Source organism: Nothoprocta perdicaria, unplaced genomic scaffold (genome assembly GCF_003342845.1).
Source record: "Nothoprocta perdicaria isolate Ctin4 unplaced genomic scaffold, notPer1 scaffold_4, whole genome shotgun sequence".
NCBI lineage: Eukaryota > Metazoa > Chordata > Aves > Tinamiformes > Tinamidae > Nothoprocta > Nothoprocta perdicaria.
Genome location: NW_020455643.1, coordinates 3103099 through 3175187, shown reverse-complemented (window position 1 = coordinate 3175187; position 72089 = coordinate 3103099). Strand labels below are relative to the sequence as shown.

Sequence of the window (72089 nt, the reverse complement as noted above, 5' to 3'; positions counted from 1 at the left end):
TTGGATGAGGAAATGGTGGACAGCTTGGCAAAGTAAATTATTTTAGAGCTCTTAAGGAATGCGTGGTGCAATAAATCATGTACTGTCCTTCAAAAATGCAGTTCTTGGTAATGATGAGGCCAGAGTTGTTGCTACCATGAACAATGTTCATGAATGAAAATCTGGAGTCAGTAGCACATCACAATGCTGACTTTAATCTATATCAAGAATAATCAAATCAATTTTGAGGTCTTAATCTCATTTTAAAATAATTTTGGAACTAAAGAACATTTAGTTCTTAAAAATTGATTTAGTAGTAGTCTTTTATTGTGGATTATTATGAAAATGTAGTAAGTTATTTTATGAAAGTATTCTTTAACACGTTAATGATATTCCTTATGTCCTTATATGTATATATTAAAAAAAGCACCTATGAAGAAACTCTCTTTGTGTGTGTGTGTGTGTATATATATGTATATATATAAATATAATTTGTTGTAGTAGGACATCTTTTTTTGAGCTACCTACAGAAAAAGTAAAATGTTTAATGAAGACAAGACATTAAACTGAAATTTAATTCTAAATTAAAAAAAMCTCAAACTCTCAAACGTAGCATAACGTGCTTTTAAATAAGTGATGAGAATAATGAGATTTGAGCATTGGGTCCTTCCACTCAGTAGTCAAATGAGGCAATAGCTGATAGTAGCAATGGGAGTGGTTGAATCTGTCATACATCTGTCTTAGAGGAACACATCTCATCAGCTTGAAACTCATGGCAGGACTTGGAGTTTGACCATGTGCTGCTGTAAGTAGAACWGTTTTAACCTTTTTCAAGCAGGAAATTGTGCTGCGGGGCTAGCAATAGTGAGGTACTGTCTTTGTCCTTTTAATTGGTATTTTTTTGTGTGTGTGGTGACAGGTTAGAAAAAGGAATCCCATAGTAGTGAACAAAGCACATGCTTTGCTGATTGCTCTTCCTTTAAGGCTAGGCAGTGGAAATGAGCCCAAGCCAGATATGAGGCTGCCTGACATCTAGATTAGTGTCTTGATTTTTCGTAGATTTTAAAGGCGATGGGATTCTATAGTAAGGAGAATAGGATAACTTATTGCAAGGAGCCTGTTCTCTGTATATCAGCCTGATTGTTGCAACCTTGACATCCTAATATATGGGAAGGTAAGGATCTTAAAATATCAGAACGTTTCTGTCCGTTATTCAAGCAGCAAAATCTTTCAAAGTCAAACATCTGTGAGTACATGGTCTTTGAAAAAATGGCTCTTTTTCTTTGTTATTTTAACTTATTTTATTTTCATTCTGTGAACACTTAGGAGATTGATCTTTAGAGTCTACTTGCTTTCTCTTTTCACAGGAAAATAGGCAAAAATAGGGAAATTTTTACTTTGTAACTTTTTTATTATTACAGAAATGGTCTTGTGAAATGCCAGCTGAGTTCTTCAAATGACATTTATAGGATGAAATCTAGCCTTTAAGGAAACACTTGCTTGGATTTAATGGTGAATAAACTTTCTGTTAAATATTTCAATTAACCTATCAAATTATGTAACAGAGATCCATTCCTTGTTTAAAATTCAATTCAAAAGTTTATAATTTCTAATAACTAAGTACTATTTTCTTTTAGCATTGCCGTAATAATTGATGTAATGACCCTTTTACCTTATATTAGAAACGATTCTTCTTCGTATTAAAATTTCTTAGAAATCTAGGCCAAGTCTTCATTATGCAGAAGTGGCTTTTTAGTTAATGCAGCCAAACTGTAGTTATATAGATGGGCTTAGTTCCTTCCCTCTTCCACATTTGTCAGATCCATGATATAGTGTAGCCCATGAATACTGTAAATGGAGTTAGTATCAAACTTAGGTTCAGACATTCTTTTCTCAGTTTTCATAACTGGATAGTAATACTTCTTTGTTCTTTGTAAAAAAAAAATGAATAATATGCTAACTATATRTGCAAAATATAAGTACTTTTTGTTGCAATTTTTGTTGCAGTATTTTGGGAAATTTCTTCCGTTTCTTAAAATCACCCTAGAGAGCAGCAACAGTGAAAATGAAATTTCTTGGCTTCTATTTCCTTTTAGATAGGCATGTCAGTCAGCATGTATTATACCTGCTCATCTGATAAATGCAACTACTAAAAATAATTTTGATGCAGCATGCTTCCTGCTTTTAAAAGAGAAAAAAAAAAGTAGATATAATATGCTAAAGGCATATAATATTCTTCAATGCAATATTATAATTTTTTCACTTTATAGTTACACAGCAAAGACAGATGCCTTTCTTCTTTTTAAAAATAGCTTCTTGAAAAGAATCAGCCCACTAGTTGCACAATATCAGAATCTCATGCCAAAATGTTAAAAAGTGTGTCTGTAAATCTGCTTAGTGTGAAACATTGAGTCGCTTTAAAGTACCTTTACACGGTAGCATAGCTGAAAGCAGGGCTTTGATCTCAGTAAGTTCATACTTCCCTAATGAGAAGTTGTTCTTTATAAAATTCAACAGAATTAACAGAAAAAAATCCTCATATATATTATGAAAGTCCAAAAGAACCATAAGTCTATAAGTGCTTCAGATTGTTCAAAAGCAGGAAAAGGCAAAGGTTTCAGCGTGGCATCATAGGAGAAGCCTCCCTGAGCTTATATAATGCAAAATGTCTTTAGGGAGTGATAAGAACAAAAGATATATTACATGTGATAGAAGGAGACCAAAGATGTCCTGGTGTTTCAGACCGAAATGATAAGGAAAGTCTTGTGAGAGGGATTCTTGTGGCAATTCATAATTTAGCAGTCAAATGCTGCATGGAACATGGAAAAGAAGTGGCATGAAAAGAGAGCCCGTTGCAGCATACCAGAGAATTACTAAAATGGTGGTAATTACTCCCAACTCTGACATCTATTTCATAAGAGAACAGAATGAARCTCTGCAATATCTAATAATCAGAAATAAACAGCACTAATGGTATTTGCACAGTGAAAATTACCGAGTCCCCAAAAGAACAGCAAAAGAATTCAAGCAAGTTATCATGTTGAGAAAGTTGTTATTGCTGCCAAAGTGCCAAAGTAAATAAAATGAAATTAAAACTGTGAGCAAATGTTGCTACCCTTGAGACGGGAATGACTCTGCTGCATATTGTAATGAGAAAGCCAAGCAATATACTTCAATGCCAATTAAGAGACATGCACAAAAATCCCCCAATTCCCTGCCAGTTCTCCTGAAACTCCCTGGTAGGCAAGTGTGATACCCAGCTCTTCTGGCTTAAGTGCCCACGTCCTTGCAAAAGAAAGACATGTTGCCTTTTTCTGCCAATAATGGCTATGTGCCTTCGTGAAGTCGTTGTCGTCTTCTTTCCATACGTTTCAAGTCGCCATTTAGAGCAGAGAATCAATAACAAGCCGTTCTCCCTCTGTGTTTGTAAAATACTTAGGAAAATAATAGGTTTGCCTTATATCGTAATAATAATTACTACCAGACAATTCTCATGAGCTGAAATCCTAAATAAGCACTAAAGGATTTGAAGTAATTACCCAATTCTCTCTTGCCTTCATTCAGTGAGATATTTTTCACTGACTAATGAGAATGAAGTTCAAGTCTTAAGTCTTGGAGGAATGCAGGGGTTTTCCTTTGTGGATATGCTGAACGTAATTTTGGTTTTCTTTTCAATTGCCAATGGAATTTATAGTTTGTTCTAAAAATATAATTTGATTTGAAGCTCAGGATTTCAGGAAAATTTTTAGATTTCATGCTATGCAAGCTCTGAAAGAAAATTTAACATAGGAATTTTGAATAAATGAAGTGCTGAAGAGAAATCACACAGATTTCATATTTATGCAGTTCTTACACTTATACAGTTCTCACTACTGCAGCAATGCTTATTTTTTTTCTACCAGTGTACATAATTCTAGGTAATCTTTGTGTTTGCATGTAATATATTGATGATGTCATTGAATTTTGGTTTATTTGTGGAAACACTTTCTTTGAATCTAGTTTTATTTCTGATTCAATGCTATGTGAACTTTCTCTTTTGGCTGATATCTGATTGACTACATTTCATGTGCTTTTTTCTTGTAGCAAGTCAAAGAAATGGTCACCAACAGCATGTCAGTATATCTCCAAAAGTAATTCTGGTTGAATCTGGAAGTAGTTAATAAATTTTGCTTTTTTTCAATAACATTGGATTTAGTTTCCAYGTCTTGGAGCATCGATCAAAATAAGTTGGATTAAAGTCAATATAAATCAAAGCATAGTCTGAAATATTAATATACTATGTATGTCCCTGACAGCAATTCCTTCAGATATTGGAAGAAAAAAAAAATCTGTTCTTGTGTATATTTCTGAATAAAATACGTAGACTTGCTGTAATGTGGAAGTTCCTCCATATATTGCTATGATGCAAGGGGTCATTGTAAAGTTGAAATAAAAGTTTGGTCTTGAAGTTGAAAYATTCATTGTGAATCAAACTGTGATCCTTGTCTTAAAAAAGGACAACAGACATTAAATTAGTCTTATTTAACTGCTGTGAATTTCAATTAGCATATTTTCTACTGTCTTATGGTAGAATTGATAGGAAAAAAACCATTCAGCATTAATATTTGAAAGAAGAGCATACTTGTTCATTGAAGATATTGTTCAGCTAGATTATTAAGCAAAATGATTGTTGGAGGAAAATATATTTGTCTTCATTGGCTGTTAGTATCTTGGCCACTCTTGATTTTTGTTTGGTGGATTAAGATAGGAAAATGGCAGTAAAATTGAATAAAGAAAAAAAGAAGGAAAGAGAAGCATTTACAATACATAGTTTCCAATCCAAGCTCCAACATTCATTTGTTGACTTCTCAAATACAATTCAGAAGAAAGTATATCTATGAATTTACTCATACTGCCTCATGTATGACCTTTTTTTTGGACAGGGTAGAAGTAAAATTTTACTTTTTTTTTTTTCTCCTCTCTGTGCACAGTGTGCTGAAGAGCCTCAGGTAGGTGCTAATATTCTCAGCCTGGTAGAAATCTCAAATGTTTTTCTTCTTTTCTGTACTGCTGGCTCAATTTATTGGTGTGTGATTCTGTTTATTTTGGTGGGGAGAACAAAATTTCTTTATTATTTTCCCTTTGACAAAAAATAAATTTAGATTCTTGCATCTTCCTTCTTTGAAATCTTATGGTCTCTCTTGGATTTACAGTCTTATGTTTGCCTGCYTTTATTGTGTCTAATACACATCCACAGGATTAACAGGAAAGAAGTCCCCAGTAAGTTACCAAAGCCTCTTTAAGGACTAAATAACTTCTCCTCTACAATATATTAGAACTTCTTTGCCTCCTCAAATTGACATTGCCTTTGTAAACAGCTCATATGAACTCCTAAATGCAGTACCTTGCCCTAATGCATACGGCTTGTTAAAAATAATGTGATAGCTGTGTAGATAGCTTGTGTGATGCACTCRGTGATTTTTTTCACTTGCTCCTTTTATTTGATTCTAAAGGCAGTAGTCACTCCCAGAAACTCAAATAAAGTGGTCCTCTTATGTGGACAACAGAAGCATGTCTTCAATTCGTTCCACATATGGAGTACATGACTATATGCTATTTATTTTTCACAGTTTTAGTATCAATTGTTTGTGTTGCTGTATGAAAGTATGAGCATCTTGATCTTGTATGTTCTCTTCCATTAAGAAAAATATGCCATGAGTGCCAAATAGTGTGCTAACAATACTAAAAGTCTTCATTATGACTGTCCTATTTCAGATATTTTATGACTTAGCTACTTGCAAAAGCAACAGGGTGATTCTAAATTTCAGACTCAGGGATGTCTCTGTGGCAGAATTTAAGATTAATCATTCATTAGCATCTAAAAGGAGAATATGGATTATAATTGATGCTAATAAACACTTTTTTCCCCCTTTTTCTATCTGTAGGTGATACCTACCTGCTAAAGGACGTGCAGGGTCGTATACTTTGGAACTGTGGGTTTAAAAGATGAATCCACTGGAGTGTGAGGCAGAACTGGTTTAAGCTGAGAAACTGTTCTGTAAGCAATTCTAAGACATAATTAAGAACGATTTACTTCTTGGAGGATTCACTTTTCCAGTATGATAATGATCTAGCTGTAATGAACCGTATCTTCTTGTTATGAAAAGGAATCAACCACAGTTGTTGCACAGACMTCCTGTGTGTCTTTTCTTGACAGCATGTGTGTTTTCCCCAGATGCACAGATTTGTTTGTAGGGAAATGACAAAATATATCCCCAATCTTATTGTCTTAATGTCGTAAACATGTTTTAYTTTATGCACAGGAGGTGAAAGCGCATTTCTCCATATTTCTCATATTTCGTATTTATATTTTGACCCAACAGAACATCTAGATTGCAGCAGTTTCTTATTCTTTGGAAGCCTACAAATGTTCTCCTGTTTTATGGCATTGATTACATGCACGAAGTGAATACTGCCTGCATGGTGCATAAGTCACATTCCCAGTTGCTATCATGATCCATTATGGTAGGGATTTCTATAAATTAAACTGTTTTAGAGAAATAATCTGTGCATAAGTAAATAATATAAATGAAAATGCCATTTTTAACCTCAGTCAGCCAAACAGATCATTCCATACTTTTCAATAGCAAGAAAAAAGCCCTTGTCCGTGGTGATCACGTCATGGAAATAACAATGGTGGGAAAGCCACTTGCAGTGGACTTTGGTGCCAGCAGAGCAGAAGTCAGCAGCAAAATGGCCTCTCCATTATTAACAGTTMTGTTAAACTCTGCAAATAAGAGCCAAAAAAGGAGAAAAATGATGGAGAGTCTGTAGTTAAGTATTGTTTGCAAACTGAAACTGTGAAGAATGTCCTGGGAGCACACAAAACTGCTGATAGGCTCAAGGTGGTGGCTTTGAGCTCAAGATGTTGCTTGCAAAATCCTGAAAGATATAGGCTGGATGACAGATAATTTACATCCTCCAAAAAAGAAGGATGCCCACAGTCACACATGCTTGAGTCTACTCTCATTTCCAATCCAAATCAAGAGTTTTCTCAGAGAAGTCAGTGTGGCTATACTGATTTAAACCTATGGAATGATCAGTATGAGCTGTGGAATTTTAGAACAGTGATACCTAAAAATAGAAAATTGCTGGTGATGAATGAAACTGGTTGTTGGTTAGTTACTGTTCTCAATAATGTGAAAGGTGTGTGTACGTAGATAAAAGTAAGTAAAAGAAGATTGACATAAATCAATAGAAAAATATAACCATTATGCCTGSCAGGGAACAATACAGCTTTGTAGCTCTAGTCATGCCTATAACCTGCTATCCCATCAAGTTTGCAAATATAATCAAAGACAAAACTTGATATTCATCCTGTCAAGAAGCCCTGGCAGTAGAGGGGGAGACAGCATTTTCTGTCTCCTGGAGGATGGCTAACAAAGCTGAAAGCAAAATACAGTAAATCACTATATGCTGTCCAAACAAGGCCTTCGGGTTGCCTTATTAATTCACTGTAAGACTGATTTTTTTTGTCCAGGAACTTCTGTTTTTCAGGAAATAAAAATGTATATTTTCTTTCCGTCATAAAATTTGAACTTCAATTAACTTTCTCACTATGAAGGACTAATACTTTAGATACCAATCACAGAGGCTTCCTCAGCCCTCTAGACTGTCATATTAGTTAAATAACGTCATGGTAAGGACGTATGATGGATATTGATTCCCTAAGTAATGTTTGCATCATATGAGATTATTGAGTTTCTCATACTTGTGCATTTCATTGTGCACAACATTACAAACATTGTGCACAACAACAAATAAGAAACATTTCTTGATTCTCATACTTGTGTTTTTCCACCAGTAATTGTTGTCTCTTCTGCCACAGCACAGTGAGTGCTAAACCAGCCTAACTTCATCCTATGTACGTTTGTGATAATTTTGATATGAATTTACTTTCATTGAATTAATGGCTTTTTGTCTTCAGTGTCGTGAAAAGGGTTAGTCTAATTGCCAAAGCTATGTGTGAATGTGACTGCTTTTAAGCACTCAATATCACAAGATATTTCCAGAGCATGTATTTCAGATATGTAATGAAGACTTTATTCTGGACAGCTGATCCTAAGGGTTGTGTTTATCTACTGAGAGATTAACCTATCTAGTGTGCTTTGCATGCAGGAGATTTGCTTTGACCCTTCAAATAGGATTTAATACTTGACTGTTATTAAATGTTCAATAAGTTGTTCGATATAGCTGACGGGCCAAAAAATATTTATTATTCACTGTAAAGAATCTTGAAAATGAATACACTTAGAAGAGATGATTTGATCATGGTCASTTCATGAGCTGAAAATGGAGGGGAGGTTTTCATCAAGTATATTATCTGTGTAGATTATTTACAACGTATAATGCTCTTCACTCTTCCTCTAAAATGAAAACATGTATTGCTGCAAAATAATGAGCACAGGAATTACGTGCTGACAAAAGACCAGTACTTTACAGTGATGGAAGAGGAGTGTTTGTTTCTCTCCCTTGTCTCTGTCACACTTCTGATTGCAACTATTCAAATCTCTTAAYGGAAGCGTCTTCAAAAGTTGCCAAGAGCCCTTGAATTAGTCTTGTATATTGATAAACACAGCAAAAGAGACTCTTGCATATGAAAATGTTCACCAGGTGGCACAGCAGCTTTGCTTATATTCACAGAAATCTTTAGTATTCGTTTGTGGTTATTTAACTTGTGTGTTACTCCCATCACTAATGTCACATGGAAGTGATGGATGGCAACATTAGGAAATTTGCCTACAGCATCAGTGCAAACATTTATGATTCCAGGGGGATTTTTTTTTTCTCCGCTCTCTGTTGAAGCACTTTAAATAGTGCTGCCGTTTTTCAGATTTTATGCCCTACAAGATCAGAAGAGGGTCTATTCTCAGCTCTGTGGTGAACAATGAACTTTCATTTAGAGATTGAAATTTAGGTCCTAATATTGAAATGTTACGTTATCTTTTACCCTATTTCTTTGCATTCAAAAGCCATTACATTCAGAAATCATTCCTGTTACTTCTGTAGATCTATAGACACAAATAAACCTCTGTGTACATGGACTGAGCAATAGGACTCTGTGTAAAATAACTACCTAGGCTTATGACCATTAAGTCTTTCAGGTCAAGGTCACCATTGTAGCCACATTATGGCTCCATTGATAGAGATGTTTAGCAGTTTTAGTAGCTATTTAAATTGTCTATGTGATGGCTAGATGATCTCTAGAGGTCCCTTCCAACCTTGAACATTCTGTGATTGCGAGCTCATGCTTTTAAATTAAAAGGACATTAATTACTGTGACCAGAGGAAAGCTGATAGGCTGCAACTGAATCAGATAAGTTGTTGGCCAATTTTGTTAAGTTTTTCTATATCCTGAAGCCCAGATTTGGGAAAAAAAAATATACAGTGGATGGCTCTAAATATACAGATTACAAGTGACTTGGCGTATGGGGTCATTTAGGAAGGTTTTGCAGCAAGCATCGGTCTTTTTTGAGGTTTAACATCATAATTTCTGGTAATGGGATGGCTGGAAAAAAATTCTTTCCAAGGTTTATCCTGAAATGAGCATCTTCATAGTTGAGAAATGTGGAGAGGAAAGGACTGCAACTCTCATTTCTTGGGTTGCTGCTCCCTGCAGGAGGGACATTTACATTTCTAACATCCTCCGTGTCATCTACTTTAAGGAGAGGTAACTCCTTAAAAAACAAGTTGGAATATGGTGCAAGGTAACCTGTGCTTCTTTCTCCCATTATGCTCTGAATCAATAAGAAAYTCATGGTTGGGTTCTCAGCAGTAAGGATGTATGTCTGCTGTAAAAACTGCCCTTGTAAAAGCAGAAATGCAGATATTGCAGGTGTTTAACATGTGTGAAACAGAGAGCTCCTAATGAAGCCTSTGTAAGTTTGCTCTGTGAACCTTAAACTTTTATAACTATGATGCTTGGCTGTGCAAATTTTTTAGAAGAAGAATGCTTTGCATTTGTCAGGTTGGCCAAAGTAAGCAAAGAAGGAAAGGATTTTCTAGATTAGAAATCTGCTTTCCTATGTTTCACCTAAAACTGAAATAATACTCTAATATATACGGTATGTTTCCAAAACACCATCTTGAAGAGAAAATGTGGGTAATTAAATGATCACAAACTGTAGTGCAATTAGAAGACTTTGATGATAGATGTGATTTAAGTAATACAAGTTTTAATGGCAAAAAGAGAAGTTCTCTAGTCAAATGCATATTAATCATCACAGTATGTGTGCTTCGTTCGCTGCAGATAAACTTTTCTTTCGTCTTCTGTCCACTTGGAGGAAACATCTTGCCCCGATTGCCACCCTTACTGCCTGCTAGAAAAAGCGAATCCTTCTGTAAAGTGAGAGAATGACTCCTTGACACAGAAAAGTTTTTTAAGGGAGTTTCCAGCCACAGAAGATTGGACATTGGGAGAGGAAGACAAAGCCAGAAAAGATCATGATAATTATATTTGGGTACAAATTTTTAACCCCTTCCATCTCCCAATATTCAATATATATTTATGTGCATGTGAAAATARTTAACCAGAAGAATTTTTATTATTACTGCTATTTCAGCACTAGTTGGAAGTCTCAAAGCAAGGTGGCAGAGTAGGAGCAAATATCCCAAGTAGGAGGCAGGACTCACTAGTGGAAAGATGTTTTATGCTAGTGCACTTCAATGCTCTTAGGCGAAAAGCTGACTTGAAAACCATTGAGTTGGAAAAGATGAAAAACACAAAGCTGACCTGTATATTTTCCCCAAATCTTCGAAGTTTCTGTGCTGTGGGTTTTGTTTTTTTTTTTTTTTTTTTTTTTCAGCTAAAACGGTGAGGTTCCATTCTTCTAAAATATTGTCATGTGTCCACAAGGATAATTTGAAAGTAGTCTACGGACAACTGTACTCAAGTTGGTTCTTTTCCTGCAAATGATTTTACACATTTTCTGAAACCAGATTTTACTTCTCCTTTCCTTATTATCTGTCCAAAGGACCATTTTGAATTAACACCGCAGCCAGTAGTATGTGTTTGAAAGTAAATGTTCCATAGAAATGTGGAAAAAAAAATATTTATTAACTTCCCATAACAAGTGAATTGCCTTCGATCTGGGGGCTCATATCGCAGCCATTACACGAGATTAGAGAACAGTCTTAGCTGTGGGAAAAGACGGAGCCATCTGCAACCTAATCTGAGAAACAGAATTAAACACAATGGGAACATAGAATAACTGGTAAAAATTATTCTGCTTTATGGCTCGATGGAAGCAAATGTTGCACAACATGTTTTTGTTTTTATTTTTGCGATGCTTTACGCTTCAAATTAATTAAAGAATCTTCTAGAATGAGGTGCAATGTTGCTTTGGAAAATACTGCATTGCTGAGCTGTAATGGGCACCTCAGTATATAATAAGCCCACAAATTTTTACCTGTTACTGATGCTATATTATAAAAGATTTTTTAAAGGTCTTTATTTGTAATAGGCATTTTTTTTTCTTTATGGAAATTTACATTCATGGAAATTTAAGCATTTCGGTAAATATATATGTAAAGATCTGACTCCAGATTTTAAGATAAGCTGATTTCTAACTTAAAAATGGTATACACATACATCATATAGCTGAATTTCYGGATAAGAAATGAGCTTAATTTAGTAGCACAAGGGAAGACATCAAGTTAAAGTAGTGATTGACCTCTTTAAAGGACAGATATGCTAACAACTAAGAGTGGCATGGTACTTCGAAAACTGTTTGACCTGAAGTGTGGTAAGCATCTTCTGTTGCGTTGGTTCAAACGAAGAAGAAATAAAGCRTAGCTTTCATGAGAAGATCCTTTGCTCTTGTAAAGTATTGCAGAGCTCTTCATTTCTCTGCAATAGGGCACGTGTTGCATCACTTGAAGATCTGCTGTCAGAGTCATAGTAGCATCTTCTATTGCTTTTAAAATGGGCACACCAAAGAAATTCGTTAAGAAAAAATACGAAAGCTCCAGTTTGTGGGGTGGATTCACAGATGTCTGCTTACCTCASCTCGTTGTAATACCGCAGTAAAAAGAGGCTTGCACTGTAAATAATCAAGAGGAAAATGGATCCTCATAAGTATTTCAGCATGATTCATTCAAGCATATTTTTTAAGTGACTACCCATAATATTGTGTAAAGAAGCAGAAGAAGAGGGAAGGCCATTTGGTCTGAAATATGCCTAATGGAGTATATGTAAATCTGAAAGATTTGCACTGCCTTTGAATTAAAYGAATTTATGACTCCCTCTTTAGGAGCCACACTTTGTTTTTCTTGAGGTCAGGGTAAGGCATTTAATAATAYGTTCTGGATTTTATTTATTTATTTATTTTTATGAGTAGGACACGGAAAAAGGATTAGAAACTAGTATTGTTTGTTGGGTTACACTTTAAGACAATTTAAGTTGCATGTTTGATTTTGTGTATTATCAGTCCTAGATAAAACAAAATGAAATTCTATACCAAATATCCATTTATGATGGGAAAAGGTGTTGGGAGAAAGCTCTTAAACCCCATATCTCCAACCCAGCCCCATTCTATGTCTTCCAGATTAGAAACAGTCTCTATGGCAGCAGGCATTGAAGCTACTCCTCCGACTCCTCCTACTGTAAAGCAAGTGCTTTAACCTACAGTCATATTACCAATGTCGCATTTCATGAAGGATTTTGAAGAGCACTGTGGTTTCTCCATTTGCAGAAGGGAATGTGTATTTGGCATTCAGGATGGTTTTTAGAAAACTTCCATTTTTTAGAAAATTCTCATTAGAAAACATGATGCTTTTGGCATRACCCCTGTTGTGGAACCATTGGCTAGTAGGTGTAGGTGCTGTCTGCTCAGATGACCAGACATCRTGAACTCAGCTTGCAAACTATTGACAATATGGGCATTAACTTAATGTGTGATTTCTTTCCACTAAAGTTTTTGCCAAGGTTAAACTGGGAATTGCCATACTTGAGAGACTAAGGCCTTAAGGAAAATTCATCTCACAAGGTATTTGAAAGTTAGATATCTACATTTCAGCTCATTATTCTGAGCTCCCTTTGTTGACTAACAGTGAGGGCAAGTCAATGCGAGGTTAGTCACCCTCAGGCATACTTATTTTTTTCTGCTTACTGTGATGCAGAGCTTGGACTGCTGTTTTAGATTCAGATATCTATCCTGTTTAGATACCTAGGAGGAATCCTGTCTTCAATCTCATTAAGCCTCAGTACCCTTTGTGAAGAAGCTGATTTTATATTCTATTCTGTTTTGTTCTGTTAAGTTGTGTTTATTTGCTATTTTATTATTTAAAGGCTATCTTCAGCCATTTGTGATAACTGTAGCAGAATTAGGAATCAATACAATCCTGTTTTTCTCTCTTACTGATCTGGACCTCCTACCTGTAAGACGTATAATTGATTATTCCCACATTAGGACAACAAAATACAAGAGCAACAAAAACTACCATGGGACCACAGCCATAAGACAACAATTTAGGTAAACATAGGTATTTCCAGAATGAGAAGCGGAAATCTCAGCACTTACCAAACTGCAAGACTGTCTGATACCGCATCCTTCTCTGTCTCTACTTCCTGGGTACATTGTTTGAGAAGGGCTGCTATCATAATCTTTGAAAAATTTAAAATACTAGTAGCAGTTATGATAATATATCAAGTACACACTAGTTAAAGTGAAGATCCTCTCTTCCCTCTTCGTAGAAATGGCAGCACAAAACATAAATCTCTGAACGTTCTTGAATGGATGAATTACTTCTCAATCAATGTCTCTTGATAGCAGATCACCATTCAGCAGTGAAGTTAAAATGAGTGTGAGCTGCACTTGTGCTCCTTGCCAGCTAACAGTTGGCTTTTAATTCTCCTCCTTTATCTCCTTTTAGTGGTTATTATTTGAGTGCTTTCTAGGTAAAATAGTGACTTTTTTTCCCAAGGTATTAGGCTTCTGTGTTATACCACTGTAGGCCTCCATCAGTGCAGCAAAATTAGCTGCTGTTCCTGTATTGCTGATACTGCCGCTCCTGCTGTCTTCAGTGGACTAAATATGGAATTTATGTGTGAAGTGCCTAGCACTGTGCCTGCTTTGCATTTCATTATGTTGTTTACACGGGAATCAGGGCAGTTGTGTTATCCAGCTAGCACACGGCTCACTACTTCTGAATTGTAATTTCCATTTGATCACCAGTTCTGGAATTCACGAGTGGGAGATCTCTTGAGTTTCCTTTTGACCATCCCTAACCCTGATGTGTAATGCTCCAAAAAGCTATGAAATAACCTTACTCAAAACTGATGTGCAGGGATGAACAAGTTAATGTATGTCAGAGAGAGCATGCATTTTATAGATTGTTTTCTCGTAATCAATGTTACATGYGAATTTAGTCTAGCTACAAGCCCTGTGAAGATTCTCTTTTTATTATAAAAAGGTTGAGTTGTCATGCTTTTCTTGGGCTGTATTTCAGTGCTACTATCAAAAAATCAGTTACATATGGCATAGAGATCTGCTGCTTTTTGTCCATATTCTACAGGTGCTACTCCCATAATTGCAGGTCTTAGTGTTTACAGGGACTGTTTCTGAATAGAGTTCTGTCAGTAAATTTTTTAAGTATTTACCAGTTCCCATCTTAACCTACTAACTCCCGTCATGCAACTTTTCTTGCAAGGAAACTCTGAATCTATAGGGGCACAATGCAGGTCTCATTTTTGTTACTGAAATGGAAATAAAAGTATTCAGGAATTGAGGATGAGTACATGTCTTCAAAGTGGAGGTCCTGTAGGGTAAAGCTGCAAATCATATCATTTATGTAACAATATATACCTTGGTGGATTGTATAATCCTGGAATTAGAAAACAAATCTATGAGGACAGGCTATACTGTAGTGTCTACTCCTGCTGCGTGAGAGATAAAATTCTATGCTACACCTGAAGAATAAAACCTTTATTTATTTTTTTTTTCTAGTCAATTTTTTATTTCTATTTTTACCTATGTTTTCTCCATTCGCTCACTCATCAGTGTCTGGTGTAATTTATCTTCATTTACTTAACTTGTCTGAACAGTGGGAAGGGCATTGCTCATCCTAATCTCTTTGCCAATCTTTGTCTGACATCGTTCATTATTGTTTTCCTTTCATCATGCCGGCGTTTCTAGCTGACGTTATCTATCTTGGTTCACAAAGCATTTATCTGGCAAGCGTTGCCTAATACCATTAGTCTTGGTTCACTCTTGTCCACTTGGTCAATCGTTAGGTGTTGACAGAGCTCACTTGTGGTCCAGCTGTCATAATTTAGTGCTAACGAGAGTGAGAAGAACTTCCTTGAATGTTAGGAGAACTGGGAGGTCAGACACAAGGGAGGTCTCAGTAAGCATTGCTCTTACCGAATGCCGAGCTCCTGGGTATAATTTCAGTTTCTATGTTTGTCTTGTGGACATTTATACAATTAGCATACATAYGGATTCAGAAACTACAGTGTAAGTTATTGGTTGTGGCTTCTGTTTAACTTTCAGCACTTAAATTGTTCTGTTGAATCCTGTGTGAATATTTACATAGCTGTGGGATGAGAGCCTGGAATACAGAYACTTATTCAAAATGATGGTTCCTTTATTAATTGGGAAGTGTGTGAATGAAAAAGAAGAGAGATAAATGTGCCTTGTACCAAGTACATAAATGATAGATGCATTAATAATATGAACATTTTATTTTCTCTTTATCCTCTGTGTCACCTAAAATTTTTATGATAATGGTGGAAAGGTGTCTGTTAGTGGAATCTTGTTTCCAAGTGACAGAAGTATTTGCTTAGGAGTTGAGAGTCTAATCAAATATCAGTATTTGGAAGGTCTGTGTTTTTCTTTTAAACTAAGTTTTCTGCAAATCTTTCATCTTTTCTTCAGCACCCTGTCTTGTCCAACTGCTTTTCTTCTTTAGCTTCTCCATCTCTGAAAGTGCATGTTTTCAATACCTTGGAAGCAGCTGTGATTTAGGAGATCTTAAACAGGGCTGTATATCTTTCTGTACATTAAATTATTTTGCCTCAGTAATAGTGATGACTGTTGTTGGATGAGAAAGACCTGGAGGCCAGGTACATTTTAAAAATATCCTTGCTATACTACATAAAAGGTAAAAATTAAATAGACATAGTGTATATAAAATTATACAAATTGCATGTACAAGTCAAAACAACAGGGTACATGCTACTAGAACTCAGACAAAAGTAGGTCAGAGTCCTGACTTCCTTAATGATAACCAGAAAGATGCTGAGAGTGAATAAATTTGCTTTTCAAATGTAGAGCTGTTCCTCATTCAGGAAACAATTACATATATAGTTAATGAATATCTGAGCCTATCTTCTGTTACTTGAATGTTTTGAGATTAACAGTAATTTACTGGCTGGTATCTACTTTTCTCTGAGAAATAAAGTACCATAAAAGTGCTAAATGAACTGGCTTCAAAATCTTGGAACCATAAATTGTACTGTATGTTGAAAAACAAAGGCTGTGACTGACCTCCATTTCTTTAATGTTRCTCTCAAGATGAAGTTGATGACAATTCACATAGACTCAGCTGAGCTATTTTAACAACTCTGTGTAGCTTTAAACCATGACAAATAGTGGCAAATACTTCATCTTAGCTTCACTGCAAGATGAAATAAGTTTTCTTGAGTTCGATGTGGAATAATACAGAAAACAAAGGCATTCGTTGTAGAGCTCTAACATGTCTATCCTTTCAAAAGATGACATATGATAATTTGTTGGAGCTTCATGAACAAGGTATGCTCCTTGTAGTACTGTTACTYAGTGATGTGTGCAGTGTGTTAAACCAGCTGTACAAGTTTTAGAAACTTTTCTTTCTGAAGTATGCCAGAAATACAGATCATAATTCCCTCTTCACAAATGAAATCAGTTTTTGTAAATTGAAAATATATTACATACTTCTTTAAGACTTCTTCTTTAATATATTTGTAAGGATAAATAAGCAGACTTATGAAATTAAGACTATTAAGAAATGAAAAATAATGAATAGACTTCATTTTTCTTATAGACTTCCGACTTTCAAATTGTTTCTAGACAATTTAGAAAGCAAATTTCAGACACTAAAAAATTCATTTTTCCTTAAAGAATAAGATTTTTGAAAGGATTTGAGTATATGAATGTCTTCAAATCTTTATAACTCTTCTCTAAATTAATATAGGGGAACAGGATTTTTATTGAAACTTAAGAATGCACATTTATTTTCTAATATAGAATATTTCATCAGAAATGTGCAGTTATTCTCTTATGTTGGAACAAATGATGCACTGATTTTAGAGACTGAATCCAAATTCATGCAAATATTGAAAAATGAACCCATCTTCACATGTCTGTGCCAAGAACCATGTCTTTGAGTCATTCTTTCATTTGTGCCAGAACTGAAGCCCCTGATTACTTTTCCTACCAGCATGGTGAATAATGGAGAAACTAACAATGTATCTGMTGATAAAGAAATAGTTAAAATGTATCTTAATTCCTGGGATACTTGGAGATAACATTTTTATTTTCTRTATTTATATATAAAAGTAGATTTATTCTAGGGTTCTGCATGCAACAAGTGTATAGAAGATTAAATTTAAAAAACTGTATTTGCAGTTGAAAATGTCAAAAAATGATCAATATGTTGAACACAATTTCGCAGAATGTCTTTGGAGTCCATTAATCAGTACACTAGCCTTTTGTGACAGATGCAGTCATACGAGATCAAAAAAAAAGTTGTATTTGTTGATATTATATGTGCTTTACACTGGAAAGTGCACTAAAAGGTATTAAATAACAATAGCTCAATGCCTACAAAGCACAGTATCAGGAACTTTATAATATCAGGGCTCATCATGCAGTAAACTTGACTCTTTTACAAACTCATTTAGTTCCTACTTTGTTTAACAAACTTCTTTTCTCTAGGCAAGGCTGAGCTCATAGCTGTGAACCTGAGCCAATACTCAAGTGTAAGTCTCAGAAGGGACCTGGTCTGAGTTTCCTGATCTCGGAGGTCTTTGCAGGAAAAGATAACTGGAGAATAAATAGACAACCGCTGAGGAGGTAAAGTAGTTRTATATTAGTGAAGCATATATGGAGGCAAAGCATTGATAAAAGGAGACTGTTTTCAGAAACATGTTAATTTTTCCTCACCATTTTCCCCTAAGATGGAGAATTAATGTTCATTCTAAATTCAAGATTTTTCCCCACCTTAAACCCCAATAGTTTTTTTTTCTCCACTGTTTTCTCATCCTGTTTTACACAATGATACCGTGGCCTCCTCCCAGGGCTCAATGTCACTGCAGTATTCAGATACTATTGTCTCTGGATGACAGTGCTGCTTTGATCTGTCACTGAAGGTAAGCACGTAAGATGTTTATTATTGTAAGCAGTGATACTTGCAGCCTTTCAGGGTAAGACATATATCTTCATTCAGTGTAACAACCAAAGCAGGGCATCATGATCACCCTGCTTTATTGTCACAGTCGCTATTTCTCTTCACTTCTCCACTTCACATTTCCTTGTAGACGTTCCTCAAGTGAGAACAGTGGTACAACAGTGGGAAACTTCCCTCCTTCCCTTAGATCTGAATTTTGCCGAGTAGAAGTTGCTGACTTTGCAGATAAGACCTTATCTGTGTTTTAAATCACTTGATATGCTGATGGCATATATGCTGACTATGACAGTAGGACCTGTTTTCTCTTCTCATTTCATTATAGCTGAAACACTGGAAAATTACCCAGTATCTTCACTGGTGTCTTCTGCTGATCCACTTTTCATGCTGTTTGTGAAAGACAGTGGGAAAAATATTTTGTGGGATAAGCAAGCTGGTAACACAAAAGATGTCTTCTCTTATAGCTTGGAGATGATGAAATTAGGAGACTTTTACATGCAATAAACACTGAGGTAAGAGTGCTGTAATGTAATACAAACTTCAGTCATTTTGTGAAGGTGGTATGTCTGATTCTTGTCTTCTGTAGATGTGTGGAAGCCAAGATGTTACTGAAATGAGGAGAAAATTGCATCTGATATGAAATGTTTTATAGTTTTCCTATTATCTCAGAAAAATAACAGTAAATTTGACTATGATCCAAAACCTGTTAGAGTCGATAGCATTTCTCTCACCTTTGGTGGGCTTTGAATTGTACTCTGTTAATGAAGCCTTTAAATAATACTAAAAAGATTTAAAATGCTCATTTCTCAAAAGCACATTTGATTATAGACAAATAATTTTATGACTGCTTGCTTTTGCATAAAGAAATTAATGCAAGGGTAGCTTTTCTCATTAGTTTTACTAAGGGTGTTAATTCTGTATATTCATAATAATTCTCYGTCTTTTAGTTCTTGTTATTTATGGTAATTTCTTCCTCACTTCAGAGAGTGTATGACTGTATAATATTACCACACTGAATGCTGGCAGGTATCAAGGGGCTGCCAGTGAAGAGGAGTTATGAAAGGCCATGAAATTAAATGATGTGACATTGTTATTATTCATCAAACCAGTTTTCACTGGGGAAACATAACGTTWCGTCCTGGAATTTTGGTTGGAGAATGAAAGCAATTCCATCCTTTTATTTTAAACCAGGAATGGTTTTGAATTACAATTATACACATACAGATACTATATAGAAAAACAGATATTTTTAAAGACTTTGACAGCGTTCGTGCTGTCACACTGCTCAGCTAAACTGTATAAGTGATAGTCTAATTAGCAGACTGCACTAGGCCACTTACATCAATTGACATTTATTAGCTGCGAGATGGCAGGAGAGACACACGAAGCTTTCTGCCTCGGGGGGAATTAACCAGCCGTGGTCTCTATCCAGACAGAAGAGGAAAAGCAAAGCAAAAGGGAAGAACTGGTTGTGGTGGTTGCTTTTGAATGCTTTGATCAAATGTTCAGGCTCTCGATGGGTGTAGCATGAAAGCCTCATAGGTCTTTTATTTTGCTGCGTACCAAGCATCATGTTGGGAAACTGCACAGAAGTTATATCTTAAAGGCTCATCTCATGAAGAGGAAGAGTCCTTAGGAATCTGTAAGGGGGAAAACTTATTGTTTTTCTTCAGCATGGCAGCTTAAATGCCTTTCCATTAARTAATATGTGGAACTGTGAGAGTTGTGGTTAGCTGATTCAGTGAACAAGCCTAATTCTAATCTCACTTTTGCTTGTCCTTTATAATTGTCCAGTACATGGAAGAAATCAGCCTCTGTGGTTCTGTCCTGCGTTCAGTCATTTAGAGAGAAAGAACACAAAGAATGGGGAAAAGAGACAGGAAAAGTAGTTACATTTTTTCCTCCTTCCCTCAAAATAATACACTTATGGATTTCATGTAATTTAGCTTGTACTTTCCTGATCTTCCTGCAGCTAGTTCTCTATAATGTTACCCAGAGTCTCTGTGATTACAAATGCAAGTTGGGCTCTATTCCCTTCTTGAATTACTGATTAGATGTTGATTTTTTAGTAAAGTGGAAATTATTAACCTCTGATGTTGACAGATCTTAGTCCACAGTTTGGCTAGATACACAGTAAAATTTTCTTTCACTGTGTTTGATCAGTTCACATTAGTGCCTTGAAACAATCAATATCACACTGTGTTTAGAATTATCCTTTAAGGGACACAAAGTAGTCAGGTGGAAAAAAAATCTCAAGAGACCAGCATGAAACTAATAAGATTTGCTAATAGCTTTTGCTTTCGTAATTTGAAGGTAAACCAAAGAGTAGACTCTGGATAGCCAGACTCTTAATTGGATATTGATCTAAACAAATATTCTCTTTCTAAGTACCTGTTTAAATCAGTTATCATTATTTGTTAGGACACGTTATATTTATCCTTATTTCTGTAAAGTGGTCTTGGTGCTACAAGTTATATAAAGATGCATTAGCARTACACTTTTAATAGACCTATTAAATTCACTTTACTTTGATTTATTCACTGTTTGAGTATACGATAAATATTCTACCCAGCTACAAAGAGAGAAAACATTGAAAATAATGTAATTATCACCATTTATGCTACTGTTTATTTGGTTAATTTGTGTGGAGCTGTGGTTCATGGAGCACTTATGTTGTATCCATTTTTAAACTTGCCTTATGTGAGGCTCAGTACCCTTCATTTGTACTGAAACGTCCTGCTTTAGTTGCTGTTTTTTTGTCTGTTTCTGCAACTGCTTGTTTGGATTTTTGTTTTTCACTATTCCAGTAATAGAACACAGCATTATTCCAGTTTTACATCATTACTTTCTCAGACAGATTCCTGTCAAGTTAAATCACTACAGTTTTCCAGGCAGAGCTGTTTAAAACAGACAGAACTTAGCAGTCTTACCAATGATTTTTTTTCCCTTTGCCAAGTGTCTTGACGATTAAAAAAAAATGGGAGGGAGAATTAAATACATAATTGTAATTCCTACAAGATTTGGGGARTATGATGGCCAGCTTTTATGTTCCTTATCTTGTGTAAATACTTAGTACAGAAACATATATTTTTTTTATGATAAAGTAATGTAAAAGTATAGTAGATGCAGGTATAATTGATAGAACTGTGAAACTAAATATTTTCCCTGCTAAAGACGGGGAAAATATGAAGTCTTCAGGRTTGACTTAAGAGGAGGATAACTGTTGGAGGTGAGCACTCAGCTGAACAAATAAATGAGATATTGTAGGTAAGCGATTATCTGTCTTTGACAACTTACTCTGAAAGAGGCAGGGACAGGTCATATGAATACACAGGATACATGAGTATCATACGATAGATAAATTGGCTTGGTTTGAATAGATAAAACAGCACTGGTCATTCAATTCCTTTAAGGCAACTCTGTGTTTCATCATTCGTTTTCTAGGAAATGTAGGGAGTGACACCTAGGAAGACTCCTTGGCACATGGTAGATCTATGGGGCTTCATCTTGTTCTGATATAGAAGATCTGATTCAGGTGATGATCAGTGTCTTATGCAAGATCATTTATAAAGGCATATTTTTTTTTTCTCTGAATGACCAGAACAATAATTCAAAGAATGAAAAGCAACTTCAAAAGTACTCACTTGCTTAGTACTTCTGTTTATGGCTAATGTCATTCCCCAAAAGTTATGTTTATTTCATATTTTTAATTTAATAAGTCTATTATCTGTTCTGATTATTTTAATTCTTCTGAAAGAATTTAAGACATAAGTGCATCTCTGGAATATGCCCATATTTTGCATAATTTTTTTGTGCGTGTCCTGACTTCATAGGCTTCTTATAACAGTATTAAAGTATGACTGTTCTGATTGTCTCATTCCGTAAAAAAAATACARACTAAATATTCATATCACTGATAGATGTGTATGATAAATCTTACAATCTTAAATCTTACAATATTAAATGTGTTCCTTAGTTTAATTCCTTCAGTACAGCATTAAAATTCATGAACATCAGTGTAAACAAAAAGCTTTATTTCATCATTCATTAAAAATGACAAAATGCATCCCAAACAGCTCAAAATCTCATATGACATTAGATTTTTTTAACACACACACACACATCTACACTTAACATTACACAAGTGTGTTCAGGTTCTATACACAAATATTTCTGTTTTTTTAAGCACAGAGGTCAGTTAGGATACTGGAATTGCTACTATTCATAAGTAAAATAAWATGTAAAGGTAAGTGAGAGGTAATTAATTTAGTTAATAAATACATTTATTAATCTATTACGTTTGACAGTTTAATTAGTGCAGATTATTTCTTTACATGAGGTAAGTCTTACATGCGCTTGCTTGTACCATTTGGAAATATTTTCCTGGTAGGTCAGCATGGTAATTTCTTATGCCCATGGTAAAAGATGCCTAATACAATTTGTTGTTGATTCTAACTGGTTTTATCTGGTGCATAAGTACATAAGTTTGATTAYGGTTGCCTGCCTGACATCTAATACAGTGTGCTCAGGAGTACTAAAAATAACTGCTCTGTCTCTCAGTTGGCATTTGCTTTAGAAGCAAACAAAGCAATGAGGATGGGAATTAAAATGCTACCAGTGGTACTGGCAGCAGGAATCAGAAGTTTTGTTTTTTGGATTGTGGATCAYGTGTATCCCTGTGGTCCTGATGCTTTTCTCTCTAGGGGCATATGTTCTTGCAGATACTTAGTTAATTCCTTTTCACTTTGCTAAGGTGTTCCAAGTCAATGGACATAAATCAAACTGGTCTGGATGTTCCTAGGCAGGAAGAAAGTAAGGTAAAGAAATAAGGGTACTTTGCTTTTGTGGATGGCCTACACCAAGAATTTTAATTCTGGGTTTCAGGTGCTCTAATGTTTCAGTGCTGTATTTCTAGGTGCACTGCCTAAACTCTCTGTTCTGACAGACCTTCACGGCAGAGATAAGGAAAAGTAGTAGTGAAATCTGTGGCWCTGGCTGGATGAAAAAACTAGCCTGAGAAGAGAATAGCTTCTGACTTTTGTTATGGCCAAGAGGAAATATCAGGTTGTCTTTAATAATCCCAATCAACATGAGTGGAAGAATAAAGGTTCTGGTCACAGAAACAGGAGTTTGTTCCCATTTTAAGGTAGAGGGAAAGAGGTAGCATTGAGTGCTTGTGAATATCCCTTTCGTAGTCTGTCAAGGTTTTCCTTTTCAGAGTGAGAAAATATTTTTATTTATCTTTTTTATTTGTGTTTTTCTTTTATGTGTGCTTCCGAACTATTCTCTCCCCTGAAACACAGCTCCAGTTGTATTTCCAAGCCATGAATCCGGACCAGAACTTTAATTTAGAAACAAATGTAGTGAGCCACAATTCATATTTAAGACCCCTTCCAGAAAATAGGTCATAGTTCTGCAAGACATGAATGTGTGATACGAATTTTCTTTTTCCCCATGGTCCAAAATACTACCACTGACTGGGTTCATGCTCTCCCCGGAATTTTTATTATATGAAACTGAAGTCTCTTGTTCAGAATCAATCTCAGATTTATGAATGACACCAAGTCAGGAAGTCCCTTTTTTTCAAGGCACTTTGATAGGCAGCTGAACTGACTCTCTGTTACAGAAATCAAGCACTCTACCAAGCACTCTAGAGTCCTGACTGGTTGAAGTGCATTGAGCCTTCCATCAGCACAGCTGCAAATGCACTGCAGGTTAGAGAGGTGCAACAACTTCCCCTATGGTTGACAAGAGCAATTCGTTAAATCTGCTCTGTGCAGCAATAATACTAATAAAAAGTGTTACTTGGACTTTTAAATCCTCCATCTGTAAATTCAGTTAATTTCCAGGGAATCCAATTTTGAAATATAAGAACTTTGCTCTTCTGCTGTCACCTCATAAAGGTTCAGCATCTCACCCTGTGGTAGAGTGACTTTTGTGTACAAACATGCCATGAAAATCTTGGCTCAAAATGTGTGTTTGTAATTTCCTAAGCAGGACTGTAGCCTTATTTAGACATAGAGTGATAAATATAAATTGAAGAAACAAGCATTGCATTTAAGCATCTACCAATACGTGCTGCCTGTCTCGGAATGTCTGGCAGTATTCTCTTCTCCATTCATTTTATGGGCAGAGTTTTCCTGAAGTTTTACTCATCCAAATTGAATGCTTTCATTAGTGATGGCTTGTCAAAATAATTGTTTCTCCGCCGTGTTTTACACCAATATTTTTGTTTTTTTATTTTCACAAACTACCTTTCTGTTTTTTATTTTTTATTTCAAGTGTTGCTTATACACCTACACAGCATAAAAACACATAAAGCACAGTGTGTTATTCACTTCTAAAAAATACACATAAACTTAAATACCTTGCTGAATTAGGACCTTAAAACAGAGGAGGTCAAGCCTACTGTATTTTAGATTATTAGAATCAACTCAATTCTGCCATTTTTTCCCCAGAGATGGAAATTCTAAGCATACTGTGAAGCAAAAATATTTGTTACCACACAAGAATCCTCATGGAAGCTTGTGAGAAAACACTTATGATTCAGAAAAAAAAAAAAGCCCAATTTGTTTTAACACCTGAGAAGTAAAATATTTTGATATTTAAATGAAGCAGTATTCCCACATTGACTTCTAAGCTATTCTGTTTAMTTTAAAGAGCCCAAGCAATGCTTTTAGCCTCTACATGGAAGGATGGAAGTATGGACAAAAGGTTCTCCTGAGTGCTTTATTAGCTGCCTGCTATTCTTGAAATGGTGAGAAATAAAACCTATTTCTCATAAAATAAATAGAATATTTCACCAGTAAAAAGTGATTACATTTTTTCTTATGACTGGCCTTAACTCACAAATTTTGAGGGCACTTGTGATGCTGTGAGTTATGGTGCTTTCATACTCATGCAAAAGAAAAAATCACCCTTCACTCTTGAAATATTCTATAGCACTCATATTAAATCAGAAAAAGGCATCAGTTTTCTTGTGACAATAAGCAGGCAAACTAATCACATGGGTAATAACGACCTACTTGTTTTTTTCTCTTCCCCTGAGAAAAGATGCATGTAATTGAGATAAAATGTAATCATGTTGTTGATGGACAACAAATATATGACCTACATGAGGCACTTACAGCCTCATACTGCTCTAAAAAATACCTTCCTCCATATATGAACAGCTAATATAATGTACACTACTGTACAGGCTGTATAGATGTATAAAGGTAATGTATAGGGTTTAAAGATGTGTAAATATGCACAAAGCAACATTATTGAAGTTATTGGAAGAGGAAAAGGTAAAGTTTGAAAGCAGAGCTTCTGGGCAGATATTGGGGAGAAAATGGACCATGATATGATTCTAGAGGAAAAAAAATGGGAAAAAGAGATTACTAAAAAAAAAAAAAAAAAGACAAATTTGGTCCAATTAAGATGTATTAGCTGTTTTGTTTTCAGCCATACTTGTGATGAGGGGAGAGAGCTTGTTCCCTTGAAGTGAATGAAGATTTTGTAAGTCCTTGCTACTTGTTACTTTTTGATATATATGTGATTTGTTCAGATTGAAGTATTTCATGTGTCCTGTAATGTTCAAGTTATTTCTCAGATCTTAATTTCAAGCCTAGAACCCAGTTTTCTGCAGGACTTTTGTAGGAGTGAGTTTTACCACTGAAATCTAAGATGTTAGCATACCTTGATTAGCTTGTGTTTGTTGAACTGTAGAACTCTTTTTGGAGTTGATGGTATTTAGTATCATCCAGAGAATACTTTCTGAGAACATACAGCTAACACAAATGAGAGTAGTCATCTCTAAACTTTCAGCTTCCCTGTCTGTTTATACATGATACCACTATTTTATGTTATTGTTAGATTTTTTAAAGTTTGAATTAGTATTTTAAATTACATTTTTAATAAATTATTAAATTCTTTGTTAAGTACTGCAATCACATTAATTATGGTGAATTTATTTAGTATTAATATGGAAACGATAAGCACATCAATGGGATTCCCACTGTAATTCAGAATTAACTAACTGATTCATTAATTTAAAACCTTACTGTATTTTGAAATCCTCTGAAAACACTGAGCAACTGATGTATTATTTTGGCGTGTTTCTGTGGTTGTGTGTGGACCGTGTTTTACAGTCCAAGAATTGTTGTGGCCCTAACCTTCCCTCTTCTGCTRTTTTCAAAAGGTTTGTCGTCATTCTTATGATGACAAAATTAAAGATATGACATGAGGATGTTTGAAAATAGATAATAGGGACTAGATCCTCACTTTGCTTAAATAGTATAGCTTCTTTAAAGCTGCATTAGTGTAGCTAGATTAATTTAAATGTGTTCAGTCTCATTTTTCAATTAAGCCTATTGAAGCTTGCAGAGAAATAGGACAAATTCTATTTTTGTGATTTCCCCTAACATCATTAGAGAATGGTTGTAGAAACTTTAAAAATATGAGATTAAGTTAGTGGAAGGTTAATAAATAAACTAATCACCAGTAAGAATGATATGGATGATATAGTGAGTGGAAGCTGCTCCTATTTTAATTCTCCTGCCACTAGTTTCTTTAGAAAGGAGACAAAGGTAATATATTCTATTAGCATACTACAAGTGTGAAATGTTCTATTCAACCACTATATAATGCCAAGAGTGTATTAGAAGAAAYGCTGAGGGAGTCACAGTTACATTTTCTTATTAATTTAATGAGGAGAGACATAGATAAAGAGTTCACTTGACTGATTCTTTTTGCTAACAGCCAACCATCCTAACACTCCTAAAAAAAAAAAAGAGGAAGAAATTAATAAATCTGAAATGATTTGTTGGCTAACAGCAGCTTTTTATATAAAATGGCCAAGGCACATGCAACTCCCTCTAGCATTTTTAAACAAGGTAATTTTGGTGCATCCACATCCAAAAACCATTCAGCTTAAAGACACATTAGGACCTTTGTACTGAATTAAAAATGGAAATTTTGCAAGCACTAAGTTGCAACAGTGAGAAACGGCCAAAATCATGTGCTGCATTATGGATATGTGCTGAGAGCCAGTCATCAAATAGTATAACACAGAAATATCTTCAGTATTGAAGGAAATTTACAGAAGATGAAACTTTGACCCCGCTATGGAGTAGAAAGATGGCCTATGTAGATGACAGCGAAAAGTTTTAATTATTTTCTGGAAAAACTTAAGGATGATAATTCAAGTAATTGGAACTTCGTGCTGCGTACTCATTAAGGGAAACTGAAAAAGTTTTTTTCCCAAAGCTAGATTGTGCTACTAGCAGTATTCATTCTTCGCTGCCCTTCTCAAGACACTTTAAGCCCATAAGTATTCTTTCATTTATAACCACCGAGTTAATGCCTAAAATAGTGATAATAGTTGTGTTCATCTCTCATCTTTTCAATGTGCTTTCACTATAAATCTTTCATGGGAGAAAATTGTTTTCTTCATGTTTGACCAACCTTATTTTGTGCATTATACAAAAAGTAGGATAATACAGAACGCAATCAGCTTTCATCTGTGCTGTTAAATAGGAGTTACAGACATAAATGTTCAGCGTCACTTCACTTTAGCCCCCCCAATGTATTTTGTCAATGTAGATTGTGAATATTCCTGAGACGTTTAATATGGTCATTTAAGAAATTAATAATTTAGTTTACAATAAACATTTCCCGTGCCTCTTGATAGAAAAGAAAGGACTAAGTAATGCTAAAGTTAAAGAAAACTTGTGCATCTAAAGAGCTTTCTTAATTCCTAAGAAGTTATAGTTCTTACTTGCCCAGAATGAGTAAATACAAGTTGTTGAAGAGTAAGACTGGTGTAAGTACAGCAATTTTCTTAAATTTACTTTTAAAAAAAGACTTTATTCACACAGGCATAAAAAAATCATAACTTGGGAATGCTTTCAAGAAAATGATCMCTGGAATATTCTTAAAATCATCCTTTGAAAGTCCTAGAGAGTTTTATAAAGTCTGAGATTTACACAATACTTTTGAAGAGCAAGCATTTAATAAGCTATTTAAGCACATGTGCATAGTTCTGAATCACATTTGTATGATTTCCTTAATGTACGTTATCTCAATATGTGGCTATATGTACTGATGCTAGGTAGGAAAAAGCATAATAAGAAGATTATTTTAACTGTGCCTTCTAATTCAGAAGTTTGTCCTTACAGAAGAACTAGGAATTTATTGACATTTTTGACACGTAATTGATATTAAGATATWGGAATTTAATTTTTCCTAATGGAATTTTAAATTTTAACTGCTGGATTTAATTTGATTTTTTTTTTTTTTTTTAATCAGCTTGTATTTATGATCTGATTTCTTGCTATTAACCTTGTTTGGTAAGTTATATTTAGAGTGTTATTAGCTTAGTGAGTTCTCCAATTGTTATTTCACTTTGAATTTGTGGAAGTGCCTCTTCTCTCTCCTTTCTGGTATACGTTTGCTATACATATACCCCCGTCTGCCTCCTCCAAGTCACTGCCACTGGCAGCAGGAAACTTTAATGGTTGCCCTTAACATTAAACGCTTCCCAGAGTAGTTTGCTAACGTAACTGCAATGACTTTCCTCATCAAAACAAAGTACTTGGCTCAACAGTGTTGTTATATCACTTAAAAAATTAAGTTGAATTGTCTGCTAGTGCTCCCCTTCTTGATACCACATGGATTTGATTAGTTGTGGGCAAAATATTGATAAGGCTATTAGCAATTCTATAGGCTCTTGTCTATAGGGTCTTGTGCGTTTTGGCAATACAGAATAACCCAAGTCAGTAATAAAAACAGAGACCATATTTCATTGTGGATTATATATTGCAAACTATAAATAAAATTACATTTCACAGATAGAGAAGTTATTACTGTTTTGTATTCCATGCCTGGTGCAAAACTAAACCTATAGAGCCCAGGTTACCTCTTCCTTTTAAATGTGTTACCTTACTGCATTATTTTGTTCTATTTACAAGAAAGTAATTGTTCCAATAATACCGCAAACACCATTCATTTATTTCCAGTCATTATACTCTCTAAGGAATAATTATAGCTATGAATTAATTGGTTAAAGCTAGTCCYTATATCTTCCCTCTTCAGGCACACAGCCCTTCTGGAAAATGCCTTTCTTAAAGTATAAGGAGCCATATGACAGGTGCATCTTATGATACATTTAAATAACTATATCAGCAGTACAGTCAACATTTTTGGACTATGTTTAATCTACTTATACACAATCCAGTGACTTAACCTAAATAATTTTTTAACTCCATTGAGCTTAATGTTTTGTTGACTATGAAATTCCTTCTTTCTTTGTAAAAGTCTTTTAAGCTGGTGGAGAATGACAGTGTCATCAGTTTTGCTAGTTTCTCAAACTGCAATTCCTCTTTTTATAAAAATTTAGAAATATAAGAATATTAAATATATGTGTGTATATATAACAATTTACCTGCCTCTCTGGTGGAACTACTGAGAAACAATTTTTTTCCTCATTTTGCATACACAAGAGATTCAGGATTCTCATAAGAATTCTTCTGCACGCTTTCTAAAAATATGCATAAATTCTTAACTTTTTCTTATTACAGATGCAGAGATATGAAGAAGTGTTGCAAAGTGTATGCATCTAGTTTGATCCCCTGCATGTGTCTGGAAAGCAAGTGAGAGCCCTCCCTGATATGTTGCACAAAAATTATCATTGCTGTCTAGGTCATCATACAGGGGGTGCATGTAGATTTGGTTATAGGGATATTTTATATCAAGGAAGGAGAATTTAAAAAAAATGTGCACATGCATTAAGTATTTCACTAAGGGTTAGTTGGTGTATCTGAGTCTACATCTAAATYAACCTTACTGTCCCTGGGGTGGGGATACTGGCTGTGTTTTGAAGACTGTGTTAACTGTCCTGCAGGGAGCTGTGAATTGTGCAAAGAGCTCTGTATGCAAAGGGAAGCCAATGATGAGATGCTGATTTGYACTGCTAGGGTTTCTAGGGCATGTGGTTGAAAATCCAACGTGCTTTCATTCATTAAAATGTTATTATTTGATAGCTCCCTCRCATTTTCAGGATATTCTCAGCATTTTTATAGAAAATTCTGTTCTGGCCGAGAATTTAAGAGTGGAAAAATCCCCAATTCATGATTCAGTGATAAAAAAAAAAAATAAAATAAATTACTTCCTCACTAATAATATATGTAGAAGAAACACAAATTTGCATTATAATTAATTTTGCCCTTGTTTTGCTAAGGCAAAGACTCTTTAAATTGCTCAAGGCCAATAACATGTTTTGCACGTACGTGCACACACACACACTGTCATGCTGCAAACCTTCCATTGCATACGGTGCAAATTCACCCCACTTTGAATAAACACTTGTTTCTGAATAGATTATGCAAGAAATGTTAAAGGTAAAATGGCAAAAGTAAGAGGATTCTGTAAGATGTTAATGGAAATATTAAAAAAGGAGGAGATTGTTACCATGAATTATTAACAAATTCAAACTAATCTGCTTTTCTCACTGAATCATCAGTCAAGATGCTATGGCAGCGTGTGGCTAGAGAAAAATTTATCCATCTGTGGTGAAGTTAGGAGAGCTCCTCAGTTTTATGATAGCGGGTTACAAAGAGAACATTGTATAAATATATCCTAACRTTATGTATTTTACGCAAACTTGATTGCATATTTTAATTGCACTATAATCATTAAGCATATCTGCTTGGAATAATTTTATTTTTAATTAAATCCAAATTCTTGGTATTAGGCAAGAATTCTGATGTCACATAGTTCATTAGATTCATAATTAAAATGTGCAACTGGAATAGAGAATTAGAGAATATTTAATTTGGAAACGCTTTTTATTTCTTTGCTTCTGTAACAAGCTAGACTGTGATTGTGCAAATGAATTGTACATTTAAAAGCCATGGAAGCTTCCTGGAACAGGAGGATTTTCTTCCATTACCAGCATGTTCGTAGCTATAAAACTAATACATAATACGTTAAAAAAGCCGCCGATAGCATGCATGAAGGTTACAGAAATGTCCCCACCCATCTAAGGTTCATGGATTTCTAAACCAACGATATTCTACAGAAAAAAATATGAGAATGAGGTGTCAATGTTATATCAAACCTGGCTGCATGGAAATAGTCTCATATTTTTCTGACTTGAACTAAACCAGGTAATGAAGTGGGACAGGATTCAGTGCTAACTTGTCACCTTTAGTGACCGTTTATCCAAGCCAAAATGCAGTTCATACCATTGTATTTTTACTCTTAAGTGTTAAAAATAAGTCATTAACAGCAATGACTAAGTGTTTTGGGAGGTTGGAGGGAGAACATGCCCTGAATAGGAGAAAATCTCTGGAGAATTTATATATGACTGACGTTCAATACACTGTCAGTAGACTGGATTATTAATTTCCTAGGAAAGACTAAGATTTGAAAAGGAGTACATAGAGAATTCATTTTCCCCAGGACTCCTTTGGTCCCAAAGACTCCTCAGGATCATCCCCTGGAAGTGCTACCGTAATGGGTCACTGATAAAGGTAAATAGAATATTTATGTTTAGGGTAAGTATTGCACACTGCACAGTTAAAAAAAGTTACTATCTTTACTATGTATGTTTCCTATATTTTACAGGGGCTTCATGTTTTTCTCTGAGCCTTTTCCTTGGCCCTTTTTGCAGAGGGATTTGGTTCCTAAATGGATCAAGGTTTGTTTCCGCATTCTAGGCTGTTACCCTGCACACTGACCTCTATACGAAGGCCAGTGAAGACAAATAGTAATATATGGAATAAATTTGTAAAGCTTGCTTTGCAGTTAGTGGTCTTTCAAGCCGAACACGGAGTGTCTTATCCTAAGATGTGAAATTCCTCCAGGCTCCGTGCGCCTATTGTATGGAGAGTCCAGGGGTGCCTTGATGTGGTTTTGCATTAATATTGCATCGAAAATGAATGTACAATCAATAGCTAACGCAAAGGAATAAGGGAGGATAAAATCTGGAAACATGAGTAAAATTCAATACCCAGAAATCATTAACAGAGAAAAATATGTATACCAGGGTGACAAAGAGAAGGAGAATAATTGTCTTTAATGTGAGTGACAGAAGAGACAGAGATAATATGCTATTTTAGAAATGGATGATGGAGAGAAGGATGTCTTAGGCAGTGACAAGTTATGGGGAAGCTGTTTTCCGTCTGTGCCACTTAGAGCAAGTGACAGGCGGGGAGAGAAGAGCTGCCATGAAGGCGGGACATGACAACCAACCTCTCTCCTAGGACTCAATTTTGAGGACCTGGAAAACTTCAGTGTCTCAATTCTTGTTGTGTCAAATCAGGCAGTATCTGGATTGGATTGTAGTTAGAGAACCTTGTATGCCGAGGATAGCGGTTAGATATTTGGTAGATGGTTTTAAACGCTGTTTACTCTCTAAGCCATAACCTCCTCTTGTGCCAATAAGCTAATGTTGACAGTAGTCTCCTAACTTATCAGTTGCTTTGGCTATGCTGCTTGTTGCTTGTATGCTTGTATGGTGTCCAGAAAGGGAACAAAAAAAAAAAATCCATGTCAGATAGTAAGAATCTACTTTAACTTTTTAGAGTAGTCTTGGTACATTTGGCAATGAGTTTTTGAATTGAGAAGGTGGTCTTCACTCTATCTGCCTATAAAATATATTATAGATTCTGGGCAGACACGTGCTTTTCTGCCTTTGCAGGCAATAGGTTACCTAAAGTAATTAGTTTTTATGCTCTGACATTGTATTTGATTACACTGAGAGGAGAAAAAAAAAAAAAAAAGGAAAAAAGTCCTACCTGAAAGATGTKCTAAGCAGATGGTTAGCACCAATATCTTTAAAATCTTTTATTCAGTTCTAAATAACCTTTTCCATGTAAACATTTTATATAGTGATTTTTTTTTCCAAAGATGTTGCTGATGGGAAGAAAGCGAAATGMTGATATAGAAGCACAAAGCAAGTAWGTGCTGCACTAAACTTGACAATTGCATCACTAGCCTGTCTAACTCTGAGGGAGTTCCTTTTAACATTTATATCCTGGGAAATCAGATTGCTGTCAGTGTGATCAGGACGTCATATTTCTTTAGATGTTTTCAGATCCCTGACATGAAGTCTCTCTGCTTCAAACACAAGGCAATTATTTTCTAATCATCTGTTTTCTATTCGCTGCAGGTTTCTATTTCCTCTTTTTCCTTACAGTTTATACCCATGACATTTGTTTTGATATTTCAAAATTTAAGATTTTTTATAACCTTCTGTTCTGTGAAATTTTCATGGATAATTATTTCTTTATCTCAACTTTCAGTGAGAACAAATTCAGCTTTTTGATCAAATGTGTGTGTGTTTATGCAGCCCTACTCCTGGTGTCAGTCTGTTTCAGTCGCTCTTAAACAGTATTTGGGTAAAATCAAAAAAGACTCAGTGTGAACAAATAAACTGTACGGACTACGATAACTCGAAGGTTACCTAGTTTTCCTGAGTTACCAGTTATAAATGAAAAGCTCAGAGCCCGAGTAGTAGCTATTTTATGTACTTGCTTGACTTGATGCAAATGCTTAATTTTATTTATTTACACTGTTTACTGTTTGAAGCCAGCAATGATGTGCATTTTGGATGTGGAGAAACCTTTCACACCCATCTACCCTTATGYTTGTTTGTTTTTTACTGTGAGGATGCCTAGGTCAGAGATGAAAATGACGTAGCTTTAAGCAATAGAGAAATATTTGCAAAGACATTGAGAAGAAACAATAGCAAAATATTTCCTGTTAACTGAAAAAATAATACAATCCTGACATAACCCACAGAAATTTTTAGGCTGACYGGGGTTATCATTACAGCCTAGCTTAGCAGACACTCCAATGTAATCCCTGTTTTGTAATATAAAACTGCCTCATAATCATCTATGTAACTCTTTTCTGAAACTATTACGTCTTTACACTGCAGGGCTTCCAATTTCTACTTGGAAAAAATTTTGTTTAAAATGGCCGAATTTTTGAATCACTCCAAATAGCGGTTCAAACCACCACCTCCACTACCAACATTTGCAGTTCTAGTGGCTCTTTCACTAGAGGCTTTTCTACAGAGTTATGACAATGTACAAACATTTCACTGAATTTGTTTCAGTCTATTAAACTTGTGCTGTTATGGTTTTTTTGTCATAATGTACAATAGACTGTCCTCATGGCATTTCATACCGATTTTTTTGCCCTTACCGTAAGTTAAGCTTTTGGTTTCAGTGAATTCATTTTTATTCATAGTGTCTATTAAGCTTTCTTAATTTCTACTAAGAATCACAGAATCACAGATTCACAGAMTATTTAAGGTTGGAAGGGACCTCTASAGATCATCTAGTCCAACCTTCCTGCTCAAGCAGGCACACCTAGAGCATGTGGCACAGGGTGGCATCCAGGCGGGTTTTGAAGACCTCCAGAGTAGGAGACTCCACAACCTCCCTGGGCAGCCTGTTCCACTGCTCTGTCACCCTCACAGTAAAGAAGTTGCTCCTCACCTGGAGACGGAACTTCTTGTGTTTCAGCTTGTGGCCATTACCCCTCGTCCTRTCGCTGGCCACCAGTGAGAACAGCCTGTCCCCTTCCTCCCTGCATTCTCCCTTCCTGAACTTATACATATTAATCATATCCCCTCTGAGCCGTCTCTTCTCCAGAGAAAACAGGCCCAGCTCACTCAGCCTCTCTTCATAYGAGAGATGTTCCATTCCCTTAATCATCCTGGTTGCCCTTCTCTGGACCCTCTCSAGAAGCTCCACGTCCCTCCTATACTGGGGTGCCCAGAACTGCACACAGTACTCCAGGTGCGGCCTCACCAGAGCTGAGTAGAGGGGCAGAATCACCTCCCTTGACCTGCTGGCAACGCTCCTCCTGATGCAGGCCAGGATTCCATTGGCCTTCTTGGCCACGAGGGCACACTGCTCACTCATGGTTAACTTAGTGTCAACCAGGACTCCCAGGTCCCTCTCCGTGGAGGTGTCCAGCAGGTCGACCCCTAATCTGTACTGGTGCCTGGGATTATTCCTCCCCAGGTGCAGGACCCTGCACTTGTCTTTGTTGAACCTCATGAGGTTCCTCTCTGCCCAACTCTCCAGCCTGTCCAGGTCCCTCTGGATGGCAGCACAGCCCTCTGGAGTGTCGGCCACTCCACCCAGCTTGGTGTCATCCGCAAACTTGCTCAGGGTGCATTCCGTGCCCTCGTCCAGGTCATTGATGAAGAAATTGAAGAGGACCGGGCCCAGTACTGACCCTTGGGGGACACCACTGGCCATAGGCCTCCAACTGGACTCGGCCCCATTTATCACCACCCTAAGCAATAATTGTGTAACAGCATTTTTACTCTTTACTGAGATTTGGAAAAAAAATAGATCTGTAAAATATTAGAATCAAATTTATTTTCGGCTTTATGTATACAGCTCCTTTAACTCAGAAGCATATGGCACAATGGATGGGAAATTATGTGCTTAATAGTTTTGGAAAGTGTTGTCTTTAAAAAGAAATTAATAAAATATAAAGTGATAACACTAAAGGATTACAGTCAGTCTTTACTTAAATGAGGTTAGTGCTCAAATCTATTAATAAAATTGCTTTGTTTGAATAGTGTGAAATGATTGCATATCCATTTSGATATGCTTGGAATGAACAGAATATTGTTTTTATAAAAAATAATAGTCCAAATTTTAAGATAAAATCCTACATTGCTAAAAGGACAGTAGTTTGAACATCTGTGATTTTTCAATACCTTTTCAAGACGCTTTAAAAATAATTAACCTGTCATTAAAATAGAAAATGAAAGCTATTTCATTTTCTTAGGTGTATAATGGATTGATAAATGACTAAACCTTAGAATGCATTTTCCCCATTTTAGTGCAGATTCTTCTGATAGTATCTGTATTTGCCACAGTAATGGATAGATAAAATCATCTGTCATGTGAAAATATGGCACTATCTTCAAAGTACATCTATAATATATCCAATGATAATTAAGATTTCTCATTTGTCTGGCAGGATTTTTGAAGAGGAATAACATAACTCTTAAGCAGYTTTGATTAATCTATTCTTTTATAACGATTGAAGTAGTCACTTTTCCTTTATTGTCTTCATATCATTTCCAGTTTCATTGTCTAATGATTTGGATGAACCTCGAATAACYTCAGAAATTCTTTCTAATGTACATGGAAATTCCCAAAGTAATTTAAGAGCAAGTAAACAATTTTTTTCACTATTCAGCAATGTGAAACTGCATTTTAAATTATAATGGGTCTAGATCTGTAGTATCACATGCTGTTGGATAAATAAAATAAAAGTTAACGTGGGTCTTAACAGAAAAAAAATAGAGTACATTAATCTTGTTCRTGCTAAAAATCTTAGAAATTATGACCACTTTATTTGCCTCTAATTAAATTAATTGTACCGACATTACCTTTTTAAACTGATGTTTTCCTCTTCTTGAAGTTAAGAATAAACTTCAATATCCCATCTTTTTTAAAAGTTTCCTTTAATAGATTTTAAACACTAAATTGCAGTTAATATTTATTTTCTGTTTTGCTGAGGAAACAAGAAATTCCTCTCATTTTCTTAATGTGTAAGGAGTGAGCTTTGACAAAACCATAATATACAGTATTAGCAGCYGTTTCCAAACAGCATTAATTACAGACCCAACTATGGACTTGATGGCCTTAGCATGAAGTGCTACAAATAATTTCTCTCCTGTCTTCCTTGACTATTTTCAGCTGAAGACATTAGAAGAATATTTTCTGGCCTGGAAAACAGTAATTTTTTGGTTTCAATATGGAAAGACCTTCTCTTATGCTCTGTATGCGTGTACAAGACCAGTATGTGTATTCTGCATTTTGAATTCACTGTACCCGGTGAAAATACATTTTTATATATCTACAACCTTAAATTTAATCCACCTACAAGCAGAGTAGCACAGGATAAAATTCTTCTTTTTCCGCAGCTGTTTGAGCTAGTTGGGAACCMAAACGAAGCTTCCTACAGTGAGACAAAATCCAAGTGTCTGTATGAAAGCACTGAACAGTATTTCTTCGAGTAAAATAAACAAGGCAATGCTTTATCTCTTTTATTTATAGCATAAAGCTACAAAGCTGCCGTGGTTGCAATTACGTGGATGCAGCCGCTTTCTAAATACGAAATCATGTCCACATTACCTGTTGATCTSCTGCTTTTGGTTAGTGACTTGCACCCCTCCAGTGCAAAAGCTGCACGAAGGGCAGAGTTTTTTCTCTCTGTTCTCAACAAAACGCCTATCAGCTGCCCCAGTGCTCCACAYCTGCATTTGATTCATGTTTTATCCCATATTTTTCAGTTTTTCTCCTGAAACTGATTAAGCGTTTCTAGTCATTTCCCAGATGCCTATCTGGGATATTATTGTGCTTCTAGTCGCTATTTTGCCCTCCTGGAGCAGGTCTCCCCGTCTGGTGGCTCCCACCGCCGCTCAGGTGCACTAGGGACTCCCAGTTTCACTTGCAGCCCTCTATAAATATTTCTCTTAACAAAGCGCTCCAGGCTTTAAAGATAAAACCAGGTTGTCACAAGGAAAAGCATCTAAAGTGGCAGCAGATGCCAAACCTGGTATCTGGGCGCTCACAGATTGGTTGCCAGTGTCTCCTCCAGGCTCCAGCTCAAGTTCCCTGTGGATTTCCAGGAGTGCTTTAATCTCAGTTTACGTGTACGGCAGGTACCAAATATGAGCTGCATATGCTCGCGTGCTTCCTTTGATGTGTCCTCTCTTTTTTGCACGGTTTTGTKATTTTCTAAAATAGTAAATTAATGAAATCTGTATTCTTTTGCTTTTTACGTTTCATCCCCTRCCCTTAGAAGGCTAATGGTGACATTCAAACAGGAGCTTTTTGCTGCAGCAGCAAGAAATCTTTTGTTTAAATATGGTAGGTGTCATCTTGATTCTGTGTGAATATATCAGACTGACTTGCCCAGAATCTAAAAATACGGTTTTTRTTTTTTTTTCTTTTCGTGCAGATATGTCTATTTGCTCACTGACATATGTTAGGCAACCTCAGTCAAATACTTTCCTTTTTTTACAAAAGAAATGTATATATCTGGATTGAAGATATATGGTTGCATTTGAAGAGAAATAAAAGCAAGGATGCATATTAAGGGGAGATCATTAAATCTGATTCGGTGAGTTAACTTTTTTCTTTCTCTATATCCACCTAATTCTGGGGGAGAGAGAGTCTGATTTTTCCATTAAGAGTCATGTGGCACAAAATCTGATTTGATAAAAAAAGAAAAAATGAATTATCCATCATGAGGGAGGAAAGAGCAGTTAGACTTAGATTTTCTGCTCAGACCTTGTGCTGATTATGATCCTGATAGGTTTTGAACAAAATTTTCACCTCGAGCAAAAAGCTGCTTTGAATATTTCAACAAAATGCATCTTACCACTGCATAAAGACTTCTTTTGATGAAACAAGCCTATTTCTGTACAAAGTGATGTTTGCTYCTGAGGATTAGATATCAGGGGACTTCTCTGAAATAACAGCCAACCCTGGGCCCTCAAACAGTGGGTTTTATGCAGGTATAGAGAAGTATAGGACCGCACAGGACGTTAGGAGATGTAGCCGAGCTCTTTGGTGGCTTCCTGYTTACTGGTAGTAGATATCTGAAAGAGTGGAATTGATGGGAAGGTGCAGGTGGAAGCCTGCAAAATCCATGGGACTCCCTGCGCTTCCCTTTTTATGCTGAATATTCTGGTGAGTATGTGCAGTCTTGCTGACTCCACAAAACGCCGAATCATAATTTCATTTTAGGATTTTCCTCTGTGTTTTGTTTTAATAATATAGATTTATAGTGTTTAATATGTAAATATGTTTCTATTTGTTATTGGTAAAATGGAGGTTGTCCAAATTGATGAAATACACACTTAAATATATACTGCTTGAAAACAAAATGATATCAGGGGAAACTGTGAAATGGACTTTTTAGGAGAACCCGTAGCATTTACCATTAGACGAATAGTTGAGCGGAGTTGTCAGGACTTGTCTCTAAGGCAAAGCAGTTCTCTAATCGTCGCCAARTCCCTGCGATTGCCCAGTGCCACTTTTGCTCTTGCATTCCCAGCAGGCATGACCCTACATCCAGCAAGGTCCCTCCAAACGCACGACGAGTTGGTCACTTATTGATCTCGCCTCCGTGCTCATGCAGTGCAACATTCCACGTGCGACTGAGATGCTGCTTAATTCTGAGGAAAGATGCAGATTGATTCCCTCGGGAGTCTGCTCAAACACGTGTTAAGCTACCCAAAGCCAAGGCACAAGAAGGTACWCTGTATTTAAAGGAGGCATCATTTCTTTTTGTGCAAGTTTACTGAACACAGTAGTTTCTTTTAGCTGYGTCAATGTTTAAAGACATTTAAAAATAATATATACAGTGGATTCAGGTGGCTGCAAATTGTCATGATGAAAAATGTTAAATGCGTTCATGGATTAGATGAGATTATCATGTATTGGGAGGGTTGTAGGTATGTTGAATTATGAAGTTACAGAATAAAATTAAACCCGCTCCTCCCTCAGTTTTAACAGAATGGGAATTTAAAAATTTTCTCATTTTTGATATAGTGAAAATGTACCCCCTGCAAAGTATTTTCAAGATGAGGGTAAGTAAAGAGGAAAGGGGTATGCAGTACACAGAGTCCGAGTGAATTGTCTTCTGGTATATTTGGAAAATGTTCTTGGATGTTGCTCAGGTAAAATTGCTATCTGTTTTGCAAACATCTGGTTTAATTGAACTCTAGGGATATAGGATCTTGAATTCTAATTTATTATGTCAGTAAGTAGAATGAAATATAAAACCCCCTCTACCTTGTACATTTAGCTGTTGTGAAATAAATTATCTATTATTTATCAACACAAGTTCCTTAGTATCAACCCACAAATGCACAGAACATCATCATATGCGTTTTACAACACAATATATAACTAAGTATAGTTGTTTATGCTGTTTTCATATTTAGACATTTATATAGTTAAGCAGAAATTATTTTTGACATACAAAATTTCTGATTTTTTTACTTTTTCTTTGGTGTGGAATTGGAAATAGTAAAATAGCAGAGTAGAGCTAGAAAACTTGCTTAGACTTCTATATAAATTATTTTAAAATCATACTTAGTTCAATATGGTTACATCTGGAAGACTAATCTTTTCCAGCTTTCCTTTCCATTTTTTTCTCTTTTTCATTTTTTTTGAGGAAAAAAAATGATTAAAACTGTATAGATTTTCTTTAAAATTTCATCATGGAGAAAAAAAATCACATTTTTTAATGGATAATATTTTAAAAATACAAAATCAAGAATTTCTACAGATGGAGTTAATATTTCAGTTTGTTCAAAAAAAAAGAAAGAAATAGTAAAGAGATTTCAGCTTTACARCTACCAACTATTAAGGAGATTCAATGGACTATTTTTTCAAAATTAATCAGATTGAAAATATGTTAAGTGTGAAATCAAAAGCAAAATTGCATATGTTCATATGGAGTTTTACAAATTAAAATCACTTTAACATTATTTATATGCTGATCATTAAATTTCCATCTCTTTTTTAATTTGAACTCCATTTTTAGAAGCTTTTAGATTTCTTATAGTTGGTTGGAAATCTTATGGCAGTAGTAAGAACMTGGGTTTTAGACTGTAGATGTGAGTATAAATGAACTACGATTGAACTTTTAAGATTTCCATGTTAAAGACTGACACTCTAAGAATTACAGGTGAGGATTCATGAAAAATGTAGACCTGGATTCCTAGTAGATACTTACCTTTTTCAAAGAATATGTTCTTATCTTGTATTCCTCCCCATTTTAAAACTCATTTTTAAACTATTTTTTTTGCAAATGGTCACGCTGCAGAAAATTCCTCTTATACCTAAAATAGATTTTTAAACTTGAATCTGTAACTTCCTTTTAAATCTCCAAGCCACATTCTTATGCTAATACAACAACTGTAATTTGAGTATTTTATGCAGGCTTTGTGGGGCATACTTAGGGGGGAAATAGTAGATGAACCTTTATTTTTAATGAGGGCTTTGCAGACTTCTGCACTCCTTGGCTACCAGCTTTGGAGACCATTTACCTGGCCTCCTGTTCACAGCAGAGGCACAGGCTCATCCCTGAGTGTGGCAGCCTGCAGTGTGGTTGCTTTCCACTTCTACCTGACCATTTACTTTCTCAGGAGTGAAAATTAGTCTCCAGTCCGAGCGGAATGGAATTATATTTTGAGGATGACTTTCTTAGCATATTTTACCCCTACTCTGGGGAGCATCAGCATGACCACAAACCAGCTCCACTTCATGGCAGCAAAGGACTCGCACTCCACTATCACTTCCATATGCTCCTCTAATGATGCCTTTTCCCTTTTTCTTCCCTGCTCTTCCCATTGCTCTTACTGGAACTACTGCTTCAGAATCCCCARTATTGCTTGTTCTGGCAGAGGCACAGACTTTGTGCTTTAATCACAGCAGAGGTTAGCTTCCTGGCTATAAATAAAATACTTGTAGGAGGAGGAAGAAAGGGACAGAGCTCGGGTCAAGACTTAGCCCTGCCTAAGTAGGGAATAAGCTTTCTTATTCATTATTCCACTTTGTGCACTCCAGGTCACATGCACACAAAAATTCTGGCACTTCTATGTCTCTGCTCGACTCCAGTCGGGAAAGACTCACAAGGAGCTGAAATAAGTGTCTTTTTTTACTGCCTAAAATTAGGCTGAACAATTGAAAGCCTCTTTCCCACAGATAATCCTGGTAAGAGCAGGGATGGGGAAGSTTTTTACTAGTGAACACAAGTGTTTCGGGAGCATTTGACATATAAGTCTTGAATATCTTATTTCCTCTTTTACCCCTAAACCCAGAAACTATTCAAAATTTAAGGTTTTTTAGACCAGAAGAGTGGGAAAAATTACTAGAAACTTTAGTGATTAAAAACAAAGCGTATTTAATTGGGCAAGTTAAAGAAAAAAGAAGAAAACGGAATGTTTTTTATAGCAGCAGTGTTGCTGCCATCTGAGAGCGATGTTGTCCAGAGGACGTGAGCAAAGTACGGTGTAGTCCAGCGCTGGCCAGACCTCTGAGATGGATGGACTCACCCCATGAGCTCAGTACTGAGCTTCCCAGGGAGTCAGAAGGCACCTACACTCAAACGCAGGACAAATTATAATGCTTATATTTTTAAGCAAAACCCCAGCATGAATAGGGAAGACAGACTTTAACATGAGAAGGGCCTTAAAGGTACAGAATGAAATGAAAGGAAATATAATAAAGATATTGTCCTTTGTCAAAAGGAGGAGTAATATATTTGCTTAAACAGATTATTTATTTGGGAACAAAGTGACAAAAGCCTTTCCAGGGATATAAATTCTTCAGGAAGAGATAATATATTTAAGATCAACTTTCAGATGTGCAAAACTTTATCATCCCTGACTGCTTTTTGGAAAGTGTCCTTTTTCTAGGTCTGCATGAAAAATGCTATGTGTATCTTAAATACTTAATTCCCCCAGATGTGTCACTCTGGTCAATAAAAATACAATTTATTTCTATGGATCTTKGTTTATTAGCTTTACCTTTTAGCTTCAAGTTCTTGATGCTACAGTCCTTTCCACCTCATACCACTCTATTGAGCATAGTCTTACCCTCCTCTTACTAGACTAAACATGACAATTTGTTCTGCATCCTTCTTGTGAAGAAATTTCTAAACTTGCTGTACATTATTCTCACAGCTTAGAGAATTTATTCTCACAGTATTTTTGAAGAAAAATCCCCTCAAGTTTGTTGTCTGACATGGGAAGTACAGCTSGCTACCTGGACTGTGAGACTCCTCAGCATCTCAGTTGCAAGACTCATCTCCCAGGTACCTTGTATCTATAAGATTATGTAACCACAGGACACTTGCCATCTCAGTAGGGATTCTGGTGGTAAATCTTTGATATATTTTCAAAGATCTTAGTCTCTTATCATTTTGTCTTCTCCCCAGTCTTTCATTCAAGCTCAAAGCAAACAAGAAAGCACCTCATTTCTTTTTCTGCTGTGTGTACACAGAATTATTGTTGGCTTAGAAATTCAGTAAGTTGATTTTATTTGGTATGTTCTCAGTTGAACAGAATGGCAGAAAAAAAAAAGGCTGTGTATGTTTATTTGGATTAATGTTACTTCCTTCACAGTATGAGTCATCACATCCACTAAGAGGTGAGATGCAGAACATGCATTTTTGTAAATACTTAGAATTTTTTTCTGGGGAAAGGACTGAACTAGTGACCCATTATAAAAGAGAAACCCATTTATTAATTAGGTGCACTTACTGCAATCTACTTTAAAATTTACCTTCACCTCATAAATGACCTTTAAAAGACCAGGCTAGAAGTATTTTACTTAGAAATTAAAGCTAAACTTTTCATGCTTAAATGCTCTAAAATCAGATGTCTAAATGAATATTTAGCAAAGGTACCTGTTTGTAGAGTATTTATCACTCACTGATTGTGTGAAAATCACAGGGATCTAAACTCTGATCAATCCAAGTGCAGTTAGCACAGAAACACAGACCAGCTTTATTTAAATAAAAAATGTCCGTTTAATTTTCCCAAAAGTATCCRGTGAAATTTTGACCCCACATTTGCATGTCTGTTTGGAAATGTGCCTTGGCCGTGCCTAGATTTGAGTGGAAAAACATGAAATTCCGAGACCTGTATTGTTTGGGAATTATGAAGAGATGAACTGTGGTAATCTTTGGCTTTATACTGCATGAATGCATACTATGAAGCTGATTTTACTGAGTGTCTTACTGAAGAAATGAGAGGTTAAATTACTTAGGCTCATCTGGAAGAGACCCCAGAAGCTCTGCCTGGCKCTGGTGGCTTCTCATTCTGCAGGATGCTCAAAGTGGAAAATGATARTTTGGAGGCAAAAGCAGGAACAGCCTCTTTTTTCTGGTTGGCAAAAGAGTTTCTGGCTRGCAAAACAGTGAGGTTGGTTTCTGTGTCAAGGGTTGTAAATCCAGCCTTGAACACCCCCTGAAAGGAAAGAAGCAGCAGGACCACTTTGGCCCCTACCTGACCAGCATGTCTGGTAGAAGAAGGAAATCCATTGTGTCTGCACAAGGAAAATGTTGATGCACAGAGCAATCAATTAACCAGGGGCTGGCTGTTATTTATTAATTCTTCATGACAATTAGACACTGCTTGGGGTGATTTATTCCTCTTTGTTTGTGGGTCGTTCTGCCTGCCTGAGTATCCAGGGAGGCTGTGAGTATTTCTTGGCTATATAGGGCTCTACCCAGCAAGCAGCCGCTGCCTTTTTTCCTCACAGTCTTGTGTGGCCTGAGGGACTGTAGTTTTTCATCATGAGATATTCTGCCTTGATTCATTTGGGGACCTGGAGCTGGGACAGACTTTGTATTATGGGAAATGTAATCCCTATGGATGCAAGGARGCTATTCCGTCATCTAAAACCTGAGCAAGGATTTCAGCTTTTGCTCACAGAGCTGTGATCCCAGCTGGGGTTAATAMTGATTTTTATCTTATAACAGTGTGAAAAGAGCAAGTTTTCATTCTGCTCTGAGGAAAGAGTGAATTGAAGTTGTCATTCCTTCAAACACTTCCAGTCGAATCTGTAAAGTTTCTCTTCTRATATCAGCAGAATTATAGCAAGTATATGTTTTCTAACCTGTTGTTTATTATGCAGTCCATCCTACTCTCTTTCAGTACTGCCCTGTCCAGGAGCTCCAAAGATCTGGGGGGATCGGGAGGGTCTTTACACTTCCAGCAGCAGAGGAGGAAGTGCTGGCGCTTGCTGGTCTGCTGAAAGGCAGATGGAAGATACAGATCTCACGTAAGTGCCCAGAAATGCAGACTCTGGTGGGCTACGAGAAGTGATGCCTGCAGGCACTACCATTGCTCCTACCTGATTTATATGAAAATATCTGCTGGATATTCGTATGCCTCAGGTGGAAAACTTATAGCGCTGTTACATATACTCTTCTTAAGGATCTCATTTCATTGCTGAATTAGCTGGTTCAGTAATTCCTAATTGTCGCATGCTGGTTTTTATTTTTTTCCCCTCAATTATCTTATGGTTCAGGAGACAGAGACACTTGTCTTTAGTCATCATGACATGATTTGCATTTGCAGTGATGTTCATATTTTGTTTTTTATCCCAGTCAACTTCCAGGGCTTGTGATTTATGCCAGGTGATGTTTACTGTAAAGGGTATGTGCTTTTAAAACCAAATGGTTTTCTGTCTGTTCCCACATCTATTTAAACGTAGTTACAACTAGAACCATAAAGAAGTCCTCTGCTTCTAGCACCGCTTAAATTGGTGGTAGCTGCTTGTAGATTCAGACACATYAAAATATGTGACTGCAGTGAGTGTCCCATTTACTTGTAGTCTGGCCAGAATGAACAAACATGTTTTCTATTGGAAGAAAACTTTGAACAGAGGACAAGTTTGTATTTTTATTTTTTCTCATAGATTTTGGTTGRGTTTCTGTTGGAGGCCAAGTGCAGATGTAATAGTTCAGTTTTACTACTGGAAAACAATTAGGGCAGATTCATGAAGTGCTGGTATCAGTTGCCCTGTGGCTTCTTTTTGATTTAAGAAACACTTTCRTTTTTTTTTCAATCTATTGCTTCAGCTGTAATGAAGCAGATGGATTTCAGTTGCTCTGAACCAGTGGGTAATTTTCAAAATGTTTTTATTTTAGTCTCAATAAACTTGGCGGTGAAGATTAACACATCTCTCAATGGGAAGGGGGGTCTGGTCRTTGCAAATGTCCACTATGAAATTTCCAGGCTTCAAATTAGGGGCATTCAAGGTTGAAATATCATGCAATAATCTTCAGCATTTAATATAATGTTTGTATTGCTAACCAAATACTGCATATTGGATTGTTTTAGTCAAAACATTTACTGAGTTTGAGATGGTAGGCAGCAAAATATGGTAAGAAAAACAAGATTAAGTATRTAGGGTATCATATGTGATTATTCCTGCAAGGAGTAGAAATTTTTGGGTACTACAGAACAGAGATGTTCTATGTGGATAGCTGGTTGCGAATCTTCTTCCATCATTTTTATGCAAGAAAGTTGAAATCACAGAACGAGAGCTTGTTGTTTTCTTTCACACAATATTTCTGGAGTTCCAGGGAAAAGAAATAAACATTYCTGAACTGAAATCATTTCAAAACATGCCACCTGTATTTCATAAATAAAAGAAGAACTTGCAAAACCTATATAAGTTTTGATAAGTAATGAAAACAGAGTGCGTAGGAAGCAAGCTTTTTGCACTGAAAATTAAAAGTGAAGAGTTTTGAAGAAATTGTGTGTTTTTATGTGTTTCAGATTCATTACTTCCTTGGAAATAAAAAAGCTCTGTGATTCCTATATTTGGAACTTGTTTGGTACACTGGTTCTGCCACCAAAATTCAGACTGTTGGAAATAAATTTGTCAGAGACCTAAAGCAGCCCCATCTTAGGCTTCCAAGGTAAGATCTGTGAAAACTGCTGTTTTGGTAACGGATTCTGAGAGGTAAGGTGCTGTTTTTATTGCTTTCCATTTGCCTGGTGGGCTCTTCTGAAATGAGCACAACCTAAATGACAGTGATGAAGCCAAATGAGAAATGCTGGGTTTGGTTTCACCTTGTCCTTGCTCATACAGACAGATTTACCTSCCCAAGATTTTTTTTATGTATATAGCGTGAGGAGATAGTTTGTCTAATGGTTTTCAGTTGAATAGTGAACTATAAAACAGGGCTTTGCCAAAGCCCTTAGTCTCCTAGAGCCCCTTAGAACCCTTAGCCTCAAGAGATGATGCAGTTAGGTGAAGGCACCAAATAGAATCTGAAAAGCCATGTTGGCATTTCCCAAAATTTAGATTTTACTCTCCATTCTACTCTTTAACTGCTGCAAAATACAGGGAGAAGTGAAATGAAGTAAGAACTGTTTCAGTTGGAGATGTGCATGTGAAGAAGACAATCATGATATATATTTACTATGTACAACTGCAGGGTCATTGTAAGGACTGTCCCTGTTAGAGTCTTTTCTTTCCGGAATTGTGCCTGTTTAGTTAAAATTAAAAAAAAAAATCCTTATTCAAAAACATTCTGCTTCTACAATAGCTTTTAAGTCTGAGGATAATGGGGTTGTCCTTCATTAAACATTGAATTCTCCTTAATTGGTTTTAGTCTGTATGCAAACACCAATGAAAGACAGTAACGGGACTAACATTTTCTTGTAACCTTCATACACACTGATGTGCAATTTCCATTTCCCACCACACTGCTGGAATGATCGGATTTTGTTTGTTTGAATTGAATATTTATGGTTATAAATAATCTAGTGATAATCAGTCATTTGCATAAGCAAATTATCTTCCATCAAGTATGATTTTTTCCTGCATGTGTTTTAGTATTGTAACAACATGTTAGTATTGGATAATTAATGGGATACTGTACACTCAACTTCAGCTGAAAATATACCCTGATAAATAAACAACCTTCCTGAGCATAGCATCAAAACTTAGATATTCTCATACAATGAAGGAAAAGAAAACCTGAAGAAATTTAAAACAAATATTAGTTTAGAGTGTTGATATAAAGCTAGTACGTCTCTAAAAACAYGCAAATTATTATATATGTAAGGTGAAGTTGCTGAAGTCAGTAGCAAAACTGAAACTTATGTCTTATTGCTAAAGATGAGAAATGCAATGCACTATATGAGTTCTAATGCATTATATGAGTAGAGAACATCCTCAGTTACAGGTAAAGATTTTCTGCTTTATACACCAAGTCCTGAAACATCAGGTTATAAGGTTGCAAAATGTTTACTTTTTAGCTCAGTATTTTTTAAAAAAAATTCTCTTGAAGAGCTAATAAAACTTGCTAGCTGGGGGAAAAAAAAAATCTTTTTATTGCTTTTTCTTCTGGGTTGTTTATTTTTTTTTTTCTTGCAGGAATAGAGGCTATCTATCTGGAAATAAATTAATCTTTAAGCTCTTCCTCTCTACCTCTTTTCTCAAAAAATCTTTAATCCTTAAAATTATTAGTACTATGTACTATGTTACATGTCAAAGGGACTTCTGATCAGTTTATTCAGATTGTTCCAGGATTGGTCATCTACAGGAAAGCAGAAAGATTAGCAATTAACTCTTTATTTCCAGAAACTTAATTATATCATAAAACAATCAACTGTGATGTTGCCGCTTATTGTTATTTTATTTTTTTATGCCAGAATAGCATTGCTTTACCACCCTCAGAGTTTAATCCTGATTTAACCCTGGTTTAACTGCTTTCAAGCAATTTATTCTTACCCAGAAAAGGACAAGAAGTGAGTAATTGCATTTTCTGCAATTACCCAGTGCAGAATGAAGCTTCTCCAAGAAAACTATTTCAGTCTGCTTGGTGCTGCAAGCAATGCCCGTGCTGGGACCATGCAGAATTTGCACGGCAATTTGGATTTTGCAAACCTGGTTTTAAATCAAAACTTGAACTGCTTGTCATCTTCATTTATATTTTCCTGGCTTGGGTGTGCCAAATATCGTACCTTTCTTCTAACTCTCTCCCTAGTCTAATGGAGTAGCTAGAATATCTTTACCTGGCCTAAAATTTCTCTATACATTGTGGATTGGCCTTGCAGGTTACAGTAACAATCTCTGCACTCCTGTTGTACTAATGTTAATGCAGAAAAATCATCATCACATTGTCAGAAAACCCTTGCTCTAGGTTAATTGTCAAATTAAAAGAGCAGCAAGGGGATTCTTAGCAAGAATCTTAAGTGTCACAGAATGGAGTTCACTTGTTACATAAATAATGTTATTCCTTGTAGAATCCTGTAACTACTTTCTTCCTTAATCAGTTCATAATATATAAGTTCTCACGGTTCTAAATTGTGAATGATGGAACTTAAATGAAAACAGAATAGTCCCAGATTAGATCAGTTTTCAAAATCGGTTTTAAAATTAGATTTTTTAAAGGAAATAAGCATCCAAATTCTGTAGAGTTTAGGTTATTATTCACTGAAGAAATGATGTTTTATCCCAGTGGAAGCCTGCTCGTAGTTGGGCTGGATACAAGATAGACCTGAAATGATAGAGACATTTTAAAAAATATGTTTTTTTAACCATTCTGGAGCACAGAACCAGCCTGTTGGAAAGASACAGTCACAATATCTTATTTGCACCCAGCTGTCTAACACTTATTTGCACTGGACRTTATAAGAATAAAGAACACTGCTCATGTCCTTAACAACAACCTGCTTAATTACATTGGGTTATTAAAGGTTAGAAGGGGTTTTTTGCATCAAAAATTTGGAAGCCACAAAACAGTTCCACCAAAAAGGGTTTGTTTTAGGTATTGTTAGCAAGTTTCAATTTCTCCCCTTAGAAGGTCTGTGTGCATCAGTAATTCAGTTAAAAAAAGAGTATTCAATGGGAATGCAGAGGAAAAAATGCACATTCTTTACACACAGGTCTTCGGAGCAGCTTTCTGCATAGGGGCTTTTTGAGTATTAGCAGTTCACAGCTATTTGCTTCTTTCTCCTTAGAGATCCCTGTTTTTCAAAGAAAAGAACTGTAGAAATTGTCCCTAACAGGCATTCTGTATTGTTCACAGTTTCTCAGGATGTGTTATTGCCAGCATGGTATCATGCATGCTAGGTACATGGATCCTTTTTTATTTTCTTTTTTTCTCTTTTTTTTTTATTTTCTTTTCCCCATTTTAACAGTTCTGTGTCCCATAGTGTGTTCTTCATTGCTGATAGCAGAAGTATGGACTGCAGTATAGGTAGCAGTCACAGCAAGCAAATGCAACTGCTTTCTGCCCCATGTGTAAAAGAGGCTGAAAGAAGCCAACAGGATAGCATGTGGTTTGAGGTTAGTTGTGCTATAAAGGAACAGGAATTTACATAAAAACTGCTATGTTTTCTGGTCAATACATGTCCTTATAAAGACCTGCGATACTCTCTTATTTCTTTACTTAATTAGGTAAAAGCAGAATCGTCTCTTCCTTTGCATGTCTATGAACTGAAGTATTATGAATAGGGAAGAAAAGTGGTATGTGGCACATAAAGCAGTGAATATCAAAGGATATTCTATACAAGATGTTACAATCTTCTCCTCTCATTTTATTCCTACTGTGAAAATGCATCAGAGGTACATACTAATAGTCCATTGAATATAAATTCATGCACTACCAGTGTGTGATGATCAGAGCAGTCCTTTAAAGATATTGTTAAGTGCTTATCCTGAGACTCCCAGCCCAATCTGCTGTGTGTACTGTGAGGAAAGCTTAACATTTTCATTGAGTACAAGTAACTTGCCATAAAAAGCATATCAAATCCAGGTAATGATTCAGCTGAAGTTTGCACAGATCTTATCGAGGAAGACAATGTTCAGTTAATCAAAACTATGAGCATTTGAGGACTTTTTCTACTCTCTGCTCTGTAATAATATTTCTGGATATCCCTCATCAAGGAGCGATCACCACAGAAGCATCTTGTCCATTACACATGGAAAAAAATAGGAGGAATAAAGTGCTTTGAGGGTAAGCAAATACAGAACCTCAGTGGATAGCTGTGTATTTGTCATTCTGCTGCAACTTTGCTATCAAAAAGCTGCACTAACTGTTGCTAAGGTGCTGGCATTTGCTTGCCCTCCAGGGTTTATCACTTGAATTTTGACTAAAAGAAAAAAGCAGCAGCACTAAGAAGAAAGAAACCTATTGAAAATACATTTTATTGATTGTTTAATCTGAGCAATCATTCCTACATATTTTTCTTAATCTCCCTACTTCTGATTTCACTGATAGAGAAGGATACTTCATTGCTATTTTCTCTCTGTTAAAACACYCAATTTTCTTTGTAGGTGTCAGGATTCCTAGACTTTTCAGATTTTACTTTTCATTTTCTGTTGCAGTAACACTTCGCTTTCTGTTGACTGAGATTTTTGAAATATTTTGTCTTCATTATAAAACACTCTCCTAAACTCTCTTCTAACTGAAAAATACAACACTACTCTCCAGTTTTGCTTTCATCTACTTGCCTCAGAGGTCAATACTTGGAACTTGTCATCATTTTATGATGCATTTATTTTGTCGGTCTCCTGTCACTTGATCATTGATCACTTTTCCCCATTTTTAAAATTATTTGCCAGTACCAATTGGTTTTCATTTATTAATTTTAATCACTTGAGGCAATTCCTGTAGCTCCTAAGTAAATATAGAGGAGGAGACTTCTGGACACCATGGAATGACTATGGTTCTGCTATAGAGAACAGCAGGATCTGGGATGATCCTGCTGTTTCTCTACATAATCGTCCACAAGTACACATTACTGGACAACAGTGATTCATGTAGCATTGAGAAGAACTTGGGGAAGGCTGAGGATGATGAACAGAAAAAGAGGAACTGGAGATGGTAACTGGTTTACAAGAGTGATTCTCTATGTGAAGCAGAACAATATTTTAAAAGTGCTTTTCTGGCTCTTTTTATATTTAAGCATTGCTTGCAGATAATTGTCAGTGATATTTTGTCCTTCCTTTATTTTTTATGACAAGACATTGGAGGGCAGCCTTTCCAAGTGTCAGGCAGTGGTCTGATTACTAAAAGTTAGAATAGTTTTTAGTTTTTCAAGCTGAACAGTCTAAAATTATCAGAAATTTCCTTCTAAGTGCGTAGGTCCTCCTCTGCCATGATTCAGAAAAGAAAATACTAAATCAAGAGTAATGTTGGCATGGCCACAAATTTTGTTTAGAAGGAAATTAAATATTTCATTTCTGTTGATATGAACAGTGCAACAGAACATTTCAATTTTTTATCCTGAAATCACTTTTCACTGTATTATTTCTTATAAATCAATCCCAAACTTCTTGCATTCTGAACACCATTCAAGAACTTGAATGCTATTCTAATTTGAACATTGAATCCTCTCAACTTCCCAATATGAACAAGAAAGGTTTTTGTTCTGGTAYGGATGTATTGATTGTTAACTAGATACCCAAGGAAAACAATTTTCTATTCTAGATTAGATAATAATTCCAAATAATAAATGCCATTACCACATCTTCAACCACATGCACTTAAATACATTCTTTCAGAGTAGAACTCTTAAGTGTTWCAGTGCACAGTTATTGAATTAGATTTTCTCCTAATATTGTTCCTTACTCTATTTTATCTTGTGTTTTTCTCTATTCTAGGGATACATCTCATTTCGTAACTCTTCTTACACATAATTAGAAACCCAGGCATTCTTTTTTGACAGTATTGATATCTTAGTTTTGTTTGAAATCCTGCAAATCTTAGGCCATACTAAAAATAGCAATTTTAGGAATTATTTCACTGGATATATATGTTCTGTAGGAAAAGTGCACTTTATTTCTGGCTTCATGAATTCATTCTGGCTTCATGTTTTAGCATTCTGACTTCATGAATTTATTTCTTACAGCTATTATTTCAAAATATCAATAAAGGTGAAATCTGAAAAAAAATGTTTTATAAACTACCTGAAGAAGTTCTAGTATTTCAAAATTGCACTTTCTAGTTCATCTTTTTAACAAAAGGATCATTACTCCTCCCTCCAGGGTAAATATAGATATTCATATTCTTATGTTAATCTGCTTCTGCAGATTGTAGTAGTCATGTTCTTCTTCTGTATAATTCAAATAGACTTCACAGGAGAAAGTTTTGCCTGGAGGAACTGGAGAGGAAGAATGTTAATAAAATTCTAAGTCTTGGTGACTCATGCTATTTGACCCACTGGTAGGTTCTGGTCCCTCTTTATGCAGAACCTGAAGGCCATATTTCTGACTGACTTGCAGAAAATTCAACATCTATACCAACACACTGAACAGAATATGTCTTGGAAGGTCRGAGTTGTTTATTTCCTTCAGATCTCAGAGTTATCTTAGAATAATTGTACCTTGTTTTAAGGAGCAGTTCATCAACCTGCATTGCTGCAGTTGGAGAAGATTTATAAAATAAGTGCCACAGGCCAAAGACTGAAGTTTGATCTCAAAGGAGAATTCACAAATGAAAATAAAATGATGTATCTGGGAATGTAATGTTGATCAAATGCACAAGGATAAATTCTTATGTTTAGTATTTGTTGAAATTGACATTGAATTTTTCTGTACAAAACCACAAGATTTTTACTATTCAGACAAAAACCTCTATGGCTGAAAAAAGTAGTAGAATGTTTTACTAGCTGGGATTTAGATGCAATCAAAGTATTCCAGCTTCAGGCAGTGCCTAACTGAGTGATAGGCAAATGTCACCCAAATAAAATGAAATACATTCAGGTTCATGCAATCCTTGCTGAATGTCAAAAGTGTTCCAATTTGAAGCAAGATCACCTGCAATTTCTGTTCTATAGCCACCTGGCCWTATACAGGTGGTAACGGCCTTTAGTTGCAGTTGATCTGGCCTCTATCCACAGCAATGAAAAATTCCAGAATTTATTTCAATCACCTGAACTATTCTCTTCTCTCATTAGTGTGGTCTTTTCTCTCTTCCAGTGTCCAAGGATATATGGGAAAGCTGTAGCCCTCTGCTACTTGACCAGGTAAGGAAGAATGTCCCTCTCTRTTGCTTCTTACTCATCACGCTCAAGCAGACAGTGTGCTACCTGAGAGAAGGAAAACTGCTGTTGTAAAAATAAAACAAAACTTGGCTCAAAGTAGTGAAAAAAAAAGATAATTAGGAAAATATTATCACCAATTAATAGATTCCTTGAGAAAATATAGACTGGCACCTTGCTTTCAAGGCGCCTTGCTTGATAAACTGGGTGTCTGTGGGGCTGGTATGGGGCTGTTTAGATCTCTTAAATTTACAGACCAAATTTGTTGAAAATTATAGTGACATAATTCCAGAAAGTACTCTATATAATCCTGGAAAGTGCACTATAGAAACAAATATGAAAATACAAAGTGAGTATGGATTCATTTCAAATATGTAAAACACTAATTTTAATATCCATATTCTGTAGCACTCAGGGGTATTTTTTTGAATGGGAGGCCTAGCATTGAACGTGCTAAATAAACCATTGCATTGTAAAGTGCGTACGAAGGTTTCTCAAGGGAAAATGACAAATCACCTAACCTATCCACAATTAAAGAACTGCCATTTATCCCATAAGTAACTGTCATAAAGTGTCTAGCTCCACTTTGGCAAGAAATGACATAGGCCTTGTAATATGTATAATAAGCATCTGCAGCATGCATCTGAGAAGGCTTTTGACATAGAAATTATTTATGCTCGCTTAATCATTTACAGTCTGCCAATTCTAGGTATCCTGACATGGATGACTTTGGATTTTACTAATAATTTGAGTGAAGTTTGCTAAAGAAAATACATTAAAGCTGACAGAAAACCCAATATTTGAAATGGTCCAGAGATGTTGCTGGTGGGATCTATACATACACTTGCAGGAGAAAGCTGTACAGAGAGCTGAATCTGCCTGATAAAGAGGGACATTTGTGCCAGCTAATAAGTTGAGAGTAAATCATGAGCATATTTATCCATTTATCCAGTGAAATTAGTGTTAATCATTTTTGGCGCTTATACTTGTGTTGAAGATGCCTTTGCTTCCTTGGCTGTGCAGAGCTTTCCCAACTCATGCAAGAGTAGCTGAGGCTTTGTTATTATTATCTACTGATTCAGACATTTCAGGAGGAAGACAAGTCAATTATACCTGTTATTTTGTGCAACAATTGGAGAAAAAAACCAAGTACCCCACTTTGCTAAGGGAAAGAAAACAGGCCTCTGGAAAAGGGCATGTCTTGATAAAAGAGCCTGTAAACTGGTGTAAAAAAAATATATACATATTCCTTTTGGTCTGGTGGGCTAGTACAGAAGTGAAAAGGGTGAAAAGCTTGAATGGAAGTTTCTAATACAGGTAAGCAACCAGTCACCTTTATTCCCCACGCAAAAGCAGTATGTGTGTGTGTGTGTGTGTGTGTATATATATATATGAACGTATGTATAGAAAATATATATTTGCGGTTTCTCATTTTCACATTATGAAATTGTAATTTAAATATTTTCTACTTTGCCAAGCTTCTACCACAGTTCTGTCCCCATCTGGTCCCTGCAGTCGGTCTCTCGTGTGTGTTACACTTGCTTCTGCAGTTAGCACATCTCTCTGGGCAAATCACACTAAGGCTTTCACAGATTTTTCCAAAATTAGATTGTGGACTGCAAAATCCTAGAGAAGTATGCTCCTCCTTGAGATGACACAGACGTCAAGCAGAGATGCTGGCTTAGGGCAGACAGCCGTGCTAAACTGCCTGTCCTGTTTGAAAGCTAATCTGTGTCACCACCTCTTTGTCATCTCAGAAAATAAAGAAGCTAAGGCCTTGATACAAAGACAGGAACCTATTTCAGCTGTGAGTTGGTGGGTTTTTTTTGTTTGTTTGTTTGTTTTTTTTTTTTTGTTCAGAGTTAGTGATCCTCTCCCTCTCTCATTTATCTCTGACAAGTGCGATGTCTGGGAGTCAAAGACTTGCACATCTTTGTGAGAAGGTCTCATTTCTTGATCAATAGCGTCCTTCTAATATACCAATATCCTCCATCTGCCAGCATTAGGTTATCATGAATTAAAAATGTGAGCATACTGTCTAAGACCTTTGTTACCTTCAGTAATTCTTGAATTTTCAGTTCATTTTTTCCTACATTTTTTGTATAGCTTCACATTAGACATTTAGATTTTTGGCAATATACCCAGCATCTAACATAACAGAGGAGGGAAAAAAACCCTTACGTTTCCTGACTCTTCAGTGTGAATAAACTCTTAAAACTTAAAAACGGTGAGCATAATTTTACAACCAGAAGAATTGTCACCTTTCTGAGAACACCACTGCAAATAATACAGCTTTTTACTTCCACAGTATTTGACATTCTGTGAGCAACAAATATTGACTCCRAGACTCCCTTGACAGAGCACAAAAATTCATTCGGTGAATTGTATTGACAGCCTAAGTAGGTTCGTTCTTTTTCACTTGAATAGGCTGCTCTAACTTATTAACTCAAACTTGAGGATTTTAAATACTTTCTTGTAGGTTTTTCTTGCATTACAGTATAGCTTATATTTTGACATGCAAGGGACATCATGTGAAAGTTACCGTGCAATCAAATTATCATAAAACCTCTGGAAAGCATCCACATGATGATAATGGGCTGGCCTTGTACCACAGCATTGTGTCACTGGATGGATCAGTTTCAGATGGACTCTGAAGTCTCACATTCCCAGTGGGAGGCCTTTGCTTTGCCGTCAGTCTGCAGAATGCGAGTCTGCTTCTCGATGTGGCAGTAAATAATGGGATTTTTAGAAATGCATTCCATTTCCTTTTACTGGATTCTACTTTGAAACCCCATAGGCTTCATTTTTACATGAAGCTTCTGTAATTGGAAGAAGATGTGATAATAACCTCTCTCGCTTAAAATTGCTTTGGTAAAAGTGGCAGCTGTGGCACTAATTAAACTCTATCTATAGCTTTACCCATCTACTAACTTGGATCTCCTGCATTTCATTWCTGATGTTCTGCTTCCTTGGAAGATTCATGTGTGTTACTTCTGCTATGGCCTGCTCTGTACAAGACACGAAGCTCCTTGCATCCTATCTGTGTCCCAGGAATTCTTCTGGTGGCRCTCACAGCTTTAAGTGGAAGTCCTAACATAGCAAAATAATAGTAATACAAATGTTAAGCATCTACAATATTTCCATAGAGGTCTGCACTGWAGTAGTTCAATTGCTGTACTGTTTTTTGTTCTGGTGAGTGAAACAAAACCAAAGAAATCAGCAGCTCTGGTTAAGAAATACCTTCTACTCTACAGAAGACTCTATGGAAGACTATATGCCTTTATAAACTTCTATGGATCGTGAAGAATAAAAAAAAGCTGCTTTTTTACTTATGACCCCTTCTAATATAGCAGCCATCACACAGACAGCCTCTTGCAGGCCCAGTAAGTTCCCCGTTACGTGGCAGCTTGATGTTTAAAGAGTACCACTGAACCTGCCCCCATTCTGAATTAATTTTTCCCTCCATTGGATTTTATATAGTTTTTTTCTTTTTTTTTCTCTTTTTTTTTTTCATGAACCAGAACGCCCTAACCTGAGAAAGCTCAGTGATAGCTGCTGCATAATATTGTTTGAAGATCAAAAACTTTGTTTTTGGAGTTAAAAAAAAGCAATCTATGTTGAGGACAATCATAAATTTTAATCTATGCCTGCGTAGTATTTATTGGTAGTGTTAACTGAAAATATCATAAATGCTGATTTTCATGTAGGATCTCAAATATTGAAGAATAATGAACTGGGGAAAAATAAATACATATATTCAGTACACTAATTCAAAAGAACTCACTAGTTGATTATTCCTTAGATTTGTCTGAGTGAAGATACATTAAAGGGTACAGGAAACAGAGATTGATCAGTAATTTTAAAAGCATCTTTTTTCATGATAAGGTAGTAATTAGAAATATTTGACTTTTTAGCAGAAATACAATAGTAATTTGAGGAACTGTGCTTTTCCCTATATTATGAGCTGTCTGAACTGCTGTGGGTAACTTAAATGGGACAACAGATAAAGAAAAGTTGGTAATTACCAAAATCTCAGATAGATCYAGAGTTATCATCATTCTAGTTTATATTTATATGCAAATTCTAGCTTYCAGAAGGAGATTTATATTTGCTGATGTTATCCCACAGGTGATCTGAGTTAATCTCTTACTGTTTCCCTCCCTCCCAATTATTCTGGGCCTTACAAAGAACAGATCTAGTTATTCTCTGAGCTTTAACATATTTTTTTTTATTTTGTGTTTCTCTTTTTTAAAAAAATATATTTTTATTTTAGGTGGCTGGTTAGTTACACAGTTTTTAATAGTTGGTCCACTTGACTGTTTAAATATTGCAATTTTGTCTGTAAATTAATTACTATCAGTATGATTTTATTACTTTTTATTGATAAAATATGATATTTTTTTCTAGATTCAAAGGTCTTTCTTTCTAAGAAATCTTTTAACTTGCAGTATTTACCCATGTTGTGGGCTTATGAGTGTAGCAATTGCTTAGCTTTATGAATTATATTTGCACTAAAATGTGTGCACATAAAACAGCTGTGTGCTTTGCAGATTTGTTAAAATAATGAAATATTGCAAATTTTTCCTGCAAATTCTTTTATCACATAAACTATGTAGCCTTAGGGAAAAAAAAAAAGAATAATAAAATGCTAATCTTCTAAGCTTCCCACAGACACAAAAGAGAAGTTTGCCCCCATGAGGACAAGAAACATAAGCAGTTTTAAAAATTATACTTCAAGATAGACAACTTGAGGAGACTAAACATATGCATATATTAACACTTTCTTTTTTAAGAAAAAAAACGGATGGGAAAATATAATACATGAACTTATTTTCCCCTAATTATTTTACTAACACTTTGTCTTAAAGCCTTGAAACTTCTCCTGGAGCCCTTTGTTTGGAGAAAGGCTRAATACAGGTAATTACACATATATGTACGTATAAGTAAATTATTAAATGTGCAGTAAAGAACTAAGGCAAAGATTGTCTTGATTGAGTTCCTGAGAAGCAAATGCATAAACTAGAGCATAAACTAGAAGTCACAAAGTCATAAACTAGAAGTCCACCTGCATCTTTCAGGAAAAAGCTGTTTTTCCAGAGAATGACCTAATGGGCTGTTTTCCTTCGGCTTGGCTGTGGCTGCAGATCTGATACCACCTCCATGCAGGTGCACGTTTTCTTTCAGGATCTGTAAGTGCAGCACAATATATTCTTTAATGAGACAGAGATAATTAACAGTGTTTTAGCGATGGGAAGAAGTTCTTGTTCTCAAAGCTTCTTTTTCCTCTTCCACTTAATAACATAAATCTCTCTTCAGCGAGGATTAAATGCTCCATTTGAGATAATTAATGATAATTAGCRATCAGTAATGTACAAAGGGTGGAATTTAGCTTCAGGGTTTTTAAACACCTGAATTTGAGTGTTAAAGTGTAGGCATCTATATATGAAGGAGGTGATAGTCCCATGATAGTCCCTATTGGCCATAGTAACTGTTATGGTAACTATTGGTCATACATAGGGCCAGCGAAGCCTGCAGAGCTCTCCAGCTTAGACTGAAGTGGATGGATGTGTGAATTAAGAGCAAAGGGTCCCTTTAGTTTTCTATTCTATCTAGTCAAAAGCCAACTGCAGAACTTTCTCATATCCATGTTTTCTGCTTGATTTTATTAGTTTATCATAYAGATTAAGCACTTCCAGTTTAAGCAGTTTAAGATATTAATCACATCACTCCTTTGCCTCTCTTTTCCATACTCATTGAGAAGGAAGAATGCAAATTTTTTTGAACAAGTAGATTTATCTTTTTTATTCATTTTATTTGTTTATTCATTTTTATTTCCTTGATTAGCTACAGTTTTCAAGCGTCTCCTCTTAGGAAATCATATAAACAGAATTTTCTTCTCTTAGCTTCTCTTAGTTCAAGTTTAACTTTGAGTTGGACAGCACATATTTGGTGAAGCCATTAGAGGAGTTTAAAGGTTTGCTAATACTGCATTTGGCTGGGTTTCAATCCTGCAATTTGTATAAGATATTCATACATTGTGGATTTATTTTACCCAGCCTACTATGAGTGGTCTTCCTGATTTCCTTTATAAATATCACTTAACTTTTCTTATTTCTCTCCATCCTGAGCAATCTCCTCTCAGAAAGCCTGTAAAAAGAGAAGACTGCCTGTTCATATGTGTCCGTATCTTCATCTGGATGTGGACATTATACTTTTCTATGTGTACTACGAATTATCTGTATTGGGTCACTATGAAGCTATGGATAGTCCAGTTTATTACCTCAAATAGTGGCCAATAATTGGTGCAGTAGAGAAAAAAAAAAAAAAAAAACAGAGCAAGCACATAAGGATAATCCATGGTTATATTTGTTTAGCTGAGAGCCATCTCCTTCTCCAAGATTTACAGAAAGTGAGTCTTGTAGCTCTTTTGCTAGAAGCCATTTATATCCTCTATATTTTGTAAAATTTAATTGATAATGTTTGGCCAGGGATGAAAAATGTTTTCTCTCAGTAGGAGAGTGAATTGAATCCTTTCTGTGCTTCTACCTGAATGTCAAATAGGGGAGCATTTAACTGATCCGGTTCCTTTTTCARTTCCTTACTGTGGCAGACTGTGGTTTTATTAATACAGTGTTAGCTCTGTCTTTTTATCATCTCAGAGAAATGAGAAAAATCTCTGGCTTGCAAGTAAAAAGGTGAATTCATAAGAAGAAAGGATGTAGTTGTCATAAGTGAAAAATATAAATCAGGCAATTTTTAAAATGCTTAATGAGTCAAAGCCCTTTGCATTTCAGAAGCGCCAAAGATGCAGCTTGATTAACCTATGTATTCTGATGTATAAGAAAGCTTATTCCAATATGCAGGTTCAGACACCTGAGTAAAGTTAAGTAACGAATTTTACAAAACCCAAATGGTCTATTTTTTTGCTGTAGTATTACCACACAGAACTCTGGAAACTGCTAAAGATCTCTGTCTACTGTAGGATCCAGGAGAAACCCAAGCATCTCCTTAGCCAACCTACTTTTTAAATAGAATATTTAAAGAATGTTTGACTCCTTCTCTCTTAATATTAATGCTGCGATGAAGATGGTATCCTTAAGAACAGCCAAATTAGTTGTAGATTAGAGTTCAGAAAGCCGTATATTCAGATCATTTGTATTTGATCATTTATGACATCATTTGAAAAGCAGATATGTTATGTTGATATTGATTAATATTGCAGCCAGCTAGCAGCATGTCTTCCAAAATCTCAGAAATACTTTGTTTCAAAGGTTTCAAGACCATGCCTTTTCTGCTAAAGCTTCAGATTCAACTAAGAATTTGAAATSAAATCCCCTCAAGTTTCTGGCAGCATATATTTCAAGAAAAAAGCAGAAAAGAGCTGATAAGAACTTTGAATCTCATTGATAAAGCAAGTGCTGACTCTGTTCCAGTGAAGTTTTCTTGAACATCCCACAAGGGAGTTTAACTGCATGTGCTTCAAATGCAAATTGCAATCAATGCATATACTGCACTCTCAGCACAGAAGCTTGATTTATTGAAATTCTCCCTAAAAATGACGTTTTCTCTCATTAGCCTGAGAGTTAGTGGCAGAGATCCTAGGCTCCTTATCAGCTTGTCATTTGCTAATGACGCTTCTGCTCCTAAGTCAAGCAAACCAGATACCGTTCCAGTCCCTTTATCTCAAGTAGGAAGGTGCCACCTGGCAACCTGTTAAAAATGGAGAACAACCAGCTTTCTCCAGAAGTCCTTTGGCCCTTGGCAGCGCCTGGGAATGTTTTGGAGGGCAGAACACATTGAAGTAGAGATCCACGGGGCTCATTCGCTCAGCTGCCATCTGCAATGTGAAGTGTTAAATTCCCCGTAGGAGGAGAAGAGGGAGTTGCAAGCTGTAAAAATGTGGGTTAAGTAGAAAATCACTCCAGAAAATCACTCTGTTGTGATAATCTGGTTGATTAGTTTTTTTGTGATTTTTTGGATTCCATTAATTTTCTTCTGAAAAGTTTGTTTAATGTCAAAGTTTATTTTTTTAAAAAGAAATGAAGGTTCCTTTAGCCAGCCCAAACATGTAGTATGAAGATCTTTTATTTACCTGAGTTTCTGCAGATGACTTATCCTCTGAACAGGTTTCTTGGGGCTCATTTCTTTTTTTTCAGAAAAATACTTCTCAAGGACTTGCAGAAATTCTAAAAATCTCTAAACTCTGTTCATTACACTTCTCCAACGTCTTTACAGGAGGGAAAAAAAAAAGAATTTAAAATAATTACACACAAAATGAAAACTTGCTTAATAGCTAAAGTCTTAAAAAAAAAAAAAAAAAGCCAAGCTTCAAATAATTTTTCAAAGCATTTTTAATATTTTTAATTGTTTCCTGAAAGGTTCCTGAAATTTTTGATGTTCTTTTCTTGAAAGCAATGCATGTCAAATGTAACAAGCATGATAATACCTATCATTAACATTGATTTTAAGATTTCACTTTAATGTTTGAGATGATGCTTGCCTCAAACATAAACTCAAAAATATTATAAACTGAACACTGGCAATCATTTTTAGAACAATGAGATGTCTTTATTCTTTTTCTTTCTGCTTCAATCCATACTTAATAGCCAAATTTCCAAGCCCAAATGACTGGTATTTCAAAAACGGTGCAGTAATATGTCAACCTTTTGTGAAAATCCAAAATGTCATTTTCTAACAATTTCAGTAAATCCACTGAATAGATGCAGCAAACTTCAGGGAAAATTTGTTAAGTTTTTCTGTTTAGGGACGTCTTCATTACTACATTTTTTTGCTCTGTCCTCTGAGGGCTGGTGGTTGTGAGCTTTGAATGAAGTTTCACCTAAAACAGCCTGAACTCAGAAGGGAATTTCTTTCTATCCTATAAAATGATAAGAGTACTAGAAGAAAGTAGTGCAGAACAGGAGAGAGAAGGCAAACACTATAAACCATAAGAAGATCTTCGGAAGTGTTAGATAAGATTTACGGGGAAATACAGCTCTTAAGATCCAGCAAAATTAAATAACTGGATGAACAGAGAAGGAAAACAACAACAACAAAAAAGCTATATAGGTCTAGAGAAAATATACCAGGAAGCAACAGATCAAGGCAGTATCCTTCAAAGATGTAGGAAAATAGGAATAACTTGACTGATTACTAAAGAGAGTCAAGGACAACTTATCTACAAGCTTTCCAAATGAAAAATTCTACAGATTTCCACTTGGTAGTAGATTGGGTATTGTTCATATATTGTTCTTACTATGATTCTGGAATGTTTTTAGACAAATGATACCTCTAACTTCTTCAAGATGTTATTTAACTCCAATTACTATACTTAAAGCACTCCATATTATTATTCCTAAAGGTCAAATATGTGGGTGGCAGAAGTACTGTGGTACTTATTAACTCAAGTGCTGTAATGTTAAAAAAGCAGTTACTAACATCAGAAATTCTGCTGATAGCATCTTATAGATGTCCTCTTAAAAAAAAAAAAAAAAGTATTTGAGAAATAGCAAGGGATAATTAAAGAGAGATATAGATGTTTTCCTAACTCTGCTAGATAACATACTTGAGTAAYTTTTAAAGCTACGGAAGAAAATACATGAAATCATTAATTGCGGGTGAGCAGTACATTTGGGAGGACAGACACAGAGAAATGGTCTGTCGGTCTCTGCGAAATTGTTGTTGTCTGCTAACAGTGTCGCAAAAGATCAGATTAATGATCAGAGACCACATGTTTGGATGTTGGTACTAAAGGCAAATAACAGGAAAAAGCCTTGCTCTGCTGTTGGGAAGTCCAGGAACCTTTAATATATTTTAGACATTAGGATTTCCTTTGCTGGAGTTCCTTAACATATTTGTTGTTTTGCCATGCTTTTAATCTTGACCATTCATTTGTTCTTTGAAAATGAGACCAGCTACTCTTGTTATTTATTCTGGAGGAGCACACATTTTAAGGCTGATAAAAGCAGCTGCCTCTTCTTTGACAATCTTCAGAGGAATAATAATGTCATGAAAGGAAATCTCTCCTTTTCCCAGACATAGGAACATATATAGCCTGATCTCAATTGCATCAGCTAAACTCCCAGCAACTTTCTTGATCTTGATATGATGTTTCCTAGAGCAATATATCATTATATTCAATRTTAAAACTGTGTATTATTCTGATTTTCTTTAAAGAGGAGAGGTACTTCGTTGCATATTTCAGAGAAGTTACTGGATAATTAATCAACATAGAAATACTCTTCTTCATCTCTTGTTTTACCATATAAAGGAAGGAAAAAAATCCTGCAATATGCAGCTATCCTTTTATATTTTTGTTTATCTTGCATGCTTCATTTTCTTCCTATTCCTGATTAGTCTACTGTACAGAAAAAGTTTCAAATCCAAACCTTAAACATATTAGAATATTTGTTTTGTTACCTCCCTCATGACAAATTGACTAACTTTCAATGCTCTTCTGATAAGTAAAGGGAGCTATTATTTTCCTGTGTTTTCTAGGACAATGACATGTAAGACATGTAAGAACAAAATTTAAACAAAAATTAAAAAAAAAAAAAAAAAAAAGAGCAGACAGAGGAAGGATTTGGCATGATTGGCAATACAAGTTAACTGAACTGAAATGTTAGGTGACATCTGACACCACTTTGGTCTCCAAAGTAGCTGCTGGACAGTTCAGTGGTATCCTCTTCTTGGCATTCCTTCAATAAATTCTTTTTTTCGTTTTTTTTTTTTTCTTTTCTTTTTTTTTTTTTTCAGATTACAAGATGAGATGAAGCTTTATATAAAACTTGAGAGTTCTGGTTTATTTGAATTTAGATGACTTCTGTTCTAGCTGCATACATTTATGAGCCAATATGAGTAGGCTTATTTAAGTGAAAAATCTGCCTTTCTGCTGTCTCTTCAGCTGGTCTTTCCATTGAATAAGACAACTGACAACTGTTCTAGGTCATTATGATGTCTCCTTTGGGCCATATATCATGTCTTTGGCTGATACCTTTGTAGCTCGTTCCCCCCTTGGAAGGCACTTATGGGTGGCCATGGATCCTACCTTAACCTGCAGGGTTTTACAGAATGCACTGTTTTATTAAATCACATTTGAGCTGGACAGGTATCTTCATTTCTTCCAGGCAACCCCGAAGAAAATGGAAATAAAGCAAAGTGAATTTATCAGGATGGATGAGGATTGTTGTTTACCTCCCAAGGAGGTGAAGAGAATCTGGAGCGACACTCGGCATCGTTAACCGTGAAGAAATCTCAGAAGTTGGTAGGAGCTTTAAACGAACATTGACAGCGGGGTAATGTCCTTAGAGGTTGCTTCTGTTGCAGATGAATCTTCCTGTTCTGCATGGCCACCTGTGCTGGCCCTTGCTTGACAAATTAAAAAGAAGCATCACAGATATTTTAATAAAACTCGCAGAGAGCTGCCAACTTTTTAAAGGACAAGGTGGTGTCTCAGTGTTTTGAAATTCAAGGCAATGAAAAACAACTTGAAAATCTCTGTCTCTGGGCCTACTTGCATCAGCTTGGTGGACCTGAAKGTCAAAATTAGGCTTGTAGGGAACCTCTTTCAGCTAATCTGCTAATCTATAGTTAGTTCCCAAATTCCTTTTTTATAGTTTAGCTGTCACGCTCTTTGCTTGCAATCTCTGCTGTCCATCTCCCACAAGTTATGCTCCCTCTATCTCTGTACACCAGAATAAATTACTTTATTGGACGTAAGAGAACAGCTTTTCTTGGAATCTTGCTTCATATAATTTCATGTTATTCACTGTCATTTCCAAAAAGTTGCTTTGTTTTTATTTCCCTTTTCTAGTGAGTATGCACCAGTGGAACGAGTATGAAATGCTCATGTTTCTCCTAATTGAGTTCTCTGACCATTTGTTACAGCACTTTGGGTATTTTTTGAATGTACATCCTCCCACTTCAGGACTGTTGAATTTTGTAACTTTTTTATTTATATATTTTGTACTGATACAGAACTTGCCTAAATAACAAACCATTCATTCCTTTTAATGTAATGTTTATTTTCTGGATATTCTTAGTAATATTTTTCATAGGAATGAGATAAAATCAGTTGTACAGTTGAATCAATAGACTATCTGCAATAAACATCTTTGTATGTATACATCAGGATATTATAGTGTTTAATAAATATGTTTAACAATTAAGCTCTTGCAAATTGCATCAGATAGGTTGTCCCATGTTTCAGAAATAGGACTTTTTAATTTGTCAGAATTTTCCCTAACTCTGTGTTTTCTTTCAGAAAGTGGTAGGATCATTCATCTAAGGAAGTTTAAAATGAAGATCTGTGATTCGTATTTTCCTGATGTAAACATGTAAAGGAAAGGGAATGACTAATTTTTCATGGATTGCCATAACATCCAACAGGTTAGTAATAATATTTGGTTATTAACACTTAATTTGAATTTGTACTACAGCTAATGAATATTGATATAAAATGTAAAGTGGTCACAGACCTTTTCTGGTGCTTGATATAAATATTTTCTGCCCTTGGGAACCTGTGTTTTTGATGCAAGTTCTGGAAGCCTTGTCGATTATTTTCAAAATAGGAACTGGAACTATTTTCCAATTAAGAAACGTCTCACAGTGTAAAATTCTTTGATTAGAATACATCATTTGGCAATGTGCAAGGTGATGACTTCTTGCTTGCAGAGAAAGATGGTATTTTGCTATGAAGAGGTAGCTGTGGAGATGTCAGATGATGTTATTCATTGAACACAAATATGCAAATTGAGAGTTCAAGAACAAAAATAATATTGTGCCTAGGGAATATTTCCTTTGTTGTTTTCTTTTCTCTTTTCTTTTGAGGAGAAAGCTGTTAGGAGACTAGGATATTAATTATTACAATGGATATATGCGAAAAAATCAAGGTGCATCTATTCATCTTCTATCATACACAAGGTATTTTTATGAGATGATAAATTAGTATACATACTGCAGTTTTATGAAAGAAAGCTTATAGAAAGTGGCCTGAAATGTACAAGATTAAGGAATTTATTTATTTATTTAGGCTGTGTCTTTTCTTATTTTTCACAAGGGAGAATTTGAAATAGGTTCCCACTTTATAAAGTCTGTTCTAATTTATATAATGAATTGCTGGCAAAGGAAATGTAATTTATACCTCTATGTTTTTGCTTTACCTCTTCTGTGAGAGGAAGAGAAAAGCTATGCAATAAATTAACTGCGAAAAGGAGTGGCAATAGCTTCTGTAAATCATGATGATATTGAATGTAAAAGGTGTGTCATGAGGAATTTACTTAATATAATTTGGTTCCATAGAAAATCCTGTCATTTAGTATTTAGTTTGCATTTGCGGGGGGAAACCTACTTCATAGTAGAGATCTTTGCTAGTAGATTTGGAATACTCTGTTCTGGCAGCTGCATAGCTGAAGAGAAGCCCCCAGATCAAAAATCATTTATTCTACAAAATGCCATGTATCTTCTGTTTAAACTTGCTTAGTGTTCTTTTTTATTTTTCTTCTTGTCCAATGGGTTTTCAAATGCAACAATCTATTCTCTGCCAAAATAATTGTACGCTAAGCAGAATTGACATAACAAGTTAATAATCAAGGCAACGGACATCAGCATCGTAGTGTGCAAAACTCCCAGCGTTCTGGTAAGATTTTCCGTGATATATACACTAACTACCAAGTGCTTTGTTTTCAATTTTGCCGTTCTGACCACTGAATACCTCCAGCCTTCTCCTATTTGTTGTCCAATGTTTGCCACATATAAATATAGTGCAGGGAGATGTCACCTTTGCTTTAGATGATACAGTTCAGAACTGACCTTCAGGTCTCTTGTAATCTTAGGGTCTTTCTTGGACAGAAGTTATCAAACTGAACTAAATTATACTAAGCTGTGATGACTTCAAGATAACAACACACAAGGGGAGTAAATCCCACCCTTTTTTAGCTCTTTCTCCACCTGGAATGTAGGTATCTAAAAATACAGTTTGGCAAGTGCTCTGCTCATGATTGCACATGATTTGCAAGAAGATGCAAGAGACTCTGTTACCCACCTGATTTCTCAGCCTTTTCTAATCCATTCTACCTTCTATTTTTCAACTAGTTTGTATCTGCAAATGACTTATTAACTGGAGCAGATCCTGAGAGGTGCTTGGCACCGTTTACAGCAGGACCAAAATTTCAAACTAAATTTTGGGGAATTCTCCAAGGAAGGGGAGCTGGAACAGTGGTAGCAACTGGCTACCTGTAGCAGGCAGAGGTGTAAGGTGTCAGGTTTGTTGTCAATAGGAAATGCAGCTTTTCAGCAACTCTTGAATTTTGGCAAATGAATTTTCATGTTAGCTTGAAGCTTACGCTAGCAGTATGCAGTGGTTATGGTTGCCCAGTCATTTTAAAAAAATTAACAACTACTCTTATAGTAATAGCAAATCACATATTTTTGGAAGATCTTTTTCATTTTTCAAATAAATTTTACTCTCGAACTATTGTATGGACATGGCCCTCTGGTGATCTAGGCATATCCATAACCAGGGAACATGCTAGAGTTGTAAAATCRGGCAACATTTACTTTTAATTTTATGTGATACAAGGAAAAGTAATGCCAAGTTACTACTTGGGGAATATATATATGCTATAAGGCTATAGCATGAGAAGGATGTAAAGGAATATAGGCTATTGAGGCTTCCAGGTATTGTCAGTTTTATAGATGGAAGTCACATTCACATTCGCTCCGAATGTGTGGGCATGGACTCACGTACGTTGAGCAGAACTTGTTCTGGGCAGTACAAGGTACTTCCAAGCATATTGAGCAAACATGCAGCGAGACAGCTACAAAAATCCTTCCCATGGGAAAGAAAGATATAGAGCTGCTTGGCAGACTGCTCTGTCACAAAGGCACCGGTGAGGCAGAACCTGCTCCAGCATCTCCAAAAGCTGATGGAAACATTACCAGGTTTCTCCATTCTCTTTCTCCGTCCTCTCTTTGATCCTGAGACGTGTGTATCTTCCTCCTGTAGGATGATTTTAGTGGCTGATTTTGGATATTAAGCAGAGACTCCTGCTCAATCTTTCCAGTTGAAGTTATGCCACTTTACATATTAATGCATTCATTTTCAGAGGGTCTATTCTCTGTTTCCTAGATCAGTGCCTTAATTGTCTGACTTGCAATATAATTCTTACTCTGTTTATACTTGTACTGTACTTAGGTAACATGAATCACTTTCAGCCTGAAAGATTGAGAGAAAAAGATAAGGAGAACATGAATCACGAGTTGGAGGATCATTGGGCTGGGAAATAATGTCCATAACTTTTACATTTTTCAAGGGAATTAGTATCCAAGAAATACTTACATTAGCAAAAAAAATCCACTAGTATGTCCAACATCATTTTTTTACCAGTTTCTTAAGGTTCCTGACACTTCATTTAGGTCAATGTGAACAATAGTAGCTATATTGATGTAATAAAGTTATATTTACCACAGACCAAGTGATTATCCTTTTAATTCTTTCAGGAAGTCTAAATTGAGATTAATAAAATATTTTGGTGTTCATGCTGTTGCTGAAGTCTTGCAGCTTTTTTTTTGTAAAAATAGGAATAAAAACTTAGAAATTCTAAGAGGTTGAATTATGTTAGAACTGCAAACACTCAATAAGGAGAGGGTGAGTAGATTTTAGTGTTTTATTTTACACCTAATCCTGTACAGAACTTTGTGCAAAATAAAGTACTAAACTTGAACCAAGAAATCAGCAAATTCAGCTAGTCCGGAAAGCAGAGAGGACTTGGACTGTGCTTCGTGCAGCATTTATTCAGCTTTTAACATTAATAACTGAGAGAACCTAGAAATGCAGATATAACGGTGGACACTATTGTTAAAAATAGCCTGCTGTTAATAATTCATATGACTAGACAAATTGGTATGCTAGTACATGCATAATCAGACCTCTTGCCTTGTCTTACTAGCTCACTACTCAGTTCCATCCCCACATAAAGAATCTCCTACAGAATGTGTGAGACTTGAGTTTTAAAGAGCATATTTGATTTTTTTAAATTTTCTTTTCAGAGCCTTAAGGGTGCCTGGGTTATGTTTCCTAGCTTCTCTCTTCAGCAATAGAGAAGTGAGTTGCTGTAACCACTAATAGAAAGCTGTAAAAATAACACATGAATAACCTTTGAAGAAATCTGCCACAGATTTAGATGCCAGATCCAAGATGGATATATTTAATACAAGAGCAGTGCTAGTCAAGATTTCTGAGTCTCATTTCAACCCCAGGCAGTTAGTTAAGGAAAAGGAATTCTGTTTCTCTTCCTCTTAATCAGAATAGATGGTTTTCTTTCAGTTTTTGCCATTTATCAATCTCTGATTTCTTCACTGTCCATTGGTACAGGGTTTTTGGTGTTGGTACACAAAGTAATGAATGAAATAAATAAAAGAAACTCTTGCTGCTGATCTGAGTTATTTCAATATCCACTTGGATATGCCTTCTGATTCATTAACAGACTCTTTGTTGAATTGCACCTTTTAAATTCAGTACAGCATGCTTCTCTCTGCTCATTTGGAAGGAATCGTGCTTGATTTTGAGTTATTTCACATGGTAATGTATGTCGCTTGATAATTTTGCGTAGCTTTCACAGAGTACATATTACCTTGTATTTACATTTGATTTGCTGGCAAATACCGACATTCAAGGAGCTTGTGCATTATAAACAGACCTTTCCTGCTTGCTGGGCCAATTTCAGTGAATTAATAGCTAAGTGTGTGGATTACAACAGTTGAGACGTGGGATGGTTATAAAACACTTTTAAGACTCTGAAAGGAAGAAATTTTTCTCTGTATGATGTTTCCACTCAATCTTCTCCATAGGTCACCATGCTTTTTACATAAGTTTGAAGGCCTAAGAAACCATATTTTCTAAAGTTCCTAAGTAGATTTGACTATGCTGGTACTGAAATCCAAGCTGGACTTCAGCCCAGCTGTGTGGAATCAAACTAGCTCTAAATAAAGTGCAAGTATGCAGAGGTATGACAGCATTTAGCTTTGCAGACTGACTGAAAACCCATCCAGAAGACCAGAAAAGTATCTGGAAAAATAACATATAGGGAGCATGGTGCATTCTGTCCACATTCTTCTCAGGATATGGGTTGCTTTAAAGCTAGCTCAGATCAGTAGATAAACTCCCAAGGGAGCCATTGGAATGGCATTAGGCWTGTGTCCAGGTATTTTTAGCATATAGGCAAGTTTCCAGCTAGAATAAATGGGCAGCTATCCACAGAGGTGGAAAGGCCTATGGTGAACTGCAGCCACAGTGCATCAAATCTTGTAGGTGATCAACTATTAAAGCAGCCGGTGTGTCTTCAGTCATTTCTGGTTAGGATAGACACTGTGGTTTTATGAGTAGCTGATACCTGGTAGGAGATAAATGTGTTACCCTATTGCTAATATTTGACATGGCTGAGAATGGATGAATATTTGCTGGAGAAGGATTTTAGATGCCTTACATGACTCTTAGGGTCTTTCTCTCTTGGGGAGAAAAAAAAAAAAAAAAAAAGAATTCTACTGAGTATCAATGAGTTTCTGTGGAAAAAGAGCACAATAATGCTGAAAACAGGACAGCTAACATGGTTTGCATGGTTGCTTATAAGAACAGACCTCCTGTTTTCTACAGCTCCATGGACTGGTACTGCAGAGCAAGCTTTGCTGGCTGGTTCACAGAGCAGGGCTTGCCTGGGGGTCCTTTCAATGCTAGTTGAAGATCATGTTCACATCATGCTCAGTTCTGCACTGCCAGAGACTGTGCCTAGCCTGCGGAGCAGTTGAAATCTGGGTTGTACCTCGTAGTCTTAGAGCACTGTGTAGTTTGGGTTTCTTCCCGAAAAATGAGCTCCGGGTCTTATTCTGACATGGATAATCGCGCAGAGTTGTGTGGGAAAAGCTTTAGGGCCCTACAGCTTAGGTGTAGCTGGCAGGCAGGTGGAAATACAGCTTGCAAATATGTGATAGCCTTAATAGACTATAGGCATAGCTCACAGGATGCATTTAGGATATTTGCTTCCAAAACTGCCATCTTTATAGATCCGAGAGAAAACCATCCTCACACACTTATATTGGGCAACTCGGATCCTCTTTTCTTTTTTCTGTT

The 72089-nt window shown here is 35.8% G+C and overlaps 1 long non-coding RNA gene across 1 annotated transcript; it reads left to right on the top strand.

Annotated features, from left to right (window-relative positions):
• The first annotated feature begins 15370 nt into the window (after nt 1-15370).
• LOC112952513 lies at nt 15371-32140 on the top strand. Its single transcript, XR_003250407.1, has 6 exons — nt 15371-15473; nt 17934-18071; nt 18728-18914; nt 29964-30035; nt 31846-31916; nt 32011-32140. It is a non-coding gene; the product is annotated as an uncharacterized LOC112952513 (long non-coding RNA).
• The last annotated feature ends 39949 nt before the right edge of the window (nt 32141-72089 follow it).